A 69,660-nucleotide genomic window follows, 5' to 3' on the forward strand; every position below is an offset into this window, starting at 1 on the left:
TAACAAGAGCCTTTTGTAGTGAAACATAGTGATGAATAAAGTTTTTTAATTTCATTTCAAAAAATTAAATATAAAAACTTCTTTATTTGAAATGTATTATGTATAGTATTCATTAAAAAAATATCTATTTATTTATATTTTTACAAGACATACAAGTAAAAAAAAGAATGAACATACCTGCTCAATGCTTATGTAGGTGTTGGAGATAAAAGCACTTGTGCCAATGAAATGAACTCTTTTCCTGAAAACCAAAAGGATGGTACTAAGAGGAAATATTACCTCATGTGGACTCCACATCTGCAGAAAAAGTTTCTACATGCTCTTGAAATACTTGGAGAAGGTCAAATATCTTTGGTGTAATTAGTTCAATTCATCACTACAGAAGATATTCTGGATTTCAGATATATAAATAGTGAATTATATGTATACATGTTGATCGATTTATATCATATGCTTCACCTAAACAAATAAAGATGATCATGGATGTGGACAACATTGATCGCAAACAAATTTCTACTCATCTGCAGGTATGTATACGATGTACATTTCTAAATTACATATATGCTAATTAAATTTCTTTGAAAATCTAAATAAAAAGTAAACATCAACCAAGTAAAAATGCATTTTCCATGTTGCAATAAAATACCTTGCCTCTGGGATAGAATAATGAATGCTCTGGTCCATCATAATTAAGCTCGATTGAGAATTTGCAGCTAAAAAAACTACTAAACTCTAAGTAAAAGTAGGGATTTGAAACATCACAATAAATTTCATCTTTTCAATGGTGTATGTAATGTCAATGGATCAGCAGTCAATTGCAAATGAGGGTACCCTGTGGTGTGTTGCAGGAGAAAAGAATCTCGGTAGAATGGTTGTTGGTAGCTTAGGTATTGATGATGTTTTGTCTATTAGCACTTGCATTTACTGTTTTTCATTTTGTTTTCTTGTAATTATTTTTCTTCCTCTAAATAAAGCGATGCATAGTCCACCTAAGAGTTCAAGGGGAACAATGTAGAGATTAGAGAATGTAAGAGAGAGAGAGAGAGAGAGAGAGAGAGAGAGAGAGAGAGAGAGAAGGTCCAGTTGATATTTCATATGTGTATAATATGCAGGGAGAAAATATGACAGTTGACTTATTGTTTATACTAACATTTTCATTAATTATTTCATCAATCTATCCTAGAAACATCGACTGCAACTGAAAAAGAAGTTAAGCAAGGCATCATTTACAAAGGGAAGCAATGAGGATACATCAAATCCTAGTGCAAAGAATCATCTCACATGTCGTACCATGACCCTGCAGCCTCATCCCTACACTAATCAGCCTGCAGAAACAACTGTGAGTTAAACCATACAAAACTGATAGTGTTGCACACTTAATGAAAGCAAAATTGGTGGTCTTAATATAGTGCAGTATGAGTCTCTCCTGTTGTTTCTTGTAAAAACAAATTGACGGTTTGCTTTTCCCTTACAGATGCAAATCCACTCTGAAGACGTTGAACATGATGATGTTTATGATGCAATGCGAAGAGCCTTGCAGGATGGGACTGCCTTTGATGAGTCCAAGTATTCCAGTGATCCTTTTAGTAATGAAGATGAAGATGTGGTAGGAGATGGATATGCAGATAAAGCTAATGCCATAGACTCATCTGGTGATCATTACCAGGTTGCTGTTGTCCTCACTACACCACACAACGTGGACTATACACAAGAGATCATGAACAAGGTTACTACTTCTGATGATGTGCAAGTCACTAGGGGAGGAAAGGCAACGGTTTCCCGCCTTGTGGATTATTCAGACTCTGACAACGATTAGACAGAAGAATCAATCTACTTCAAGCTACTACTAGCAGTAACTGATTGGTGGTAGTTACAACAATAATTAGTCTCCTACATAATAATATTATGATGCTGGCCATATACAGTTGATGTAATTTTAATTCATGCAAAATAAGACTCCATATTGAAACATTCAGTTTTGGACATTATAAAATTGTGATATTAGCATATCGTTTGTTAGGTGATACTCCACCCATAAATATAAGAGACTTTAAAGTGGAAGGATGTAGAGAAAAGACTTTAATACCCCTTATTAAATGAGGAGTTGTTGAGGTGTGAGGTGGTTGGGAGGAAGGAATTTAAGTGGAAGGTAACTGACGAAATGTAACACCCTAGTTTTCCACGGGTCCTAGGATACCATCTCTACTACTACGTTGTATAACAACATCTTTATAAACTAAAGGCAACAAGTATTAGTATGATAATACACAAGTTTAAGCATATAAATAACCTTGTACATATTTATAAATATGTCAACTATTTGTAGAATTATATATCCCATCTGAATGTTTCATCTACTCTCTCCCACTATGCATGCCTCGTAGCATCAAAACCTAAAGTAAAATATACATGTCCTAATCGGACTCTAAACAATCTTTCCTAAAAATAAAAGGAAACTAGCTTACTCTGCCTAATTAATAAATAAACTGTCATGTTGCATCCTTTTTTAATTTGACCCCCTCTAGATAAACTTCTTTAATTGATTAATTCCTTAACCGAATCCATCAAGAATCCAACAGCTAGCGGCTGATAATTTCCATTGGCTCACTCCAAGACTCTAAAGCCGATACTGACTCTAGGCCGATGACAGTTTCAGGGTTTACCAAATTTTGACGTTAATTGGTTCCCACTTTGCCGTCGTCGCCCTCCCAACCTCCTGTCGCCACCGCCAGCCTCCCGGCCTCATGTAGCCGCCTTCATTGGAGAAGGCGAAGATGAATCGAGACAGAGAAGCAAAACGGCAACGGAGAGGCAACAGTATAGAAAGGCATTTTGGAAGAGTGGCGGCTACCGCTTTCATCCTTCTGTACCTTCCGTTCCTCACCGCCACCTTCTGCTCCCTCACTGCCTCTGATGACCCGTCACCCTGACCACAAGAGAGAGGGGGGAGGCCACTCCTCGCCACCACCTTCTAGGCTCTAGCGCACCCACCTCGAGCCTGCCCTGGATTCAGCAGGCGAGGGCCACGCAGACCTCATCCATCGCCATGAGCCTCTCGTTAAGCCTGCCAACAAGAGGAAGCTAGACTCATAGCTCTAGTGATAAGAGAGAGAAAGGAGGGAGGGAGGGAGAGAAGACGGGAGAAGCGTCGGTGCCCTTCCCATCTCTGGTTCGCCGCTACTACTATCACCCTACCGAGTCCTGGCCTCTCTGCTGTGGAAGAGGGAAGAGAAGGAGAGGGAGGGGAGAGAAGGGAAGAAGAGGGGATGGAGACTTACATGTGGGTCCCATTGTCCTTTTTTATCTTCTTTTTTTATTATAGTGCCTGTGGACGCCACGTATGAAGAGACTAAGTCAACGCATGCCACGTAGTACAAAACGTTGTCCAAACCATCCGAGGAGGCAAATTGAACCGGTATTGATATTTGGAGAAGTCATTATATCCGGTTTTGCGGTAGAGGGATATGAATTAGATCTGAGCTATATTTGAGGGAGTCAAGTTGGACTTATTCCAAGGGAGGAATAAGAGGGAGAGAAGTGGACTTTGGCCGCGGGCCGAGGGAGAGGAGAGAGACTTTGGGCCAGTATAATTTTTAGTTTTTCTTTTTAATAAACTATGATAATTGTTTTTGTTGCTTAATAAATATTTTCGGTGCTCTGAAAATTCTAGTAAAATTTGAGGGCTCCTTTTAGACCAAGGAGAATTTAGAAAAAATACTTTGGGCCACATTCGATTTTTTTCTTGTACACATTTTAATAAATTCTATTGTTCCTTTTAGAGTGATTTTTAATTTGGGATGAATTTACAGGACGTGACAGGTAGGTACAATTTAGTACATAAAATTATAAATCGTTCGTTTCTATGCACAAACTTGTCTAGTGCGTGCAAAGTAAGGCTAAAAAACACTTTATAACTAATTTCTCTAAAAGTTGCACTCTGAGTAGGATATTATGCATGTGCTCAATCAGTAAAATGACTCTTTAGATCAGTAAAACAAACATGGGTTCATGTTTTTGGCTGTTGGCTCCGATTTTTCTTAGGAGATTACCCCTTCATTTCATTCATGGCTGCCTTGGCGTATGGTAATGATATTTACTTCTGAATTTTTCTCTCATTCTATCAAATGAAATAGCATAGCTACTGCTTGTTTTAAAAAATATATACTCAATTAAACATAGGATATATGTTGAGTGTACAGACAAAAGGTATATAAAATATAAAAGGAAGATCCAATGAATACAAAATAATGGATAAAAACAAAGTAAACAAAAAAAGTATATGTAAAGGTTATTTAGACATAAGACATCTCTCGTAACCTTAATTATGCACGTGACATCCTAATCAAACTCTATATTAGCATGATTAGTCACAATATATTGTTTTTGACTTGATTTGCATAAACTAGACAAATTCATGCACCATAATAACTATTTTACAAGTTTGTATACTAAATTACACCTACGTAACATGTTTATATATCACCAATGCAATTTACTTTTCAATAAAATGCAGCGTTACTTGCCTTCAGTGAGAAGTAGCACTTAGCATATGACGACCAGCTGTGATCTCAAAAGCACTATATCATGATAAACATCATGAGACAATACCTCAATGCACATTCGATTACAAAATAGAAACAAATCACACATCAATATAATACGCCTCACCTAGCTAGGATATTTAACTAAACAAACCATATTGCCTTAGTTCGGAGTCTTTCTAGTATTTGATTCGTAATAACTCATATACACAACCATGCTTTTCATGTGATCTACTCCGTCCCATTTTAAGTGCAACGATGAGTTTTCCGTGCCTAATTTTGATCGTCCGTCTTATTTGAAAAAAATAATAATTAGTATTTTTGTTGTTATGAGATGATAAAACATAAATAGTATTTTACTCGTGACTTATGTTTTTAAATTTTTTTCAAACTCTTTTTAAAAAAATGGACGATCAAAGTTGGACGCGAAAAACCATGGCTGCACTTGAAATGTAATGGAGAGAGTACGTATAATTATCTACCATTGTTATTTTATCAATAGGGTTTAATTTTTATACCCATCAAGGTTGTTGCTATAACTTCTTGACGTATACAGATAAGCTGAAAAAAAATAAAATAAAATAAAACAGAGTTCAAAAGCTAACCAAAACTAACTGATTTAGCCCTCAATTCAAGGATTGTGAAGTCATATACCATTGTTCATTTAATTCCTATACCAAAATTAATCGTCTCCAAAGACCACCTCGGCCCCGTTTTCATCTATGCTAAATAGTAAATACACAAGCTGCCCACAAAAGGTAAAACTATTATCAATTGTTTATGCGGCAATTGCAAATATGCCACCATTTTGAATCGTTATTACTAAACCACTATTACAATATTGCAAAACTGCCATTAGAACTATCATTCAATGATATTCTCACAAGATATTATAAAAAACCAATAGGAAAATTTGAAAATGTCCTGTTGTTTATAACATTTTCCAATTTTCTCAACGATGCAAATTCTATGAAGATTTAAAGTTGCATCGTCTAGCTACAAAACAAATCCATTTAGACATCCTATTTACCTATTCGCCATTATGATACAATATTCCTGCAGTGACGTACGTTGTTCCTTAGTTATTAAATACAGATAGGACCCGACAAAGAATTTTATACATCGATGAGCTTTTCACACGTTTGCTAGGGGACTCTTAGGGGTAGAGCTTCAACTCCTAAATTTAGCTTTAAGAGTTGAGTCTGAAATGGAGTAGTAGTGTAGTTTAAACCTAGCTCCGCTCCCATTTTTAGATGGAGCTAAAACTGTTTGACTAAACTCTAGCCTCCAGAGAGGTAGAGCTAAAGTTGTACCAAACAATCCCTTATTAAGGCCTATTTAGGGTGCGTAAGATTCTAAGCAACTAGTTGATATCCAACTTATAAGAATCTAGAGATGTTGAGTTTCTCAGCTTCTGGCTTCTGGTTTCTAGTTCATCTTGTAGATTTTACAACTACAATTTCTCGTAATCTAAATGAAAAGTTGGACTGTCAAAAGTTCCTCCAGACATCCCTTAGCAACCCCTCACAAAGCACACGCTGCGCATGCTATCCAAACGGATTGTACAGATCTCATGGCCATACGTGGAGTGGTAAATAATTTACTAAGGTTTACAAATTTAGATGGTATTTAAGTGCACCGGAAACTTTTGGTGGTACCTTTCTACAACAGGCATCTTGCGACGTGCAGTAATGAAGTCAAAGTCAAACTGAGGCTTCAGGAGATGAGCAGTAATGATTACGAATGTCCTGTGATGACCAAACAGTCCAACCTGTGCTCCTGCTTACATAACATCAACTCCACGCGCATACATTCGAATGACAATACAAATCACACTAATCCAGCTAAACTATTTCTAAGAGTTTGCAGCTTTACTGCCCAGCACTGTTGCCTGCACAAAGAGAGAACATGTTAAGAATGCCAATAGATCAGATAACAGTTTTGTCATTAAATGATGTATTTGAAGTAAGAAGGAAAAACTGGATGCATATTGAAAAAGCAAGTGACCAATAACTAGCAGGAACCCATCATAGACAGCAAGCAATTCTGGTCATTCTACAACCTTTTAATACTCTGAAAACACAAAGTAAAAAGAAACTACATTTGTTTCCTTACATAATCAATATTTATAAAACGATCATGTATTTTGCAATTTGAATGAAACACAAGTGTCAACTGCTCATTCTTAGTTCTAGAGAAATAGCAGATAAAAGCTCCATAAAGACAGTTCCAACCAAAATGCAAAAGTCACACTGAATGTTAGACCAATAGGCGATGCCAATCTAGCACGGCATTGTTTTTCTCATAAATGAAGGCAAATAAAGTTATAGTGCCATAAGTTTTGATTGTAAATATGATGAAGTTCAAGAAACCCAGGACTGCTAGTGTATTTTACCCTATATTTGTACTGTGATATATAACAGATTAGAATGGATGGTAAGTAGTTCGAGAATTCAAAATTCATGCAAAGATAACTCTCAAAGATTAATTTTGATCATTTTTAATAATTCATGCAGAGAACACATGGAAATTAAATCAGTAATAGCCAGGTGGAAGCTGTTGCAAATCAAAACCATCAATTTGATTATTTCTACGCTGATTATTTTTTTCTCGAAAATGCAGGACGACTGCATTTCATTTCATTAAGAAGAAAGCGAATAAATGGTCCAAAGAAAGGGTCAAGGAAACAACCCCGATACAACCCAAGAATGCATCCTACACAAGCGATGCTCGACCAATACGCTGATTAATTGACAGCTGTCACTAGCTTCATCTTGACAGATACAAAAATAAAAGAAAAGTATCAGTTCTTATGTTCAGGTACCCGATTGGTGCAAGATCCCCATTTCAAAAAACCTATACAGTATATGCATCATTAAAAATGTCAAGCAACAAAAAGTAAATTTGCCTCTAGTGGCACAAAGACATACCAAATCTTGAACTCCATTAGGATTAGGAAGCCCATTATCATGAAGTAACTAAGCGTCCACAAATTAGAATGAACGGGAGAATTATTCATGCAATTGTCAATTAGTATCTAGAAATATTTTAACCAGATGAACATAAATTTGGACAGCTCAGAAATATAAGCATTTCTTCAATTCTTGCAACACAGAAGTACACAGCTAAGATTCCTTTGTCGGCTCATAAATAAACTGAGCAGAATTCTAGAAAGAATGTTACATTGAATGAAAGTTGAGAAAACTTTGTTACCCTACATAAAGTTCAGATATGTACAACTAAGATAGTTCAGCTCAATACTACTAAAAAAATATATGAATAGCAAATTTGAATATTATTTGTCAGAATGCATTAATATAACATATGCATAGGAAGAAAAGAAACAGCTGCAGAAATAGAACAGCATTTTCTGCATAAGGATACAGAAAAGGATACAGGTGAAGGCTATACCAAGATGCTTGTATTAGTATACTGCAAGATAATGTCAAATAGCAGTGTAAAAATAAGAACAAAACATCAAAAAGAACTCAAAATGTAAGATAGCAAGTATACCTGACCAAAAAAAGGGCAATTGTTTTCTTCAGTAATGGCGATCATGTTTTCTTCTATGATGTGCCCCATCATGGTATATCTCACGCTGCCCTGTAGACGCCTCATCAATCATGCTTGTTGCAGGATCAACATCAGAATATGCGCTTTGGGGATCATATCTATCACTGAACTTATCTTGAGTCACAGACACTGATCTATGCCGGGTATGACTAGTTGTACTTACATCATTGCTTCTGACTCTTGACATGCGGTCATATTCTCTCTCTGAGGACCATCTTGTATAACCGCTTGATTCAGAATAATAGTCTGACCCATTTTTGTTGTACTTATAACTATATTTCCTATGATCATCAGAATTTCTTTGGTGTCTGCTGTTCTCATGATGGTGAGAATACCTTTGATCTACTGTGCTTTCTGAATCTTTAATACTTCTATTCTCATGATCAGATACTTTCTGGTACTGGCGTTGATGACTTCCATTTCTGAAGTCCTTATATGAATCCCTCGTGCCATGGTTCCTTGATGAAACTATTCCAAAAGAATTAGCACATGGTAATTTTTCACAACTGACTGATGGAATACCAAAAATGTCCTTACCATAAGAACTGCTTGTAGGATTAAAACTTCCTTGGTATGTGCCATCATGAGGACTATTCTTAAGCACACTCTGTGCAATATCACCAGGCACATCCAAATGGCAACCAATCCCTCCTGCCTGTTTGATCTCTTCCATATGCTCATCAATTATGTCTCTTAAAATCTTCAACAGAGAAGGAAAAAAATTAAATCCATATATCGATCACATATTGTAGAATCAACTGAGTATAAGTAACATAACATGCACTGAAGGGTTATCTGAGTATATGACACATCGAACAATCTAGATGGTATAAGAATTATTAAATATGAAATCTAAGCGTAACTAACTTGAGATTGAAAATGAATAAATAAATCAATTGAGATGATGTTCCCTGACTTCGAACCCTAATAGAAAGTGAGCTGTCATCAACAAAAGAGAGTGTTGAGTAATGTTCCACCTGAAAAGTTACATAGACCCTCCATGTAAATCTGAATTATCATGGTCACAACACAACATTTGGACTGGCTTTTTGATAGTAACACACAGATAAAAATAATAATATGCTAGAAAATATTTTCAAAGACATCTGATGGATTTGTTTTTCTTGTGATCAGTCACACAATCTTTTACTTATAATAGTACCCAAGATTCCAAACGTTTGCAAGCAGGATCCCATAGAGAACTATATTTAGGGGCCATTGGACATACATAAATGATTCATATATCAGAAAACTTGAGGATGATAAAGACAAATGATATTTTTGAGAAACAAATCCAAACGAACCTCTTTTGGATTTCTCTTCGCTTTCTTGCCACGGTACGACGTTCTTCTTCGCTTGTAATCTCGCTCTTCAGCTAAAAGCTCCTCTCTAGTCTTGACTCTACCAGATTCCTTTTCAAGATGGCAATAAAGAGAGCTAAGATACACTAAAGTGATATTATGAGCACCATCTTGTACAGAAAACAAAGTCAAGAGGATCAACACTATGTTCTTAATTCTTTTTTTAAGAAAATGTGCATTTAGATAGTAAATAACAAAACAAAGAGATCAAAGCATGTTAGTCAAATGTTCAAATATAAAGTATCTACAGATCATTAAGGATCATAAAAACCATAAATGCAACTGTTTCATGAGTCAATATTTTTTTCTTAAGAGCTGTTCAATAATAGGTACATACAACTCCTGGAACAACTAGAAAATATAAAAACATTGGGCATGAGCATGGTATCTACTATCTAGATATTAAAACCTACTACTGACAGAGTGGTTGCATGCCTTTACCTGGCTATCTACTCGGCGTGATATAATACCATCATACTCCAGAACAGCTCTGTAGTTTGGTCGTTTTGATCGCTCCTCGTGGCCTCGTTCCAGTGCTTTTGAATATTCCAGTAAACTACCAACAAATGAATATATGGGGTCATGGAAGGAAAAGCTTTGTGAAACCAAGCAGAAGTGCAAAACTAATCATATGCTGGGAATGCAAATTACTGTGAGGGATCAGGTTGTTAAATATTATTAATAACTATTTTAATTATGTGCATTCATGACAGGCAGCCTACATGTAGCATAAAACCAATGTACTTGAATTCATATATATCAGAGCAACATATTTGAAACACAGATAACTTGTGGTTACTAACCCAGATTCTTTCCCTCAAATTTCCATATAGCTTATTACATCATGTCCATTGGACCATCAAATAATAGATTGTTAGATGTCGAATTTAATATGCAGCTTTTTCCGACAGTCTGCTGGACTGAAACTAGTGATGTCAAGATCTCCACAGCATTCTTCAATCTTGGTAGCATAGAACTATATAATTCAATAAGCAATGCTTGATTAAATAGGACAGTAGGTTTTGAGAAAGCGTACAGCTGAAATTTGGCCGGACGTGGCGCTCGAAGTGCCTTGATCTTCTCCTCCAAGGAGAACCTCTCATGCAACGCCGCAATGGCAGCAGCAACTTGAGCAACAGACACAGAGGATGTCACAACATTTCCAAAATCACTTCCTTCTACACCTGAATTTCCACCGCCGTCAACACCGACGGCCAAACAAGACCCCGCACGCAGAATAGCCTCCCTCACCGCCGCGATCGCGAAGGATCTCCCGCTACTCTCTCCATACAGGATCCTCAGCTGCGTCCCTAGCCACGAGACGGCGTCGACAAGCCTCGGGCACTCAAACCGTATGGCCCTTGGGTCAACAAACCCAGACCCTCCACCCTCGGCGCCGCGCGCATCCTCCAGGGAGCAGCGCGCCTCCGACGCCGCCGCCTTGAGGCACAGCCGCAGCAGCACCCAGACATGGTCCCTCGTCGCCGCGTCGATCACGACCCCGTACCTCGGCGAGGCCGCGAGCACCCACCGGCGCATCTCGGCCTCCCACCGCGGGAGGCCAGAGCGCAGCGCCGCCACCACAGCACGTGCCGCGGCGTGGGTGTAGGACCCCGGCAGCACGCCGTGGGCGGCGGCGCCCCAGGAGTCCAACTCCCGGCGAAGGAGGCAGAGCTCCGACGGGAGGAGGAGGAGGAGGCCGCGCGTGGGAGAGGACGGGGCGGAGGGGGAGTAATCGGCGCAGTGGGCGGCGAGGAAGGCGGGGAGGGAGGAGGAAGCGGGGGGGGACGGGGTGGTGGTGGAGCGGACGACGGCGGGGCAGTCGGAGTAGGGGCGAGGCGGGGGAGGGAGAGGGATGGGGATGGTGGTGGCGGCGGAGGCGGGCGAAGAGGGGAGGGGCGGGAGCGGAGGGGAGGGGAGGGAGGAGGCGGCGGCGGCGGCGGTGAGGGGGGTGGTGGTGGGGTGGGGATGGAGTGAGGAAGGGAGGGAGGAGAGGGCGGAGGAGGCGGCGGAGAGGAGGGAGCGGAGGTGGGCGAGGGCGGAGGCGGAGGGTGGCGGAGGTGGTGGTGGATCCATGGGAGGGGAGGGGTTTCGCGGCGGCGGCGGAGGGGGATGCCCGGCCTGCCGACGGGGTCGTGGGGTCGACGGGCACAAAAAATTTCACTCTTTGGTGTCTTTGCAGTTTGGCACCTTAATCTTTGAAAACATTCTTAGGCCTCTTGAATCAAAGAATTTATATAGAAATTTCATATGATTCAAATCGAATTTTTTTCTATTTGGTCTTTTGATTCAAGGAATTGAAACTTTTTAAATACTATGAAATTCTTATGGAATGACACATTGCATGTAGATTTTGGAGGAAATTTAGCAAGAGCTCCATCTGATTCCTGTGTTTTTTCTTTTAAGTCTATCTCTCTTATCCGATTCCTGTGTTCTTTCCTACGGTCTAATCAAACGATCATTCCTATATTTTTTTTTGTATGTTTTGCAATCATCTGTTAATCCTGTGTTTTTCCTATTCCACCATTTTTTTTCAACCCTGTGATATAAAGGAGGCCCTTGGGCTTTGTTTTCTTTGTTCTAATTGGATCCATGTCACTGTAAATTTGCTAGTTTTACAAAAATACCATTGCAATTCGTCTAACAGAATAATGTCATTATAGATTTGTTAAAATCGAAAATATGCCACTACTTATCCTTTGGATGCACTAAGATTTCTTTTTGACCAACTTGCCAGCTTTCATAGGTACATCCTCACCCCCTTAAGAGAGATCGACGCCCCCGTCGATCAACCCCAGCCCAGGAACGTCCTCTCTTGGCCACGTCCATGTGTCCAGTGCCAGCGCATGTGCCATGCTGTGTAACCACTCCCGGTCTACACCAGCCATGCGCACCATGCCTCCGCAACTGCGACACACGCGCCCGTGAAACCGCGAGAGTCGGCTCTGATACCATTTTGTAACGACCCGCCTCTCCTAGGCGGGGCCCACTTACATCTGGCAGCTTTCATAGGTCATAGACTGCCCTCATAGGGCAACACATGTCTTTTCTGCACACTTTGTCCTCACTCGTGTGCACCCGGGAAGAATTTGCTGTGTAACCACTCCCGGTCTACACCAGCCATGCACACCATGCCTGCGCAACTGCGACACACGCGCCCGTGAAACCGCGAGAGTCGGCTCTGATACCATTTTGTAATGACCCGCCTCTCTCAGGCCGGCCCACTTAATCTGGCAGCTTTCATAGGTCATAGACTGCCCTCACAGGGCAACACATGTATTTTCTGCACACTTTGTCCTCACTCGTGTGCACCAGGCCAAGCACGCTTAACCCTGGAGTTCTTTGGAAATTGGCTTCCGGAAAAGAAGTTGCAACTTGTTGATATGAGTATTCTATTAATCCTATTAAGCCCTAGGCCGGGATGTTACAAGTGTCCTCATGTTCATCGACTCCCCGGCAGCAGGTGAAGCGAGAGCAACAACAGTAACTTGGCGTCCTTATCCTCATCCGACTCACCCGTCGAGATCCCAACAGCACTAGCGGCAACGACGAGGGAAGCATCAGGCTGCTTCCGCTTCAGATTAGCAGACAAGGTCAGCATCAATTGGATCTATTTGTGCCAGTGTGGTCAAGGAGGGACCTACAGCTACGAAGGACATCGACCATTAGGAGTTCACCGCAACTTGAGCAACACCGTCCTGCATCGTGTGAAGTGCAACCTTAGCCGTCAACTCCAGCATAAAAATATATTAAATATAATATCAAAACTTAGTAGTAGGAGTTTACTACTAATCACTTCTACTAGTTTTAGTAAATCATTGTATACATGTTATTTAAGGAGAAAATATACCGGACATTATATCAGTGCTCTAGTACTAAAACTCTGGATAAGAAAGGAAATTCCTACGCAAAAGTAATTTTGTCTAGAGTGATTTCTTTCACGTTCAATAATTCAACTAATTTGTTTGGATAAAGATCTCACAGTACACGTTGAATTCATATGATGGGTTCCCGCGCGCATCGAGCCTGTCGCAGCTACACTCGTAGGGCCATGAAGTTAGAGTGCATGCACGCATAGCCCACGTTATCAGCTATAATATCGTTACCTGTCGGGTTTAACACGCACCATCGCTACAGGAAATACCTCACGCCTTTCGTTGGCATAGGCATTGCTAGCCACCCATCACCAAGACTCGAAGTTGTGCGACACTTTCTTGTCCATGAGCCTGAATAGGTACACATATCGTTGTGGGCACGTAGGAAAACGCCCTGCGGTAAGCTCACAACTCGAAAAATATTTATGGTAAATTGCAAAACCTCTCTTCGGCTCGAATAATACGAAAATCAATGGAATACAAGAAAAGGCCTGTTGCATTTTTCTATCTTCCTGTTACGTTTAACCGTAATTTTGATCCATATCGATATTTTAGACTGGAGAACTATTGTTTTATATGGGATGAAACTACCATCAAAGAACATGTTTTTTTTTAATTTTAATACCTATTTACGCTATTTTGGAGATGGACAGAAACTGAAACAACCAACGATCAGCCTGCTCTCATCCTGAAGGATTGTCACTGCGGGGCATCAGTCGTGGCAGCAAAATGTACTTCCATCACCGTCTTAGACCGAAAAACTAATTCTTTGGAAGAGCATAAAACATAACAGAAAGCTGTAGCTGAGTACACATGGAACCTAAATACCACGAGAATACAACCATAGCATGTGAAAATTCTCACAATCAGTTCTTCCAAGCTAAGAGTTGATTCATCATTCTTTCAGAAAATTGGTGTTCAGTAGGGTCTGTAGGCACGACATAGCCGCAAACATGACTAACAAAATCCACTGAATAAAATAGGCGGGCCTTCCAGCGTAAAACACACTCGAGAGAACGCTCTAAGCTGCAGCACCCTTGCCCTTCTTCCTCTGGAGCTTCTTCATGTAGAACTCAAGCTCTTTGCCCTCCAGGATGTACCTGTCATTCAAAACATTCAATGTGATTAAACAGTCCTTGTTAAGTGGGAAATTTCAAAGTTTGTTAAAAGCTTAAAACGGAAATTATCAACATGACTAGTTTAAACCCAAGAAACCAAATGTAAATAAAATTATTAACTCATCAAAGAAAGGAAAGCAGGAACCTATTGTAGTCCTTACCCATCAGCTCTGCCACATTGCCCAGGCCGGGAGGAGATGCAGGCCAAGAGCCTTCCGCTGCCAAATTGCTCTTCAATGTGCGCGTCCAGAGTGCGAGTTTGCTGACGCTTTTCAAGCTTCCTCACAACATGGTTGCTCTTTTTTGCTTCCTCCGTGGCAGCCTCACCCTCTTGTCCCTATATACACAAAGCATGGACATTTTGTTTCAAACAGGGAGCCATTACAACTACAATTTTACATAGGAATGGACAAAAGGCAGCATGAGAATAAAAACACATAATTTTACATATGAATGAAATAAAGCAAGCATAAAAACATAAAACTGCACTATCAATGAAATGATCAGACGATACTTTCAAATCTGAGTGTGCAACTTGCATCAAGAAATAATAGCCCAATGTTTAATATTGCATACATATCAACAAAATAATAAGGTATCAGGTTAAATGATTCAACAAATCATTACCCAAAAAAAGTAGCCAACAAAAAGAAAATGGGACAACAGACAAAGGAAAATTTTACACTAATTTGAACATAGATAAAATAATACAGCAGAACCACATAGAGCATCTCAAACAAAACAACAAAACGACGGTTTTGATGCTTATGTAAAACAACCAAGACAAACAGATAATCAAGTAAGTGTGTAGTGAAGGGTACAGAACATTTGGCCACAATAAATAATACCTCAGCAGCATCCTTCTTGGCAGCAGGAGCTTTCTTCTTCCTACCGATATCGACACCATAGTGAGTGAGATACCACTGCTTGAATGGGGCAGCATCAACTTGCACAATGGCACTCTTCACAAGGGTCTGGGTCCTCACAAGCTCATTGTTTGACGCATTGTAGACCACATCAAGGATACGGGTCTTGCGAGTGACAGCCTCACTTCCCCAAGAATAGTTACCAGTATCCAGGCGAAGAGCCCTCCACTTCAGATTTCCTCCACGAACACGGACCCTCCTCACTGTCTTGTTGCTCGACAACTTGGTGTTTGCCGGCTGGCGACCAAGCTCATACCTTAACAACAAACCAGAAAGACAATATTACACTCTGGAACAAGAAGCACAAGCAACCAAGTCATCACAATTATCACAGCTACAGCCTACATTTAGCATTTAACACTGTCATGCCTCAATCAAATTCTTCCTAGTGGTGGCACATTGTTTTCGACAGAAACAACAAAGTCATCAGAATGGAAGCTTGTGCATACAACAATCACAAAGCAATCTTAGAATCGCACACAGCTGCAACACATATTTAACCATATAATTGTATTGGGTAAATGAGGTGAGGACAATCATCAACGCTATGTGACTTCTGCATTCTAAACAGTGACCGGCTCATTCATCAATAATTCAATAATCACATCTTCAGTGGGGAGTAATTTCTTTCACGTTCATAATTTAACTATCTACAACAAATTTGTGGGGAAACAGGGACAAGCATGTCAAGTTATAGGAATTTCAGTCACATCCACTTGCAAGAACATCGTTCTCACATATAACTAGAACCAACTAAAATTGTGGAAAAATGACAAATACTAGCATCATCTTTCCCAACCATTTATCGAGAGAACACAATTGTCTTTCTAATCTAAGTTTCACTGCGCCATGTAAGAGATCTAGGTATATACAAACATAAATGCAAAACATACCAAACCATTCAAAGAAACCATCTAATCGTGCACTCATCCAACACACCTAATCCCGAAAACAACAACGCCCGCTCGAACCGAATGGAAACGCACGCAAGAAAATAAAAAAAAGAGTGGGAGATCGGCATTACTTTCGCTTCTTCCTCCACGCTTTCTGCTTCCCACCGGTGGCCCGGCGCTTGTGCATGGAGTCACGCGAGATACCTGCACAGCCATCACCGCACCCCCATCAATCCATCAGCACACACACACGCAAAAAACCCAAACAACGAACTCCACAAACCCCCACGCGGATGGGGGTAAGCGGAGGAGGAAGGTTGAGCACCCGGGTTGCGGGCGAGCCTTACCCATGGTGGCGGCGGCGGCGGAGGTGGCTCCGGCTGCTCCGCCTCCTCTTCGTGTGCTCGCGCCGCCGCAGCTGCTGGTTGGGAACTAGCGGGGGGGAGGAGAGGCGGGCGAAACCCTAGTGGGTGGGCTTATATAGGGAGGCGGCCGTGGCTTAGGGTTTACTTCGCAGGCGGTGATCGGGTCGATCCGACGGCTGGGAATGAGCCTGCCATCTGATCCACCCCATTCTTCAGGCGAGGGGGGTGGTGGGCAGTCCGTTGGGCCTAGATTGCAACGTACGAAGGAAATGATGCATTGGGCCCGGCCCACACCAACGTTGGCCTTCTTGATTCCATCAGAATTTTTTTTGTTTTGGCTGTGTTCTTTCTCAAGGTTTCAACCACATATTTCTTGTTTTCCACATGCATATAGCCACATATCCCAAACGGTTAAACGGTGCACTTTTTTTAAAAAAATTACACAAAAGTTACTGTAAAAATCAAATTAATTCATTTTCAAACTTTTTAAGCTAATACTTAATTAATCGTGCATTAATTCGTTAATTCGTTTGCGTGCGAGAGGGATATGCTCCAATCCCTTCAAAAGAACACTGGCATCAGAATTACTATCAAGCAACCTGTTTCACTCATAAAAAATAAACTTCTAGCTTATTATCTAGGTTTGTAAGCTACAAGTTGGTTTTTTTTATATGGGATAGGGGTCTTAGGTTTTTTTTTTTAACTGCCTTTGCGCGAAAAAAAAAAAAACCTTTACCCTAACACATTGCTGAACTCATTATATATTGGCAGTTTTGTATTAAAGTTGGGAACATCACGCTCGCGATGCAAATCCATCCTATAGATTTGTAGTTCTGCGTAGTGGTGTAAAGTGGCTACGGGAGCCGGGCGAATCTGGTTGGTAATCTTGTAAATGGCTGGTAGAAAAATGGCAGCCTACAACCTAATAATAAGAAGGTGGATGGATCATGTCTAGGGATGCAAGCGGGTTTCTTTAGCCCGCTAATCTCACTTCTATTTTATTTTTTCTTCTAAATTTTGTACTACCATGTAACAAATAAACTAGCAAGCGGGTTTTTTTGCGAGTAGAGGAACTATCCACTTGTATCCCTAATCATGTCCACTCTAATGGTCCAACATACTCTTCTTGGCACCTAACATAATGGAATAACGTGAAGAGACCGGTAATGACAAAAATAACATCAAACATAATGATCTATATAATTTTGAGATTGAAAGGAGCAAAACGGATTGAGCAAGCTAGTAAACTAGGGAATGCCTCCATGCAGGGAAACAAGGTGTGTGTTAGATATAATGCCTCCATGCCTCCAATGCAGCACGTGTTAGATATACTCTGTTGCTTAAAAGTAGGATTAGATTAGATTGAGTTGCAGGTGTCGGCTCTATATATAGGGTATTCAGCTAGTCTTTGGAATTCAGCAATAAATAATCAGAATTAGTCCCCTTCAAGTTCTCTTCCCAACCTATATTCTCCCCTTAGTATAAGCCGATGTCGCCTGACTGTCTTTCTACAATGTTTACCCAATAAAACCATGCACATAACATAGTAAAAAACATGTCTCACTCTCAGGATGAATGGAAGGAGCATATCGATGCCAGAGGAAATATTGAGTGTATGTAGAAGAAAACAGTCACGCTAATTGATGATTCTAAAAAAAATGGAATAAGAAAATGTTATGCCTGCATAAAAGTTATCAACAAGAATTAAAGAACATGTAAAATTGTAGTAGTAATGATGAAGATTGTATAGTTACATCTTCATTATAAGGTTACTGCAAGCAGAAATTAAGATGAATACCTGATTTGCATTCTTGTTACCTTATGTCGTAGTCAAAGTAGTCTGGAAGGATATTTACGTCATATTTTAGTTTTTTTACTGCACATAATATACATATAGGAACCAAAACAAAACCAAAAGAAAAAAAAAGAATCACACAGAATATCAATTGGCACATTAGTCTATATTCTAGTATTAAGCAGTTAGATTGTTTCGTACAACAACAAAAAAGCAATAGCACCAAAGGTGCTCCTAATGGTCTACTACTTAATTGGTGCACAACAATACTACAAATCTACTAGAACAGATCTATTGGAACAAAAATTCCAAGCAAGATTAGTATTTAGAGTATTATGTTGTTGATTGAAGAGATCATGCCATTACCGAAAACATTTCTCACTGGGGAGATGGTAACCATCACTTTTAACTAATAAAGAAACTATACAAAACTTTATATTATCCATAAGTCATCGCATCATCTCATCACATATATCAAACAGATAAACATGATATCATCCTCATTTCACAACATATCACGACAAATAATAATATCACATAAGAATATACATCACAATCCAATCACATAAGTATTTACATCACCATACTTAACAGTTCATGTTTCCTTGTCCTCCTCAAACTAAAAGCATTGGAGTATATCCCAAGGAAGAAATTATCTTACTTGTTGCATCATTTGTTTGTTTGTCCTCATCACTTTGAATCAGAACTAAGAAGCATCAATCCATTCTTTATAAATACATCAATATATAACAAAACTACCCAATATTTTGACTTCAAAGCCAATCAAGGTAGAATTAAACATGATACAACCATGTAAAACAGAGCAAACAAGGCTTTGCTAAAATCAAGCTTCATTTTTTTATGCTTCGTTGTTTATTCATTTGTTTTTGAATTTTGTATCTTCCTAATGAAATCAAGATACTTTTTCAAAAATAGTTTTATTTGTTGTAGAACAAGGCATCTCCTAATTACGTTAATATTTATAGAACTTCCTAGAACATACTCCCTCCGTTTCACAATGTAAGTCATTCTAGCATTTCCCACATTTATATTGATGTTAATGAATCTAGACATATATATCTATTTAGATTCATTAACATCAATATGAATGTGGGAAATGCTAGAATGACTTACATTGTGAAACAGAGGGAGTATAACAATAGCATGTGATGTGATTTCCATCAGTATTGTCTCAACGAACCATCTGTCTTCCACTATATAGTTCTCATAGGTTTATTGTCTCACTAACTACTCTTATATTTTCCATTATTCGTACTCAACTATGTGTCTTTTCATAGCACACAAACAAAACAAAGAAAACAATTGTAAAAAAAATGTAGCAACTCATTCTTCCTTCAAATCAAGGAAACTCATATCCCAACTAAGTAATTTAAATGGATACAAATTATCAAAAGGAATAATTCCTTATCAATGTCTATCATCTCAATATGGATGATATAATGTAGACAAAACCCATACAACTGACATAAAGCACCAGGTGCTCACTTTAAGATATTACCCATCATGATCTTTTTAGTAAAGGTTGGAGGCCAAGCCATCATGAAGGGGTGTACACGGAAGACCTTGCCATTGTCAAACACCTTCTCCACCATTCTCTTTTTTATATGCACCAAGTAGACATCATCATCCACATGCAAGTATATAAAATCACCACTATTCCCACCTCTAGAAATTTTAATATCAACCTCTGAATCCCAACTAGGGTTTGCAATATGACCAAACACTTCCAGCAAACTAATGGTATCAATCAATACCCAATTGCTAGTGTTGCCAGTGTTGTTAATGTCATGAAACCAAATATGAAGCTGCAAACCATTCAAATGGATTATATACAACTTGGAATCTTCCTCTCGAGAAAGCTGGAGCATCTCTGGATTACTGTGTTCCAATCCATTTGGGAGGTCAATGATGAACAAGCTCATAGACACTAGGTCCAATCCAAGAATGTATTTACTTGGACCTAACATATAGAACTTAGTGTCAATAAGCAAGCCAGAATTTTTGCGTTGCAACCACTGTGATGGTAGATCTATCATGGTTGAGATGTGATTGTAACTCCAAGCTCCATCTTTAAAACCAAATATCATTGCACATATGGATTTTCGTGTAGGGGTACATCCCAATCTCACCCTATAGATGGACATCTGACCATCATTACCTTTCTCATAAAAGAAATCATATATGTCCATCTTGATATAGCCTTGGGGGACATCTAATTGGCGATGTGGGATAAAGGTGAAATCTTTGGTTGGATTTAAAGGGGTGCATATGGCAAGCCTCTGTTGGAAGTCCGTGATTGAGTTCTCAACACTAATGAGCACTTGACCATTACACCAATCCAAAACATCAAAGTCATCACCACACCAATTTTTCTCCAAATCAGAGAAGTAGTCTTTTGCACGAGATAAGGTGGAGACAAACTCAGTGGGCAGCCCTTGGGATGGCACAAGCATATGGCATCCTGACATAGTGGAAACATAGGAGGCAAGCAGGCGAGGCGGATGGAGCTTACCAAATCGACCAAGGAATTCAGGATTGGCGATGATGTGAAGCCAGCGTTTGCAAACGAGAGTAGCATGAACAAGCGGGATATGAAGGCCAAGAGAAAGCAAGATCTCCTTTAGTAGATCATTGTTACCAAGAACTCTTGACGCCTCATCCATAACTCCCGGTGATAGGGGCAAATCCCCTTTATCTTGGGAAGCTCCTTCGGCTTCTACCACGACGACCATGGCCGCACCCTTTCTTGGTTTCTTCTTGTTTCTTTGGATCTCCATTTTCACTCCTGATTGGATCTAGTGGAATTTGGGGGAGGGACAAAGGGATTTATCGGGACTTATATATAGATACAAGAGTGAAAATTTGGAATAAAATGGAAAGCTTTGGCCAAACGGTGTGATCTTGTACGATGAGTCGAACCATGGCCCACTTTGATGCTTCTATATATGAAAATATTCTTCTCAAGTAAACAAGGAAAGAAGGTTATGGCAAATTAGTTATTTTCCATTATTTCCATGTCATTATTGTCTTTCATGTTTCGTCTACTAGAGGTTAAGTGTTATTCAATTACATAGTAGAAATTATCCCCAATACCTGGTTTAGGTGCGATCAAGAAAATTTACTAGGTTTTGTTCCGCCTTTGTACTCTTTGATTTTGGTGAATAACATTTCATTGTTACAAAGGATGGCATTACTCTCTCTAGTAAAAAGAAGGTACTTCATCTGTTTCATATTATAAGATATTTTAACTTTTTTCTAAGTTGAACTTCTTTAACTTTGATGAAGTTTGTAGAAAACTGTAGCAACATTTTCAGCACAAAACAAATATAGTATCAAAATATATTCAATGTTAAATTCAATAAAACAAATTTGGAGTTGTAGATGTTGCTACATTTTTCAATAAACATGGTCAAACTCATGAAAGTTTGACTTAAACAATTCAAAGTTTTTTATAATATGAAACCGAGTGAGTATTTGACATCTCCCCAACGTCAAATAAATTTGACTGGAGGGAGTATTATGCTGCAAAATGATGCATCAATTTTGTAAGACCTTGGCAGTTGCATAGTTTATTTCAGATTACATCATTTGATTTCGTAATCAAACTACTAATGATTATAGATTTACAGGTTCACAGCTTAAAAAATATGGATAAGTCCATATTGCACCCCTCAGCTATCAGGTTTATATATAAAAACACCCCACAATTATAACCAAGCAAAATACCCTTATTAGGGCAAATACAACCTGGTTTTGATGGTGGTTTTCATGATTTTGGTATCTAAATACTATATTTTTAACTTACATTTAACTATTTTATATCTTTCGCTAACTAGGTGTCATACAAGTAAAAAAATCAATATCCTGCTAGTTTGGAGGGTGAGAGAGGTGTTGACGAAGAAGGAGATAGCATCACTGGCATGTGGGGTTTATAATTTTTTATTTTGCTGGCTGGTTGCCACATAAGTGGCATGTGCGCAAAAACAACTCAAAATTTGGACTATGATGGGGTCTAGTCTGCGATGATTGGCAACATCTTTGGAGGGCCAGTGCAAAGGTGTTGATAGCTTGCATAGTTAATGGAGCTCCTCGGGCTACGGCAAAGAAATTGGCGAGAAGAGTTGGTAATAGACATATGGGCCCAAGGGCAAAATTATCATTGATGTAAATATATGACAACTAACGTTAAAACTCTCATAGTGGGATGTCGTTGATGGCAAATAAGGGAACATCTAGTTTTGAGTGACAAATGAGGAAAATGGGTAATTTCAATGGCAAAAAAAAAAATCTCGATACGTTAAGGTGGGCAATATATACTTATTTTTATTTCCTATTGTTACTTGCAATTACTTAATATCACTTAAAGGACCTTGATGTCGCCTAAAGGAGGGTAAATAGGCGTTTCTAAAAATTATCATAACTTTGAAGCGGATTAATAAGCAATCTAAACTTCAGGTTTGAATAAAAGTTTCTGATATTAAATTGGAGTTTTTTGATATGAACCTGAATTTCCAATAGCTAAGAGAAGAAAACACCAATTATGAACTTTTAGCTCAAAGAAACAATGTCTATGAATCAAAAGGTGACAGACAAGACATCTAAGATATATGGTCACCAAATAGATCAACTAAGCATGCAAACATATTGGGCAAGAATAGACTCAAGCACAATATGAATAAGGCAAGAACCGGCAAACCAAGAGAGGAAACATGCTATTTCTTTATGGAAGTTCGGATCCACCGATCCTATGTCTCCGTTGAGGGGTCACAAAGACCAGGTATCTTTCAACCCTTTTTCTCACGAGGTTACATAAATATACTCCTCGATTTCACTCTTGATTTCTTCCCTTGCAGAGGCGAATCGAAGCCTTCACAAACTTCCAGTGGCACACCACGGGTGCTCACCGACGATGCCTAGCCTTCTAGGAGACCTTGATCTACAAGAGTAACAAATGCAAACAAAGCTTGTTCGGGCCATAAGGGTCAAACAACCATGTAAGATTGGTCATGTTAGAGTACCCGCTGGAATGTATTAACTAAGCTGTGTAATCGGAAATTGGTTTTCCCAACTTCATGGCTGGGGGCTAAGAATTCGCTGCTTCAGCATAGTTTGTTATAAGATTTAAGCTGCCTTTGTGGAAATACAATTTTCCATAAAGACAGCTAGGGGCTAGGAAGAGTACAGCAAACTCCGTTTAGCTAAGGGCAGCTTTGGCGAGAGTACTATTTTTATTGTCACACACAGATTTAATTTATTTTCAATATGTTTGATTCATATTTTCAATTCAGATTATTTAACTCCCAATCGTTCGCTCAGGGTCTTTTTTACTTCAATCTAAATTTGAATTGGTATCATTCTTAGGCAAGATCGAATAGGTAACTTGGTCACATACTCTATATCCTCTCGACAGATAGAGAACGGTTAGATGAGTATGACACCAGTTTTTCAAAGGGTCTTTGGTCGAGGATGCAGTGGGCTCATTTGCATTGAAGTTGGGGCTACTGTAAGTGTCATAGATAAGGCATACCCAATAATATTGGGCTGGCTCGGCGTGGCCCACCATACATCATGTCTTATACGGAATCATGCCTCATATACGGAAGGTATTCTGGAAAAGGAAGGAAAAACATAGTTCTATTCAGACACTACAAGGACTACTAGGATCATATTCATATTTGTCTCCCTAGTTCTACTTGGACAAGGAGACATCCGAGGGTATAAAAACAAAACCCCCTAAGAGGAGGAGGACACGCCAAGAGAAGCCAACAGACAACAACATAAGTCTAGACATACCCAATCTGGCACCATAAGGGCCGACATGAGGGATGAAGACTATACTAGCCGTTGACTATGTGTTGGAGATCCATTCCGGCAAGTCGACGTCGACTAGATTAGGTCATCCCAGCTATTGTGCTCGTGTGATACTGATATATAAAGGCAACACCGACTGTGGAGAATATGGGTACCACATACCCACATGGCATGGATATCCGACTGGTTATAGGGATACCTTATGCAAATAGAATATGTTTAGTAAAGGACTCGGTTGTTATGTTAACTTGTGTATCAAGAAAACATCCGATAGTCCTAGTCGGTTATGATTGTAATTTATCTTCAGATGCCTAGTCCGTAAGGAACATGGGCTGTATGTTGTAATCTCGGCTCCTCCCCCAATATAAGGAGGGGTCTAGGAGCTCTTAGGGGCATAACTTTTCTCCCAGATCATACGATCAATAATACACTCGGCGGATCAATCCCCGGACAGGAGTAGGGTATTACTTCTCACCGAGAAGGCCTGAACCTATATAAACCTTGTGTCTCCTAACCCATCCACTTTTTCAGCTTGATTGCCACCCCCTTTTAGTATTGCTGAAATCTTGTTTCGACACCGACTTCGGCCAACAGGAGTAGGCTATTACCTGCTAGTTAAGGGGTCCGAACCTGTATAAAAATCCTTGTCTCTTGTCTCTTTTACCTCAATCTCGCGTATGCCCTAAGCACCAACGATCCCCGATAATTCCAAATATCATAGTCGCGATATAACCCATGGACAATAGCATACTAATCAGAATTTAAATTAGCAAAATTAACCGTGTAGTGTCTTCTTGAGAGTTTTACAAATTCATGTATCAAAGTTGGCGTTTTACAAGTTCATGTACTAAATTGCACCCATCTAATAAGTCAGTGTACTGTCAATGCAATTTACTTTTTCGATTATGAGAAAAAGATGGGACTAAGAATTTAAGAACTTGAATGAGGGCCAAAAGCTAGAAAATGACTCTACCCAAGACAAAGAAAAATATCTTAGACTCTCCATCCTTTACATGGTATGTCTTCTTCTTTCAACAGCCATCACCAATTATTCCGGGCACCAACTACATTTGACCATTTGAATATATGCAATGCAAGATCCAAAAGTCTCTATTAAGTAAACTCCATGGAAATGAACTTTCATCTGAGAAACCATTTGGCACATCCCAAACTTGCAACTACTCTGAGGCAAGTAAAATCATTAGGCTTCTCTAATGAAGGATGATGATATAAAGCCTCCAGTGTGTTTCTAGTCATACATGTGTCAGGGTTATGGATACCACATACCCAATAGTAATCGACTAAGCTTCGCAGGGCCCACCACATACCATGTCTTATACGGAAACAAACCTCGTATATAGAAGGAGTTCCGGATAAGGAAGGACGAGTAGAGTTCTATATGAAAACGACAAGGCCTACTCGGATTGTATCCATATTTATCTCCCTAGTTTTACTTGGATAAGGGGGCATCTATGGGTATAAATACAAGCCCCCCTAGGAGGAGAGGGGACACGCCACAAAGCCACAAGCCAACACATGCTGCCATATATCAACACCAGAGATTAGCCTAGCCATACCCCATCCGGTGCTTACTGAAGCTGGCAAGAGAGATCTAGCGCTATCTCTGATCTCGACGAGTTCATACTCGAGGAGGAAGACTACCCTGTGATCGATTACGAGTTGATGTTCATGCTGCCAAATTGACGATGGCTAGATAGGTTATCCCAATTATTGTACTATGTGGTTTCCTATATCAATCTCATATAAACAGGATGTAGGGCTATTACATGTCAGATAAGGGGCCCGAACCTGTATAAAATCCCTGTCTCCATCTCTTTTACCTCAATCTCGCATATACCTTGGTACCATCGATCCCCATACCATCCAAATACCGTAGTCGCGATCTCAAACGTCGACAACATGCAAGTAAAACGTTTAGCACATTTGCTGTGTTTGCATAATCTTTTGTTATATACTCCATCCATCCCATATTCCCATATAGGGGTGGGCGTTCGGTTTCTTCGATCTAACAAAAGTTCGGTTTTTTAGTTGTGCCTACCAAAACATATGTAATTAAAAAAAATAGTGTTGACGAAAAAATCGAACACACCAGCCTAGGAGATCTGCTTAGCTCCTGTGCAAGTCCAAATCAAATAGTAGATCAAAACAACCGATCGGCTGACAAGCCGATGGAGTAGTTCCAGCCGATAGCCGATAATAGCCGATGCCGATACCAGCCGATAGCGATAGGGTTTAAGCAATCGGCTATATGTCCAATGTAGATAATGATATAAAGGCAATCGGCTGATGATGATGTAATAAAATAATAGCATAATCCAGTAGAAACCAATCGGCAAATAATGATATGATAAATAAGCATCGATCCGAAGGTTAAAGCACACATCGACTGGAGGTCCGATGTCATGAAATCCACAAGATTAGATTAAACAGTGAAACCTTTGTTGTCATCGACTAAATCCAACTTATATGTATATGCAATCCTTATGAGCCGATGCAACGTCCAGATAACTCACCGGCTGAAACCCCGATGAAACCCTTATTGGCAGTCAAAAAGTAGGCTAGAGATTATGGTTCTAAGCACGACTTAGCAGATCAAACTTAACTGATGCAGCACTAAGTATGAAAAGAAACACAATATCTAGACAATCAAGCCGATGACTGATTTTCAGGGTGGTAGATGTCTAAGCTAATCTAATCTAGCAACGCGATTTAGCCGATACCGGTAGAAACCCTAAAACGAGAAGCAGCCGATAGAGCTAAATTGATATGCTAAGACTAGATTAACAGAGACATATGATAAATAGGTAGGCAAATATATCATCCAAACCAGAGCAATCCAAGAGGTCGAATTTACTGACGCAGCCTTGAACAACGCCGATGTAGATGAGACAATTGCCTGGGCCAACGGAACATTGGACTTACCCCTTCGCCGAAGATCGAACACCGATGCAGGCCCGCGTTAGGTGCCAAGTCCCGCCGGACGATAAAATAAAGTAGAAAAGGTAAAAGGGTGGCGATGCGCCGAATTGTGTTGATCGTGAAGATAGATTACATAGACCCCAAGTATATATATTTATACCCATGGGTTGATACAAGTCCTTGTCGGACAAGAAAGAAACTTTCCTAAAGATAAAAGGAAAAGATAAAGTCCTTATAGGATACTAAACACACTTTCCTAAAGATAAAAAGAAACTAACAAACTATTCCTAATTAATAAATAACTTGCCATGCCGTATTCTCTTTGAACTCGGTCTCTTCTGGATAAGCTTCCTTTAGTAGATCAATTTTCTTAACCGAATATAGCAAGAATCCGACAACTAACGACTTGACAACTCTCATCGGCTAATCTCAGGACTTCGAAGCCGATGCTGACTCTAAGCCGATGACTACTCCGGGCTTAACAAATTTCATTGTTAACAAATAGCAAAGCGGAAACCGAGTTTCCTTGGTTTGGTTTGTATCAACGACATAACAAGAGAGATGAAATTAATCTTGGGAACTTGGAGAACTAAGGGCAACCTTAATATTTAAGATCAAACGAGTCATAAGATGAGACCCACATTCTTATGTTGTTTTATCTATAGTACATGCTATAATGTAAATATGATAGCTTCTTGACTCTAAGGTGGAAGCATGTTACAATGCCATGATATATATATATTTTTTAATTCTTATGGCCTAGCCTTAAGCTTAACACAACTCTATATCTAAAATTTTTCAAAACTGGCTCTATAAATCTATAGATATGGATATGTGAATGGTTTTGTTAATAATATTTAAATGAATCATTTTGTTCCTATTTCTAAAATAAACTATGAAAATTTAAGCATTGCAATTTAACTTACAAACTTTGAATCCAAGGTGAATCCAACTTCGGAAGTTGTGCAAATATAGCAAAAATAAGAGTTTATATTTGGCACAAAATATTTTACTATAAGAGATATATGGTGTGTTTAGATAATGGGAAATGAGGGGTGGGATTGGGATTGGAAAATGAACGAAGGGTTAGGATTAAATGGATGAGGGAGAATGAATGGTTGAGATTTAAAGAGGGTGGGAAATCATTTCCCTTATACATTTACCAAACACTAATGATAAATTTTTTAATAGCGCAGAATTTAATTTCTAATTTTTTTTATAAATAAATGTGACTGGCACAAAGTCCCCAACCCGAACGGCGCGCACTCCCGTGCCACACGCCCACAACGCACGCCCTCCTCGAGACCTCGTCGGCGGTCGGCCTCCAGCGACAGGAGTGGGAGCCGAGCGGCAGCCGCGCCACCCGCCGCCGCCGGCTGAGCAGCAGCCTCGCTGTGGTGGAGAAGGGAGGGAGACCGGCGAAGGAGGAACCGTCAAGGCGGTCGACGGCGGCGCCGGCGCAGAACCACGTCGGCGAGGTCGCCCTCCTCTCGGCTTCGAGAAACCGAGCGCCGATGTGCTCGGCCTCGCCCCCTCGCCGTCGGCCCACACCAGTGTCATCGTCATCGCCTTCATCCGGACGAGACCACCGCAGCCATGTCCTCCCGCCCCCGCCTCTCCTCCATCTTTGCCGCTTCCACCGCGGCGTCGACCACCACCACCGTCGCGGCATCGCCAGCGCGCCCGCTCCCTCCTGCGTACGCCGCGTTCCAGGAGCGCCTGAGGTCGGGAACGCTCGGGCCCGACGACGCACGCCACCTGTTCGACGAATTGCTACTGCGCCGCGACGACCCTGCCCCTGCCCCCGCCCCCGCGCGCGCCATCAGCGACATCCTCGCCGCGCTCGCCCGCGCGCCGCCTTCCGCCGCCTGCAGTGATGGCCCCGCCCTGGCCGTCGAGCTGTTCAAACGGATGGACCGATGGGCATGCCCCCATGCGGCCGCTGATGCTCCCACCATCTACACCTACAACATCCTCATCGACTGCTACCGCCGAATGCACCGTCCAGAGCTAGCGCTTGCTGTCTTCGGCCGCTTGCTCAGGACGGGCCTGGGTCCGGATGTGTGTTCGTACAACACGCTCATCGACGGTTTCTCTAAGGAGGGCGAGGTGGACAAAGCTTACGAGTTGTTCTATAAGATGATAGAACAGTCCGTTTCGCCTGATGTGGTCACTTATAACTCACTCATCGATGGGCTCTGCAAGACAAAGGAAATGGTGAAGTCTGAGCGTGTTCTGGAGCAGATGGTTGATGCCGGTATTCGACCTAATAACAAGACATACAATAGCCTGATATATGGATATTCCACTGCGGGAATGTGGAAGGAGTCGGTTAGAGTGTTCAAAGAAATGTCAAGCTCCGGTCTCATACCATGTGTTGTTAATTGCAACTCCTTCATTCATGCTCTCTGCAGGCACAATAGAATCAAAGAAGCAAAAGATATTTTTGATTCAATGGTTCTGAAGGGCCCCAAACCTAACATTATCTCCTACTCTACCCTGCTTCATGGGTATGCTGCTGAAGGTTGCTTTGCCAACATGAATAGCCTCGTTAATTTGATGGTATCTAAAGGTATTGTACCTAACCACCGTTTTTTCAACATACTGATTAATGCATATGCTCGTTGTGGGATGATGGATAAGGCTATGCTTATATTTGAAGACATGCAGAACAAAGGAATGATCCCTGACACTGTCACATTTGCAACCGTGATATCTTCTCTTTGCAGAATTGGCAGGTTGGATGATGCTCTGCACAAATTCAACCACATGGTTGATATTGGTGTACCACCGAGTGAGGCTGTTTACCGCTGTCTGATCCAGGGTTGTTGTAATCATGGTGAGTTGGTAAAAGCCAAGGAATTGATTTCTGAAATGATGAACAAGGATATTCCTCCTCCTGGTGTCAAGTATTTCAGTTCAATAATAAACAACCTGTGCAAAGAGGGAAGGGTAGCAGAAGGAAAAGATATCATGGACTTGATGGTACAAACGGGGCAAAGGCCTAATGTTGTTACTTTTAATTCATTGATGGAGGGATATTGCTTAGTTGGTAATATGGAGGAGGCATTTGCATTACTTGATGCTATGGCATCAATTGGCATTGAACCGAATTGTTACATATATGGTACGCTTGTTGATGGCTATTGTAAAAATGGAAGGATTGATGATGCATTGACTGTATTCAGAGACATGTTGCACAAGGGAGTCAAGCCTACAAGTGTTTTATATAACATCATTCTCCATGGGTTATTTCAGGCCAGGAGGACAACTGCTGCAAAGAAAATGTTCCATGAGATGATTGAAAGTGGAACGACCGTGAGCATTCAGACATACGGTGTTGTGCTTGGTGGACTTTGTAGAAACAATTGCACCGATGAAGCAAATATGCTGTTGGAGAAATTATTTGCTATGAATGTAAAATTTGATATCATTACTTTCAATATTGTGATTAGTGCAATGCTCAAAGTTGGCAGAAGGCAAGAGGCTAAGGAATTGTTTGCTGCTATCTCAACTTATGGGTTGGTGCCTACTGTACATACCTACAACTTGATGATATCAAATCTTATAAAAGAAGAGTCATACGAAGAGGCTGACAATCTCTTTATATCAGTGGAGAAGAGTGGCCGTGCTCCTGACTCTCGTCTTCTTAATCATATCGTCAGGATGTTACTCAAGAAAGCTGAGGTTGCCAAAGCTAGTAATTATCTGTCTATAATTGACGAGAATAACCTCACTCTTGAAGCTTCAACTATTTCTTTACTGGCTTCTCTCTTCTCAAGGGAAGGTAAATGTCGGGAGCATATAAAATTGCTCCCTGCAAAGTATCAGTTTCTTTAGTTAGCTTGGCATTTGTAACACATTGTTGTATCTGAAATTACATTAAACATATGGCACTCTTGAGTTTATTGTGCTCCTACAGAAAGAACAAAACATGCCTCAGAAAAGTCAGGTATTGATTCTTTTGTTATTATTGTTTTTCTAAGAGACGTTGTTGTTGTCTATGATGCTATATTTGTGTTTTGAAATTGTGACCATGTGTATTCTATGTTTTTTTTTTTAAGAAATAAGAAAGCTAGACAATGGAGTGCAAAACAAATGGTTGTATTTCTAAACATGATAACGTGTAATGGACAAGGTAGTCAGGTATGTATAGTAGAACCTATCTGTAGATAATAATTTTGAGTTCCTTTTGGTAAAAATCTTGACCCCGGTAATTTTGCATACTCTTTAACAGCAGTATTTTGACCAACTATGGTATTTAGCATATATTCTTCCTGCTGCAAGGGAAGAAATGGTCGATCCCTTGTAGGAGTTCTGAGTTGAACCGTGTATTACAGTTCTCTTTCAAAGCCCACAGGATGAAAATACACTTAGCAGCTCACGTTATTCATTCTTTAGCAATAATGCAATTGGCCCCACATAAAGTTCTGTGCATTCTTAATGAGCCTGATGAACTGCTGAGCGAGCCATGTTGCTGAAATGGCACGATTTGATTCTTATGACATCTGTGATATATGCTGGGAACTCCATACCAGTTTTTGAGATCTGTAATTTTTTTAGCAGGCCACAAAGCATCATACTGGAGCTTTGCTCACTTCTGCTATCCTCACACTGGAGCATTTTTAGAATGTGTTGTTTGTTGACATGACATGCCTTTTGTTTCTATCGGAATGACAGTAATGATGGCGTAGGATTAAATAGGTCAATCGTTTAACTTGGCATGCACAACAGATGCTCCAGCTTGTGCGTTTCATTACTGAACTGGAAAATGCTCCTGGTGGGGTCCAGCAATTGTAGAAGCACCAAAACAATGCAGAAAATAGTAAAACCATATAATCATTTATGCCTTTTAGATACTCAGGGGGAACCTTCTGAAACATGCTTCTCCAGTCCTAAGGAGTTGTCAGGCTCATCCAATAAGAATTTGCAACAGGTCAGATTTTTCTCTAGGATTACTAATCCAATTCATGTCCCCATTGGTGGTTACTCTGTTCTTTTGGAACTACTACATGCTGTAATCTCACCAGTTGTTTCTAGATACTGGACTAATCTTTTCCTTTGTAAAATTTTGTTTCCATTTCACGCTTCGATATGAATTCCAGCACATACAGTACCTGTAACTATTGATGTTGTTTTAATTGATTCATACACCATATCTGTATTCCTTTTTGTTCTTCAGATTTATGAGAGTTCATGCCAAACTTTGCTTTATTCTTTCTTTCCAATAGGACAGATGATGTTATGGACTGATTTGGAGAAATAGCAATAGATTTGTTTGGGCGGCAGGGAGAGAGAAAAAGATAGAAGAAGGAAGAACCCTGCAGAAGGGAGAAGATACTCGGTAAAGCTTATCTCTTGATTTCCTAGTATGCCATTTGCAATTTGTCTGTTGCTTCTCATGCACCTGATTTTCTGCCCTTCCAATGACAGGTGATGCATGGTTCATAGAGGTGAGATGAGCACCCAACTATTGCAGTATGATTTCCTCTGCACCTTTATTGATGATAGCATACACTGAAGCTTCAACTACTTTCTTTCTTCTGGACTCGATTTTGTCTGTATGAGCAGTAGAACTTGGTGCATACAGATCAGATGGCTATTCTTCTGTTGACGAGAACTCACTGCACTGAAGCTTCAACTACACTTTTGACAGTGTGCAGAAAATACGAGCAACAGAGTGAGCTTTCAAGCTCAGACAAAGTGGACGAAGGGATCAAACTAGTCACATGATGAGAAGAATACTTTGCATTTTTCCTTTCAAATTATATAAAGGTTTGCAGCGAGCTAGTCACAATTATTGTTTCTTCTGCTCCTACAGAAAGAAAATTAACTTGCCTATAAAAAGTCAGGTATCGATTCTTTCGTTGTTATTGCTTTTATAAGAAATATGCTGTTGTTGTTGGTGATGTTATGCTTTGTGTTTCGAAATTGCGAGCATGTGAATTATTCAGTGAACTTGTTTTTTAGAATTAAGAAAGCTAGACAACGAAGTGCAAAACAAATGGTTGTATTTCTGCAAATGATGGCTTGTGATGTTAAAGGTAGTCACAAAGGGAGAAACTGTCCAAATTATCTCAGGCCCTTAAAGCTGAACAAATTTATCAAACATATTCGACAAAAGAGAGAGACCCTGAGATAGATTTACAATTCTTTTACTATGAATGGACATAAACTTTGTCATCTTTGACAAGCTGTTCTTCAACCTGTCACAGATGATCATCTGTGATGGGTTTTGATCACAGATGTGAGTCATCTGTGATGGGTTGAACTTACAACCCGGCAGTGATGTGGTTTTACTCAAAAAAAATTAATTTGTTTTATTGGCTAGCCTCAAGTAATTGCTAGCCATGCCCACTGCAAGAACAAATAGAATGGATACATCCCTAGAAAATAAGAATGGATACATCCCACACATATATCCCACACATCCACATATATAGCTTCTCATACATTCCAAATTCACATGCTTAATCGACTTGGTCTAGAAAACCATTGGATGGTAAGGTTCTCAAGCTGTTGTTCCCCATTCTGGCAATCACAATTCAGAGACAACATAAGGTGCTCTAGTTCAGGTAGAGAGATACAAAGTCGAGCATATATAGCCCCTATTTGAAATGAATGCACACCCCTAGATAAAGAAAAGCTGTAATGTAGAGTGAACTCTGAGATAACAATGTGGACAAACCTTAGATCCTTGAGTGATGGGAAGGTGAGCCTAGCTCCTCTTGAAAAAGAAGAGATTCAACCTAGCAGAAGCTCGGTGTTTCTTTTATTAAGAAGAAGAAATAGGCACACAAATTTGAGTTGAAGAGGACTCAAAATTAAGTTGTTTGGATGCAAGAGGACACCTATCTGAGCTAGCTAGGCTAGGGACACTTCCTGCGTGTCCCCTCTTAAGATACTGTAATTGGTTAGGTGAAGTAGCTGGACGAGTGGAAGACAGAGCATTGCCCTGGTAGCTCATTGCGACAGTCTGTAAAGCTAAGGACAAGCTCCTTGAGGTTCCCCATGTTAAGAGAATTGCAATTGCGAATCCAACACCAAATCCGAGTCCGGCAAAAAGGAACAACACAATGTCTATTGACACCCTCTCTGATTGATGTAGAACCGTATCTGATGATATGTTGTTGCATGCTTTGGACAGCTGAAGTCCACAGAGACCAATGTTTCCTAGAAATGAGAGATTAGAGAATGTCAAGAAGTGGGGAGACTCGGGTATTCTTCCCTCCAACTTATTGTATGATATATTCAATGTCGAAAGGAAGTCCAGTGATGCCAACTCTTGTGGAATCTCTCCTGAAAGATCATTTGAAGAAAGGTCGAGCGACTCAAGTTGATGTAGCATGCCAAGCTGAGATGGGATCAGTCCAGTGAGGGCATTATGTGACATGTTTACCCCACTAAGTAGAACTAGGTCCCCAATAGACTGGGGAATGGCACCATAGAACGCATTATCTGAAACATCAATGACTACAATTGTCCTCAATATCTTCGAAAAAGTAATATCAGACCCTTTGTATGTGATGGCAGTGGTGATTTGGTATGTTTGGCCAAGTAGATCATATTGATTTTCCATGACCGGCGTCTCATTGACTGTTTTAGTCATCATGGATTTCATTGCTCTAAACCATTCATTTTGTAATAGTCCAGAGAAATTGTTTGAAGCCAAGTCAAAAATTCGAAGTTTTATAAACTCACAACTATTTTTATCTCCAGGAACAGAAGGCCCCACATTCCCGACAAACTTGTTGGATTTCAGAACAAGGACTTGAAGTTTAGGAAGCATACTCATCCAACATGGAAATGTATCATCAATACGATTATTTCTGATATCAAAAGCCTCCAAGTCTTTGCAAGCAACTAGAGATCTGGGTAACTGTCCTTCAATCCGATTGTCACTAAAATCTAATGCCCCAAATGCACAATCTTGCTTTAGGCTATTTGGCAATCTTCCACCAAGTTGATTTCCTTTCAAGTTTAATACATTCAGGTGGTCACTCATATCCTCCATTAAACAAGAAGGGATGGAGCCAAGAAAATCATTATTGGAGAGATCAAGGAGCATAAGGCTTGTTGCTTCACAAATCGATGGTGGAATTTCTCCGGATAGCTTGTTGCTGGAAGCCATGAGAAGGGAAATACTGCTTAAATTAGAACCAAAATTGGATGGCATGGATGAAAATTGATTGTTCGAGCAATCAAACAGTTGGGTCTGTGGTCCTGGTACAGGTATGTGACCTTCAAATAGGTTATAACTGATATCAATAACAAACATACCATCTGAAATGACAGAGCCATATCCTATACTACCACTGAATTGGTTGTGTGACAAGTTCATCAGGATGAGCGAGTTTATCCAACTATCCCATGCCCACTGAGGTATAGTGCCATGGATGTGGTTGCTTGAAAGGTCAAGAACTTGAACCGATTGCATGTGCCTCAAGGTATCAGGGAGCTTGGATATGTTACAAGATGCTAGACATAGAGTGTCAAAATTATTGATGGATTCCCATGAAGAATTATGTTCCCCGACTAGCACGGAAAGTTTGTTGTTTGAAAGATTTAGTATTGATAGATTGGGCAATTTGAAGAACGAGCTGAGTTCGATTGTGCCAATGAAACCATTGGAATGAAGGTTTATGACTACCAAATTAGTTAGATTAAATAGATGTGGAGGTACCTGACCAGAAAAATTGCATGCATACAATTTTAAGGTAATTAGATTCTTGAGATTACCTATGAAGGAAGGCAGTTGACCAGATAAGCCACAGTTGGAGAATTGCAGAGTTTCCAAAGAAGTCAAATTCGCAACCCAAGAAGGCATTTCTCCTACTATGCCAGACCCAGAAAGCTGTAACGATGTTAAGGACCTGAGCTCACTAATTGAAGAGGGAAGCTCTTCTTGGTGACTGTCACCAGCTGCTGCAACACCCAAACTCTTCAAGGATTTGAGATTGCTTACAGAACTCGGGATGGGACCAGACAGGTTAGTGTTGCTACAGAGCAGCTCAGTCAGAGCACTACCCGATGAGAAATCGGGCAGCACACCGGACAGTCTGAAATTATAGCTGATATCAACGACCCTCAAGTTCTTGCTTCCAAATATCCTCATCGGGAATGGCCCTTGGAGGAGATTGTAGGCGAGCCTAAGAACACGGAGGGAAGGCAGATCAGCCAAGGAATCCGGAATTCTGCCATGCAATTTGTTGAACTTCAGGTTGATCTCGACCAAGGAGCGAATGGCGAACAGCAATCCACAGATCGGAGCATTGAGGTGGGTGTTTCTGAGCCTGAGAACCTCGAGCCGAGGAGTGGAGTTGGCCAATCCATCGCACCATGCCGCGCCATTGCCGGACAGGTCAACATTGCCCAGATCGAGCACCCTCAGGTTGCTGAGGTTGGCGAGCAGCGATGCGATGTCTGGCTCGACGACGGGCCACCGCCCTGCGCCGAGCGGGAGGAAGTAATCGTTGTCTGCTTCAACGAGATAGATCCAGTTTGACAGGTCGAGAGACGCCAGTCTGCTGAGCCGCCGTATCCCGCGTGGTATGTTTCCTGTGAAGTCGGAGTAGGAGAGGTTGAGGTGGGTGAGCTCGGTGAGCCGCTCGAACCCAGCGGCTGGGAGCTCGGAGTCGTTAGCGTTGAGGCTGTTCTCCGAGAGGTCCAGGTACCTGAGGGGAAAAAAAAATTTAAGAGTATATTTTCGTAATTTTCCCACAAACATATATATAAATATAGCATGTGTTTGGTTAGGAGGATATCCCGGGATGGGATGAGATCATTTCATTTTTTGCATCTGTTTGGTTGAGAGACTAGGAGGGATAGGATGGCTCCAAAAGAGAATATCCCTTCAATATTTGGGACAGGCTCATTCGGAAAAAAAGTGGCGGACGAAACGATCCCACCTCCGCACCCGTGACTCGCGCCTCATGCGCGGTAAGACCAAAGCGCCTCACCTCTTTTTTTCCCCTTCATTCTTATCTCCTCTCAGTCTGTTCTAGGGTTAGCAACAGGAGACACGGGGTGGCGGCGGCGCGAGCGTGGGCGGGCGAGCTGGTGCGTGGGGACGAGGCGGCGGCGGTAGCAGGGGTGAGCCGGCGCGCAAGCAGGGCATGAGCAGGGGTAGTGGTGCCTCCTCTCTTCCTGGTAGCTGCTCACTCTCATCTCCTTCGTTCGTAACCACCGGCTGCAGATCGGGGTTCCCATTCTCCACGGTAAAAATACCCTAAACATTGCATGAGGATTTCGTTTTCAGATATGTGCATATCTGTTTTTCTCGAGAATGTGTGAAAACTACCAGATGGTTTATTTGACACCTTGAAAAGCCTTTCTGGGTTTGAGGAGATCCACATATCTGTTTACTATGCTCATTTGGTTGCCAACCCTCATATTGCTAGAGCTTTTGATGAACTTCCATTTGAAAAGAAGATACATTGGGTTGCTATGTTCATTAATGATAAGTTTCCTAGATCAATGTAGCTTTGTTGGATGAGTTGGATAGTTCTTTTGGTATTATGTGTTGCCGGTTGGCCTATGTTAATGTATGACTTATACTGCCAATATTTTTAAGGCAGTGATCTCTCTAGTAGGTGCAAGACTTAAATTTGCTATTACGTGTAAGACCTTAATTTACTATTATGTGTATGACTTGAATTTCTTATTATGTTTGGCTTGGACTCTATATGTATGGGTTGAAATTTTGACTCTGCACTAATTATGCATGATTGTTGCATGATTGTTTTCTGAGGGGTTGATTATGTAACTGCCGGTACTGTTTATCATTTGGTGGCTTGTCCAATATGATGAAATCCCAAAGCCTCCACTGATCTTGGCTGCAGTGAACGAGTGCTCAGGCTTAGGGCTGTAGAAATGAAGCTGCTAGAGCATATTATGCGTGTGATTTGTATTTTATTTTCAAATATAGTATATGAATGGTATTTTATTTTTAAGTAGTGTGATTATCATGTAGAAATATTATTTTGTAGTTTGTAGACTATAAGAGATAACCTCATCAACTAAGTTGCGAGGTAATTGTATCCAGACAACCCATCTTGATCGCTCCATCCAAATAAAATATAGGATCATTTCAACCCATTATATCCCTTAAACCAAAAAAAAAAACAGAATCATTCCATTCCAAAAAAAAACAAGATGGATCCAACCCATCACATCATATCCCCAAACCAAACACATGTATATATTTTTTTTAATATTAATATATATATTCTCATATTACTTTCTTACCTGAAGGAATTAAGAATATATTTTCGTAATTTTCCCGCAAACATGTATATAAATACAAATTCTAAAAAAAAATATACATATATATTGTCAAATTCTTTTCTTACTTGAGGGAGGTGAGTTCGAAGAGAGCGGGGTGGAGGCCGGCGGCGCTGATCTCCAGCCAGCATCCGCCGAGGTCGAGGGTGGTGACACGGCCGCCGCCGCCGCCGGTGCCGGTGCTGCAGGCGACGCCCTCCCAGGCGCAGCAGTCGGTGCCGGGGCGCCACGACGCGAGGGTGCACGCGGAATCGTTGGTGGGGGAGAAGGAGCGCCTCCTCAGCCGGAGCAGCGCCGAGGCCTGGTCGGGCCGGCAGTACGGCACCTTTGCAGTTTGGTTGATGCTGCTGCTGCTGTAGGTGCCGAGGGAGCAGGAGTGTTGGATGATCGCAAGCAGGAGGAGCAGGTGAACAACGAGCGGGGACAGCAGGAGCATGCTGGTACTACGGGAGATCATCGTTGTTGAGACGTCAATTCTCTTGGCGTTCCCGCACGCAAAAGGATCTCGATCGTACGTATATATTCAGGGTGTGCTTAGTTTACGCTAAAATTGGAAGTTCGGTTGAAATTGAAATGATGTGATAAAGTTGAAAAGTTGTGTGTGTAGGAAAGTTTCGATGTGATGGAAAAGTTGAAAGCTTGAAGAAAAAATTTGGAACTAAACTAGACCTCATACAAAAGGCTTGTTGCTAGCTATTACTTCTTCCGTCTCAAAAGAAGTGTAATTTTACACCGTTTATGTCCAACGTTGACTGTTCGTCTTATTTGAAAATTTATTATTATTATTATTATTATTATTATTATTATTATTATTATTATTATTATTATTAGATGATAAAACATGAATATTATTTTATGTGTGACTATTTTTTTTAAATTTCTCATTAATTTTTCAAATAAGACGGACGATTAAACGTTGTATACGGATACCCACAACTGCGATTATTTTTGAGACGGAGGTAGTATGTACTCTCGTCCTAAAATTTAATTACTACTTACATCCCAGAATATAATTAACTAGAAAGAGATTATAATTGGTTAAAAATGAAGGTATGTTGAGATATTGAATGGTGAAAGGTTATAATTGGTTGGTAAAAGAATGTTGGTAGAGGAGTTGTTATATTTTGGGATGGAGAAAATATTCTTTTTTTAAGGTCAGTATGAATATTATGGAAATAGGTAAAAATGATTAAAGTAAGGTTGTAATTGGTTAATAAGAGAATCTATATATATATATATATATATATATATATATATATATATATATATATATATCAAATAGAGAATGATTGTGATCGGTTGAATGAAATTAGGTAAAGAAATAACTTCATTTCAGAATCAGAAAATATGTTAAAAATAATTATATTTTGAAATAGATGGAGTATAGTAGTGGTGTTGCTTCTGTTTTTTTTTCCTTTCTTTTTTGCATCATCCATGTTCTTGTATATATCGTTTGGAGTTGGGTCTCACCCTATATTGTTTTATACGTCAATGTCGGGTTCGTAGAGGATATGATCCCATATCGGTCGTCACGGACGCACTTGTCCGATGAAGCTTGCAAAAACGAAAAAGACGTGCACGTACACCCTGCATACACGTTCATGAATCTTTTACCACTGGCTTTGCGCGGCGTGCAATGCAACTAGCGGTAAATTAATTTAGTGCACATTAATGGTGACCAACAGAGTCCTGATGCAGCCGGCCGGCAGGTCCCCGTCGCGGTTGGTTTGGTATCACGACTCTGGTACTGGGTCATGCTTGACTATAGATTTTTTTTTTTAAAAAGCAAATATTAGGGAATGAACTAATATCAAATAATTAAAACACGTGAGATTTTGAACCCAGATCGTCTAGCCCACCACTTCGTGTAGTTAGCCAGAAAACCTCTAGATGTTTCTCGACTATAGATTTTTTATATACGAAGGCTTGACTATAGATAGCGTTGTAATTTCCCTGTCTTAAACAGATATAAATGCATTTGGATATAAGCGGTTCATATAACGCGTCACACTCACCCTATAAAAATACACATATATATATATACCCTACTTGTATAAATACCTCTGAAGACTATACCAATATATATATTGAGATTCACAAGATCATCACACAGCCTATGACTTGAATTCGGATGGACAGATTGCTAGATTATATCACTAGAAAAAAAAGTTAAGCTACACTCACTTGGCAAATGATTACTTTGTCCATGTTTGAATCTGTTTAAGAATATGGAAGATTAAGGGCCTATTCATTTGATGCCATTTTCAACCTTACCAAATTTTAGTAAAGTTGCCAAAAAAGTGGCTACATTTAGTTTTCTGTTAAATTTTGGTAACTCTATAAGAAATCCTGCCAAAATTTTGACAAGTAGCCAAAATTTTGATAACTATGCCAAAATTTTGGTAAGGTTATTTTTGGCAACAAAGTGAACAGGCCCTAAGTGTAGGCACATAAAACGAGAAAATCATTATCATATGATTAGTTGAGTTTTCATTCCTTCAAACTTGAAAAAATGATTTATTTGATGTTTTAAATAACTTCTATATAGAAAGTTTTTCACATAATACACCGTTTAGCACTTAAAATTTATATTAATTTTAATCGTAACTTTTAAGATTAGATTTTATTTTTTTTAACGGAGGGAGTAGGATTGTAGAAAGCTTGTGCTTTGTCCATGGCCGCGTCACTACGCATTTCAGGCACAATTTTGGTCAGGCTTATCAACGCGTGCCTGGAAAAAAAATGGTGACGGCGACAACCTACGTGTTGGCTGTCACCCCCGCTCAGGAATTCAACAGTAAAGTAACTCACAAGAGTAGCAGCAGCTAGCTGTACGTCTTGATCGTGAACATTTCTGTTCGATTTTTCTTGGGTGTGAGACATGGCTTCTTATCTCTATTTTCCCAACTAACCTCCCTCGTTTTCTCACGTATGCTTTTTCAAACTACTAAACGGTGTGTTTTTTAAAAAAAAATTTCTATATACAAGTTACTTTAGAAAAGTATATTAATTCATTTTTCAAATTAATTTTTGCTAATACTTAATTAATCATGCACTAATATTAATATAGCAGGAAAAAATACAAGATTACAATCCTAGAGATTGTAAGCAGGAAAAGAAAAAATACACCACACCACCACCACCACAAGTTAGCAGCTCCTCGCACAACCCAAAAGAAGGTGTTTGTACCGAACCAATCACCATTAAGCGCGACCGAACACCGCTAGACCTACAAAAGGGTTGCAAACACCCCGCCAAACACCAACTCCACATAGAAGAATATCGGTGAGTTTCTGATTGTCTTCACGTAGAGGGGTTGATTTGAAGGAGAGGGCGAGAGAGAAGGAGATCCACTCGTCCCTAGCTCCATCCTGATGACGACCACCAAGAAACGACGATGATCAGACCGAGAAAAGATGGTAATGGTGATGAACAAAAGATCTCCTAGATGATACCTCCAAGAAGGCGTCAACATCGCCCATCCACCGGACTTGGTTTTCACTTAGAGAATCTTGTCAAAAGAGGGATAGGTGGCTGCTCAATAACGCCCCAAAGGGGGTTACGGTGCCCGAAGGCGTCATCGATGCCGGCTCAGGAGACCTCGGGCTAGGCTTTCACCCGCAGGACCCTTGCCCAAACCTATCGACCCAACCCCAAAGCTCCATTGCCAAGTCAACCCCTACCAACCCATGGCCTGGCCTGTCGCACCGATGCCCCACCGCCGGCTAGCCTATGCCCGCCTTCGTCGGGCCCCCACGCGGCCAAAGATCTCTGCACCGGCCGCCGGCTCGCTCGCCGTTAGTGTTGCTGGCCGACGCCAGTAGCTCTCCTGTCGTCGCCACCTTAGCCAACAACCTTCACAAGCAGGCCACCTGCTGTAGCCGAACGCGCTGGCCTTCATATTGTCGCCAGCCACCACCCGTGATGTCCTCCTACCATCACCAACCGCGTCAGCCTCCTTGACGTCGCTCGCGCTGCCCTCCCATCATTGCCAGTCACATCCCCGTGCCGCTGTGGCCTCTCCCTGCCAACCTCTCCGACAATACACGCGACGCGTACCTTGGCGCCGGCCATGCTGCCTCGCCCCCGGCCATCCGCTGCCGCCTTCTCTCCGAGCCGCACTCCCCACGCCGGCCTCTCCAGCCGGCCATCTGCTGGAGTTTGGCTAGATCTAAGCACGAGAGGGTTGGAATCATGTGTGGAGGTAACAGATCTGCTGCCCCCTTGCCAGAGTTCGTCGCCGTCGCCTCTAGCCGCCATGGTTGTCGGTGTTGTGTGTTGCCCCGCTCTTTCCGCGCCAAGAGAGGGTTTAGATGGAGAAGTGGCCCCACCGCCGCCTCCCGGCTCGCTGCCGGCCCTTTTGCCGGTGAGCTTTGGCGGCGGCGAGGTAGAGGAGGGGTGCGCAGGCAGCTAGGGTTTCACCCACGAGTCGCCCGCACGTGTGCAACACGAAGGAAGGTGTTGTCTTCCTTCCGGGGAATTGTCTTCCACCAGGTTTACTTTTTCATTTTTAATTGAAAACCACTGCTCACATGTTTAAAAATCGACAACTTTATATCAACGCAGTATAAAAAAACCAGTTAATACTGATTGGTTTTTACAAATCAAGATATAGCTGTTTCACGAAAAGTGTTGATTGTGATCCTGTTTTTCACACCCCGGAGGTATAAAGAGGTGCCACTAATTAATTTATAGCACTAACTTGTAAAGTGTCTAGCTTTGTTAGGGTGTGTAGCTAATTGGATAAAGTAACTCGTTGGCACAGAAAACACTGCGGATAATTAGTACATGACTAATTATGTATGAACTTATTATAAACCTGAAAAATTGATTTATTTGATTTTCACAACAACTTTGGTATATAAATTTTTCGTAAATAGCACACCGTTAGTAGTTCGGGAAAACGTGTTCACGATAAACGAGGAAATTGATCATTCCAATTGAAGAAACAAACGTAACCTTATCAATCGTTATATCATTATGCACCAAGCTGCGTTTGTTTCTCCATAGTCCATACTCTCCCTTATTTTTCGTTAGCACATTTCCTGAACTAATAAGCAGTATGTTTGGTGTAAAAATTTTTATATAAGTTGTTTTAAAGAATAAAGTAAATCTTTTTTTAAGTTTGTAATAATTAGTAGCACTCAATTAATCATATGCTAATATTTTGCCTCGTTTTATATGCCACTAAATTTCAGCCAAAACCTTCCCCCGAACGCACCCTGGCCTTTGAGCAACTCATGGTAGATGAACTAAGGGTTGAACCTTGAACGCAATCTGACCTTTGCTAGTTTTCTTGACAAACGACAGACCTTGGTCTGGACGGCAAGCTTTGATGACAGGAGTCAGTAAAGTCGATCGATCGAAATGTCGCTGTACAGCGAAATAGGACTGATAATTTGGGAAAGACTGAAGAAATCGGTCATTGTTGCACCGCTCATAGAAAATGTTTCACCGCAACATAAAAAAAATATTTCAATTATAATGATAAAACATAGCGGAATCAAAAATTGAAACATTTTACTTCACACACATGAAACATTGGGGTTGCATTGTTGAAACATCAACAAATCCTCAAGAATCGAAGATAAAAAGTGAAACACCATAAAAATACGTTGTCCAACATAATCTAACACAAATAAACATTAAGATAAATAGACTGAAATATGAAAAAAAAATCACAAAATTAACCGGTCTAGATTTGGCTAGCTCCCTCCTCTACTCTGATGGACACATCTTCGACTTCCAGCCGACCACCCACCAACGATAACAAGTCGGCCATGGATATGTTCCCGCCAAGCAATAGAAGAAATCAAGCTAGGGGCTAGCTCCTATGGAGGGATGGAGTTGATCCCATCGGCCATGGACCGGGGACTAACATGTACAGGTGCTAAGGGAATTCACCAGGGCAGCCCAAGCTCGAGTCCCGCCATGTCCAGAGTCTTGCAAAGCAGACAACGACGGCTCGAGGAGAGGAGAGGAGAAATCGAGGGTGAGGGGGGGGGGGGGTCTTAACCCTGTACCCGCGCTTGCACTCTTGTAGCATGACTGAGGAGTGAAACTTGAATCCCACGTTCCTTTTGGGCTTGGTTTGGCTATGCTTTTGCACCCAAGCGTACAGGCTCTCGATCATACCCAGGCAATAAACACGCTTCTCTCTACACGTCAAATGCGAGCCAACCGAGATGTAGGCAACCGAACTCGTTCTAATTGATTTGGGAAACATGTTGTGCGACGAAATGGAGCGGGTGGGTTCGGCCTGGTTTCCAATCCATTGGCACCCCTACTAACGTGACGCAATCTGGGGCCATTAATCTTGGCAGAATAGTAATGACACCAAGCTATTTTGACAATATTTTTTTCTCCTAAACTTATGGGGTATATTGATCTTTTTCGTATAAGTATTGTACCCGTGTCTAACACTAAAACTTCTTATATTTTGGAACGAAGATAATATAAATTAAATTGAGATTAAGACGAGATTAAGAAATTAAATTGAGATGTAAAAGGAAAAGGAAAAAGTACACCGAAGGTCCCTCAACTTGTCGTCGAGTTACAAAATCGTCCCCCAACCGCAATACCAGATATATGACATCCTTCAACTTACAAAACCGTTCACTTTAGGTCCCTCGGCGGTTTTGACACCGGTTTTATCTAACGTGGCGGCTGAGTCGGCGTGAGACCCACGTGGGCCGACGTGTCAGGACGCCACATCATCATCCTTGTCTTATTTCTTCTCTTTTTTCTCTTTTCTTTTATTTCTTCTCTTATCCTCTCTTCTCGACGCATCCGGCGGCAGATGGGGAGAGGCGGCGTGGAGCGCATCCCCACGCCCGTCCAGGCCTCCGACTCCGAGCTGCTGTTCGACGTCGCCGAGTCGGCGCGGCGCGGCGCGGCGCGGCGGAGCGCGCCGCCGGGGCGGTCGCCAGGGTCCGGGCGCTCGCGAGGGACAGCGAGCGGAACGGGGCGCGTGCTGGCCGCGGTGTTCGAGTCTCTCGCCGCCGCCAGAAAGGCGGGCGTTCTCGAGACGTCCTGGCGGCATTGGTCTGCATGATGCCGTTGGACGAGGAGGCGGCCAGGGTCTTGGCCTCGTCTAGCTCGATGGGTTCTCTTATCACAATTGCCAAGCACGGGAGCTTGCCCGGAAGGCTGAACGCTGTACTGGCAATCAAGGAGGCCGTGTCGCGGGACGGAGCGTTCGTGGACCTGGCGGATGACAAGATCGTCGACGCGCTGCTCGTGATCATCAAGGCTCTGATCCGCCTGCAGGCCACCAAGGCCGCCATGGTCGCCACCTACCACCTGGCAAGCTCCGACGAGCGCGTCGCGGCGAGGGTAGCATACTAGCATCCACGGGGCTCGTCCCAACACTCATCGAGGCCCTCGTAGACGACGACAAGAGCGTGTCCGAGAAGGCCCTCGTGGTGCTCGACGCAATGCACGCCTCGGAGAAAGGCCGCGCGAGCGCGCGGGGCCACGCCCTTGCAATGCCGGTCCTCGTGAAGAAGATGTTCCGCGTGTCCGACGTGGCCACCAAGCTCTGCCGCCGCCACCGCTCGCTGGGCTCGGTCAAGGGAGGGGCCGGTGAGACCGCTCGGACGGTGAGGAGAAAGCCGACGGTGGGTACTGGCCGGTAAGGAGGACAGACGACGACAGCCGGCGGGAGAGAAGCTAGATCGCCCATACCGTCTCCCAATCCACCCCGACCGGTGCGTGGAGCGGCGACGACCAGCGGCGATGTGGAGGAGGGCGTCGGCGTCAGTGGCGGCGGCAGAGGAGGGATGGGGATCCGGCCAAGGTCGTCGACACCCTAGATCTGAGGGCGCTGCACCACCTAGGTGTGGATGCTGGTGCTCCTGTTCTTCTTCACCGGCAAGGGCGCCATGGCGCAGCTCAACATCGAGACCGGCGTCCCCATCAGTTAAATCGAGCCACTCATCCTCTTCAATGTGCCCACCGCCTTCGCCACGCCAGTCGCCAGCTCCACCGACCGACGAGAGCGAGCGAGAGGCCATGGCCGCCGCCGTCGCCACCGCGGCCGCAGAGCTCACCGTGTCCAAGTCATCGGCCCTCGGCCCTCCTCTCCGCCACGCTACTACCTCGCCAGCCGCCGCCCGCGCCGGCCTTCCCCTTCGCCGCGCCGCCCGCGCCACCGTGCGTCGCCACCTCACCCCGACGACAACGCACGGCCACGACAATGGCGCGTCTCCCCATCTGTCGCCGGCTGCGTCGAGAAGAGAGGAGAAGAGAAGAAATAAAAGAAAAGAGAAAAAAGAGAAGAAATAAGACGAGGATGATGACGTGGCGTCCTGACACGTGGGGCTCACATGGATCCCACACTGACTCAGCCGCCACGTCGGACAAAACCGGTGTCAAAGCCACCGAGAGATCTAAAGTGAACGGTTCTGTCTGTAAGTTGAAGAATGTCATATATATGGTATTGCGATTGGGAATGATTTTGTAACTCGACGACAAGTTGAGGGACCTTCGGTGTACTTTTTCCAAAGGAAAGCACCAACACATATAGGCCGCTATTGTCCATGTGGCCCATGAGGTCCTCTCGAACCCAGCCGTCGAACGAGCTTGTGCGCCTTGGCTTCTAACGCCGCCGGCTGGCCGGCCGGCGGCGGCGGCGGCGGCGGAAGAGAAGCCCTGGCGGTTGACGACGGCGCCGCGCAGATCCACGTCGGTCATGTCGCAGACAACCGCACCCATGTCCCTCCTCCGTCTCTCCTCCATCCTCGCCAGCACCGCCACCGCCGCCGCCTCCTCCACGGCGGCGTCGACCACCACCGCGGCGACGGCATCGCCGGCACGCCCATCCCCTCCCGCCCACGCCGCGTTCCGGGAGCGCCTGCGGTCGGGAACGCTCGGTCCCTACGACGCGCGCCACCTGTTCGACGAATTGCTGCTTCGCCGCGACGCCCCCGCCCCCGCGCGAGGCCTCAACGAGCTCCTCTCCGCGCTCGCCCGCGCGCCGCCCTCCGCCGCCTGCAGGGACGTCCCAGCCCTCGCCGTCGAGCTGTTCAAACGGATGGACCGATGCGCCTGCCCCGAGGCCGCTCCCACCATCTACACCTACAACATCCTCATCAACTGCTACCGCCGCGCGCGCCGCCCCGACCTAGGGCTCCCCGTCTTCGGCCGCTTGCTCAGGACGGGCCTGGGGCCGGATGTGTTCTCGTACAACGCGCTGATCGACGGATTCTCTAAGGAAGGCGAGGTGGACAAAGCTCACGACCTGTTCTACAAGATGGAAGAACAGGGCATCATGCCAAATGTGGTGACTTACAGCTCGCTAATCAATGGGCTGTGCAAGACGAAAGAAATGGACAAGGCTGAGAGGGTTCTACGACAGATGGTCGGCGCTGGTATTCGGCCTAATAATATGACCTACAACTGCTTGATCCATGGATACTCCACTTCAGGAATGTGGAAGGAGTCTGTCAGAGTGTTCAAAGAGATGTCAAGCTCCCGTCTCGTACCGGATGTCAGCAATTGTAACTCCTTCATGACTGCTCTTTGCAAGCATGGCAGAATCAAAGAAGCAAGAGATATTTTTGATTCGATGGTTCTGAAGGGCCCCAAACCTGATGTTATCTCCTATGGTGCTCTGCTTCATGGCTATGCTACTGCGGGATGCATAGCTGGAATGGATAATCTCTTTAATGTGATGGTATGTGAAGGCGTCGTACCTGACCGTCATGTTTTCAACACACTGATTAATGCATATGCTAGATTGGGGATGATGGATAAGTCCCTGCTTATATTTGAAGATATGAAGAAGCAAGGCGTGAACCCTGATATAATCACATTTTCAACTGTGATATCCGCTTTTTGCAGACTGGATAGGTTGGATGATGCTATGGAAAAATTCAAACACATGATTGATATTGGTGTACCACTGGACACAGCTGTTTACGGTTGTCTGATTCAGGGTCAATGTAATCGTGGTGATTTGGTGAAAGCCAAGGAATTGATTTCTGATATGTTGAGCAAGGGCATTCCTCCTCCTTGCATCAAGTTCTTCACCTCGATTATAAACAACCTATGTAAGGAAGGAAGGGTAGCGGAAGGGAAAGATATCGTGGACTTGATTATACATACCGGTCAGAGGCCTAATCTTATCACGTTCAATTCACTGGTAGATGGATATTGCTTAGTTGGCAATATGAAGGAAGCTGTTGGATTACTTGATTCTATGGAGTCAGTTGGTGTTGAACCTGACATTTATACATATAACACACTTGTTGATGGTTATTGTAAACATGGAAGGATTGACGACGCGTTGACTCTATTCAGAGATATGTTGCACAAGAGAGTGACACTTACAAGTGTTTCATACAACATCATTCTCCATGGGTTATTTCAAGCTAGGAGGACAGTTGTTGCAAAGGAAATGTTCCATGAGATGATTGAAAGTGGAATGGCTGTGAGCATTCACACATATGCTACTGTTCTTGGAGGACTTTGTAGAAATAACTGCACCGATGAAGCTAACATGCTGTTGGAGAAATTGTTTTCTATGAATGTTAAGTTTGATATCCTTACTTCCAATATTGTGATTAGAGCAATGTTCAAAGTTGGCAGAATGCAAGAAGCTAAGGAATTGTTTGCTGCTATCTCTACCTATGGGTTGGTGCCTACTATACTTACCTATAGGGTGATGATAACAAATCTTATAAAAGAGGAATCATTCGAAGATGCTGACAATCTCTTTTCATCAATGGAGAAGAGTGGCTGTACTCCTGACTCTCGCATATTAAATGAGATCATTAGAATGTTACTCAATAAAGGTGAGATTGCCAAGGCTGGACATTATTTGTCTAAAATTGATAAGAAGGGTATCTTGCCTGAAGCTACAACCACTTCCTTGTTAATTTATCTATTTTCAGTGAATGGGAAATATCGAGAATACATAAAATTGCTCCCTGAAAAGTATCGTTTTCTAAGGGAGCAAACTGCAGTTGATAATTGTATCTGAATTTAAATCTTCAGAAGGTAAACTTGAATTGTCTTTTCCATTTTTAGAGCTCTTCTTTTAGTACAGTAAATTAATGTTACCTGCATAAATATTCAATCTTTCATTGCGTAAATAATTTTGCATTCCTTTTGGTAACAACTTGGCTCCAGTAATTTTGCGCACTCTTTGACAGCAGTATCTTGTCCTACTATTATATTTAGTATTTGTTTGTCCTGCTGCAAGGGAAGAAATGGCCATTCCCTTGCAGAGAGCTGAACTATGAATTGAATTTCTTTCAATGGCCTTGCAGGATGTGTGCTTAGTAGCTCACCCCATTTGCCCTGTCGCGATTATTTCACTGTCACATAGAATCCTGTACAATCTTTCTGAGCCTGATGACTGCTGACAGAGCCAAGAGCCATGGTCCCAAAGTGGTAAAGTTCTTTTTTTGACATCAGTTGTATATATTTGGAACTGTGTATCACTCTTCAAGATCTTTTTTTTTTTTTGCAGTCTAAAAAAAAACAAGTCTATGAAATCAGTATATTGATATAGAATTGGGAAACACTGTGGGACTTCAATCGCTTCTGCTATTCTGTAGTAATAATAATAATAATAATAGGATAAGTTCTGTAGAATATTTTGTGACATGCCATGCCTTTCATTAGTATAGTAATGATAATAAAGATATCATAAGATTAGATGGGTCAACTGTTAAACTTGGCATGCCCCACAGGTGCTCCAGCACGTGCACTTCAATGTTGCATTGGAATTTGCTCCTGGTAGAATGCAACAATTGTAGAAGCACCAAAGGATTGCAGAAAGGAATAAAACTATATCATTTATACCTTGTGGATCCTCTGGAAGGACCTTCCAAAATGTGCCTCTTGAGTTCCAAGAAGTCATCAGTCTCATCCAGTTAGAAGTTTGACCGGATCGTTTCTTGGATTGACCTATCTGATTTGTGCCCCTGTTTGTGGTTACTCTGTTTTTCAGTAACGGCATGTTGCAATCTCACTAGTTGTGTGCTTTACAATATTCCCACTTGTTATTAGCCACTGGAACAATCTTTTCCTTTGTAAAATTCTGTTTCCATTTCACATTTCTATAGGAATTCCAATGCCTTTGTCGCATATGGTGGCCGTAACTGTTGATGCTGTTTTAGATGATTCATACACTATGTCTGTAATATTTTCGTGCCAACTTTGTTATGGGCTAATTTGGTGAAATAGCAATAGATTGGTTTAGGCTGCAGGGAGAAGATATTTCTTTACCCTATTTTCCCCAAGTGACTCCCCAGATAACTTGGTAATAAGGATACCATTTTGCATTTTGTTAGTTGCTTCCAATGTACCTGATTTGCTGCCCTTCCCATGACAGGTGAAGCATGGTGCATAGAGGTGAGATGAGTACTCACTGTCACAGTATGATTTCTTCTGCACCTTTATTGATGAAAGCTTACATGGAAGCTTCAACTATTTTCTGTTTGGTGCACTCCATTTCATCAGTATGGCTTGTGGAACAGGTCAGATGGTGTTCAGATTTCAGTATTGTTTCTTCTGCCGATGAGAATGCAGAAGGTTCAACTACATTCCAGTGTAAGGAAAATTCGAGAAGGGGCACTGCTTGGTGACCTGGAGCTCGGTTTGCTTGCCTATCGAGAATGGGGGGCTGCACATCAAGGACTTAAACCTCTTTGAGCAAGCTTTGCAGCTCAGGTAGTTGGCGCAAAGAAGTGAGCAGACTGAATGACCATGGGCGTTTCCTGTGTTAAAACAGCCAATAGAAATGCAAGACCTCTTCTTTTCAGCAACAGAAAGTGTGATAGGTGATGGAAGGAACACAGATTTCTGGAGGGCCAATTGGCTATCAGGGGAGTCATTAAATCTGCACGACCAACTTATTTCAGTTGTCAGCAAAACTGGTCCAATGGTCGCATAAGGGTTGCAGAATCACAGATGGGTGAGGCACATTCAGGGGGCTCTGTCAAAAAGGGCGATAGGTGAGTAGTTTGATCTCTGGGATGCCATTCAGGATGTTGAGTTACGTCCAGAGGAATGGGACAGGACAATCTGGAAGATGGCAGTGGATGGGCAATTCTCTGTTTCGTCGGCCTACGGTATTCATTACCAAAATGAGAGTGTGTTGTGGCAAACTGATCTGGCAAACAAAGGCTCCAGTGAGGGTGAAATTATTTATGTGGTTGGCAGAAAAATGGCGATGTCTCCCAGCGGACAATCTACTAAAGAGAGGATGGCCTCAACAGCAGGCATGCATGCTCTTTCTGTATGGTGGCGAATGAGGATTATCGCCATCTGTTTGTGAATTGTACTACGTGAACATAATCTGGATGCTTAGAGGATGGGTGAGCATCTCTTTTCAACTGCAGGGCGAGATGGACATGGAGATAGGACAGTGATACCTGAAAGCACGGTTCCATTTCCGGAACAGCTACAGGAAGTCATTCGACATGGCTGATTTGAAAAGGAATGCAAAGAGTGTTCAACCAGCGATCGCGCACAGCTGGTGACATTGTTTCGGTGAAATTTCCATTTGGAAAGAGGCGGGAGTGTTCAAACCATCGAAGAGTAATCTGCCGTAGTGTTTCCATGTTTATGTTGAGGTTGATCTAGTTACCAACCTCACCCCGATTTTGACAGCTTTCTGTTAATGTCTTTGTAAAATGTAGTAACATGTAACCCCTTTCAATCTTACTAATGTTATTGTATATGGTAATTCTGCTGACACCAAGTTTATGGAGCTACAAACCCATGCCAAATAATAGTAGCTCTTGAGGCCTGGTGTGGATCCACATACAAGTGGTATGCATCTCATAGCTAGGAAACCAAGGCAATTTGAAATATTTTGTGATTTTGGAGCATTTAGCACATATATTGAGTATTAGAATTGTGAGTGTCAGACAGAGGTTAGTATTCTCAGTAATTTTTGTTCTAGATTCATCCTGTGGTACATGTAGTTTTTTTTTCATTATAGCATACAATAGAACTTTCATGTCTTGCCTAACGTTCAACTATTTGCATATCGTTTGCACTGTACTTCCCTTAAAATTGTATAAAGTTTCATTTTTATGGTTTTAGAGCGTGGCCACTATCCATCGATTTTTTTTTATTAGAACAAGCTGTCCCATAAGTTTATCAGATTTTGAAAGTACCATTCAAGACAAACCTGCATACACTCAGGGGCGGATCCAACGTGGGTGCGGGGGGACTCGAGTCCCCCCTACACCCACAAAACCCATGGATACCCCCCAGAGCACCCTCTTTAATTTTTCACTATGAATGATAAACTAAAGGTGCCTAAATGGCTGGAGGTTGAAGAAACAGTGTAATTGAGCCTCTCCAATTTTTTGTTCCTAGATCCGTCCCTACATACACTCTTCTTATATTTTAAAAGGCATCAACTGTCGAAGTTTAAAAAGTTTGGCCGGACGATAGTTCAAAAACATATCACACTCAAATCAAATGAACACATTACTTAAGTAACCAATCTGAGTTTATTTATATATTTTTTTCACATAAGAGTTTATTTATATATGATTATCGATATGTAAAACTCCAAACGCAGCAAACAAAACCGCACATGCATATGCCTTATACTCTAAAAAGAGGAGTATAAGCTTGTGCATGCACCTGGTTTGTAATTACTCCCTCCATCCTATAAAAAACTAATATGGTACCGGATATCTGATTCGTAGTAATGTGTTACATTCGTACTCGGTTTGATTTTTTATTGGACGGAGGAAGTAAAGTCCAACTAGTAATAATTAATTAATTAGAGTGAAACTAATACATATAATTGAGCGGATTATTTGGTAGAAGCAGCAGGCGTGAAGGAGACGAGCTCCTTGGACTTGAGCCAGGCCTTCACCACCACCACGGCGTCGAACACCCGGTCGCCGGCGGCGGCGCCGCCGCGCGGGTCCCTCGCGGCGACCTTGAGGTAGTAGGCCACGCCGGAGACGACCTGCTTCTGCGCCTCCACGACGCGTGCGAACGCGAGCTTCACCGGGACGGGGTCGGCGGGGCCGCCGGAGCCATGGCGGAGGCGGCGGTTGTGCTCGGCGACGGCGAAGCGGCCCAGCGACTGCACCGCCTTGTTGCCGCCCACGTCCCTGATCTCCGTCCTCCCGCCGACCAGCACGGGCGCCGCCGGCGCCGCCGCGTTCGACGGCGACAGCGATGCCTCGTCGCCGGCAGCAGCGGCGGCGGCGACTAGTAGGAGGAGGAGGAGGAGCAGGGGAGAGGTGGCCATTGTTGCAGCCGTGTGCTGTGCTGCTGGGCTGGGCAAGCGCGGCACCGTTATATATAGACCGCGGAGTTGTACTTCCAAAATACTCTTCCTTCTAAGTTCGTTCCAAACGTTTGATTATTCATTTCATTGAAAAAAGATTATAAAATTACTCTTTATTTATATATGACTTGCTTTATTATAAAAGAAGTAATTTAAATATAACTTATCTTTTTATATATTTACACTATTTTTTTTAAGATAAAACGAATGATTAAAAGTTAAAAAAAAAGTTAAAACGATATTTAATTTGAAACGGATAAAGAGGAATTAGATCGTACATACTCTCGCGAGCGGGGGTTTTTAACTATTTGCCACTCTTACGGAGTGCCACTCTTGCAAATTTTTTTACACAAACACCACATGAGAGAGATATTTTTCCTACCTAGAGTGCCATGTCAGCAAGGGGGATTTAAAATGACCTTTTTACCTCTAGTTTAAGAAATATGAGAGAATATATACAAACATATATAAGAAAATATTGTTTATTATATCTTAAAAAAGAGTTATCACGGGCATATATACATTGAACAAGTTCACCACAATTTAATAATAGATTCAACATAGTAAGTACGTACTATATTATATCTCAAAAAGAGTTATCACGGATAAATGTATGTATGGTAATAACCTAACCAAGTTTTCGGAAGTTGAATAAAAAGTTAATATGTTGGTCTGTCAAAAAAAAATTTTAAGTTTACCTCAGGCTATCCCTCCTAACGATAAGGGAACTCTTGAGTTTGGTTCACTTCGGACGCACAAAGTGTTGAAGCCGGTTTTAACTAAACTCATGAGCCTGAGGCTCTATTTTTTTTTGGACCCATTGCTACATAGATTATCGTGGACGTGTTTTCTAAATTGATAAATGATGTATTTTTTTAAAAAAGTATATAAATATATTTTTAAATACATAATAATCATAATGTTTAGTTAATTATATGCTAATTGAGTTTATTCCCTGAGAAGCGAACCGGCTAATTGCCCCGAGCTTACTTTCCGATCTGAGCATAATTCTCACAGGAAGTTTCCCAATATAAACTATTGTGATTTGAATGATGCATAATGAAGGATGCGTGGGATGGTTCTTAGGGGTTCCTTGCAAGCCACCCCTAAGCTAGGTCAAAACAGTCCACAACACCACCTCCACCCATGACAACAAGGCTAAAGCTATAGCTAAATCAGATCAACACGTAGCAATTGAGGCCAAGAGCGATGCATGCATGAGCTAGCCCACCAGCTGCATGTGGCCAATCCCTGCTTACTACCACTGCACTAGCTACAAGTATCTACAGGTGGGCTCTCTCTTCTCTGGAGCCTTGTGTCACGGGCAAACACATACATCCAACACAATCTTTGCATGCGTGCTTAAGGGCCATCAAACACAACAATAGTATCTACATTTTCTATATCATGACGAAACTGTACTTGATGAGGACTAGTATCCCGATCTTCCATTAGATACTGGATGAAACACTCTAATCAGGATAATCAACCCCTCGCAATCACTACACCACCCCTTCGTTGGTTATCACCCGAGCCAGAACACGATTGACCTCGCCGATAAGGCTATCTTCTGCAAGCGAATCGAGAACACAAGCAAGAGAGTATAAGATACAATCTGAATATATTACAAATATAAGATGAATCGCAACGAAACTGTAATGACAGAATAATCTAAACAAAACTTAACTCTAAACGATGGCAGCTACTAAATAAATACTCCCTCCTTCCCTAAATGTTTGACACTGTTGACTTTTTAAATATGTTTGACCATTCGTCTTATTCAAAAACTTTTGTGAAATACATAAAACTATATATATACATAAAAGTATATCTAACAATGAATCAAATGATAGAAAAATAATTAATAATTACTTAAATTTTTTGAATAAGACGAATGGTCAAACATGTTTAAAAAAGTCAACGGCGTCAAACATTTAGGGATAGAGGGAGTATGATTGGAGACATCCTAGAGTTAGCTGTCCACCCCTTGGAGTTAGTGCACAATACAATTACAAGGCACAAGACCTAAATCATACTCGAAGTGGATGAGGTATATGACTTGTTTTGCAGATTCCTGGCAAACAAGGAGAAATTTTGACGTGGGACCATAACCATCTGAAAGTAGACTCCATAAGCTTTTCAATAAGTAATTATGGGTTCTAAGAGTCCTTCTTGATCAGTAGCTAGGTTCGTGGACCAAAATGATGTGGTGATGTACGAATAAACTTGGGAAATATCTTGGTTTGGCCTCAATCAACTTCTTTGATCATCCAAACACTTAATGAGCCCGCTCTCTTTTTCTTCACCCATACAAGTATTTCTCTAAACGCGAAGATACAAAACTCATTGTGCAATAGCATTTGTTCAAACATATAATAAGTAAACCTAATATAGAACGTACGCACCTTTAGCTTATTGATGAGACGTAAGCTTGATCATATCCGAGCCAGTAATGTTTTCATCAGTACTACACAGTACTTTTCCAATACAAACAATACTAATTCATATTCGAATTTAATGGTACTTCTCTCGTATTTCTGAATATTGCATAAAAACTACGTCTCATGCAGATCAGATCACTCACTTGTCAAATTATATTTTATCGTATGTGACAACTTATTTAATTTTATGGATACTATCCTCGTCGTTGCATTGTGAATGCCCTAAATAGTTGGTGTGCGTTCTCATGTGTCCAAATGCAAGGAGAAATAAACTAAATTTTAAGCTTACTTATCCTTGTTTACTTCTTCAAATTACAGATAGTAATGATGCCATATCGGCACCAATGTGGCCTATGTTACGTCAGCGTCACGTATGATCTTGATGAGGCCATGGTAATTTAAGACTGAAATGACATACTTCAACAAATTCTGTGATCTGAATTCACATGCTAGGATATTGTGAACCTAGGTAACACATCACACCCACAAGTTTATAAATAAATCATACGATTCATACACTTAACTTTTCTTTTTCAGACGGTGACAATGCATCTTCTTGGAACGGGGGCCCTAATGCAGAAGCAGGAGCTATCAGCTATGTATAGCTCTTTCGAGTCATGGGATATGAGTATACGCCTCCTGTGTAGACACGTAACGTTGGATCTGAACCGTCAACTCTTAAGCAGACAAAGCTCCGTAGGTTATGGGGGCCGTAGATGCTATAAATAAACCTCCAAATGATCCAATCAGGAGTTGATCGCCCCAATCCAAGTCGCTTCCCACATACCGATGATAAGTAGAGTTGCCTCGTCTTGTTTTACGACACGACGACTTTTTTCAATCACCGCTACCAGTGTGTGCCGCCGTTGGTTTTCGGTGACGGTTTATGGTTAAACCACCAGTGACAATAATAATCCCTCCAGGTTGATAATAATACTTGTTGTTTTGGACAAGAACACGGTCTCCAAAAAAACAACTTTGACCATTATTTTTCATTATAATATATATGAAATTGTTAACAAATATATGATCATATTAAAGTACTTTTTAAGACTAATATATACATGTAGTCATCATATTTGAAAGACAAATATTTTAAAAATGATTCATAATCAAATATTGTAAAGTTTGACTTCACCCTTGTCCAAAACGACAAGTATTATTAGTCCGGAGGGAGTAATATAGAAGCATAAAACTACCAGCGACAATATTATACCCTCTCACTGATTTTCTTTTTTCATGATTTTGAACTAACCAACATCATACAGTGATGGAGGTAGTATCAATCACGCCGCCGATTGTGTGCTGCCCCCCCCTACCGATGTCGGAGAAGGAGAAGGCAGCGACGTAGCAAAGAGAAAATCATGAACTAAATAATAGTCTGAACCCGCGGTCCGACCGCTCGACTAATGAACTAGACATCCAGACGGTTCGGTGGCCGGTCCGACCTTTTCTACTAGGAATTCAAATAAGTCGAGTTTGAATTACGTCTTTGAACTACAAATACCAGATATAATACGTCTGTCAACTTGCAAAATCAGTGTACTCGAGATCCCAGGGCAGTATAGTGCTTGGTTTGGGTTGACGTGACGGGTGGGCCTCACATGTTAGCGACCCACTCTTCTTTCTTCTCTCTCTCTTTCCCCTCTCTTACCCATCCCTCTTTAGGCTGGGAGGAGGGCGACGAACGATGGGAAGAAGGGCAACCGCTAGCAGGAGGGGACGCAATGGTGCTCCTCGAGTTGAAATGTTGCAACATGGAAGAGGATGAGTTGGCAGGAGCGCGTCGGTTACTAGAGGCGGCGATGAGCACAGCACTGAGGAGGGCATGGTCGTCGTTGAATGGCAACGACAACGTGCTGCCCTACTTCCTTTGTGTAACACTGAACGAGGTGACGCGGGAACCACAGATCACTGGTGACGGGTTCTCCTACAAGGCAAAGACGATTAGGTAGTGGTTGCGCATCGGGCGCAGAACGTCACCGATGAACAACCTGAAGCTCCCCCTCCCTCCCGGAGCTCGCCCAACCATCCCCTCCATGAAAAACAAGTGGCTTGTTGGCAACCGCCCTTCTCCCTGCCGCTTGTCGCCATCCTGTCAGCTGTTGTCCTTTTGCCCACCACTAATCGCCCTCCCATCATTGCTCAAAGGCCTGGTGACGGACGGTGAAGACAAGGGAGAGAGGGCAAAGAATGTCACCTATCGCCCTTCTAGTTCGCAGCCACTGTCTCTCTCTAAGTGCAAAGGCTATCCTTCACCCCACCGCTTGCCGTCCTCCCATCGGTCGCCGCCCCTGTTGTAGGCCGCCTATCTCCTAGTCAACGGTTGTCCTTCTATCCGTCGCTCGCCGACCTCTCATTGGCCACCACCCCCCATTGGTTGCCTCTCTCTATTGGCTGCCCCCCTTCTCCCGTTGCTCGCTGCCCTCATGTCAGCCACCGCTTGAAGGCTTGATGATAATCTAAGAGATGAGGGAAGAGAGGTCATATGGGGAGAGAGAGGAGGAAGAGTTCATCGCCGACATGTGGGGCCTACTCGCTAGCAAAAAGAACTATCACTGTATTATCCTGGATCCTTGGGTACACCGGTTTTGTAAGTTAAGTAATACGTCATATCTAGTACAGTATTACAATTGAATGACGTAATTCATACTCGACGTTAAACAGGAGGGGCCCGAAGTGAACTTATTCCTTTCTACTATGCCTCGAACGGTCAAACCACAACCAAGTTGGGCCGCGCGGGCCTCATACTGTAGACGAGTACAAACCTATAGAGCCCACAGCCCATGTCACGTGGGACCCACACGTGTCCCTCCGGGCCCACCAGCTGGGTGACTACCCCCAGTTGACCACCCATCCGGCCCCACCCAACAGCGACACAGACGCACCGCCCAAGGCCAGATCCCATCCATCCCGATTCCAAAAATTGAAAATTCCCCACCCCTTCCCTTCTCACATTCGAAAAATTTCAAATTCTCCCTCTCTCTCTGCAACGTCTCTCTCTCTCTCTCTCTCGCTGGGCCATGAGGTCTCTCTTCTCCAAGCACGGCCGCCACCCGGCCACGCCGCCGCCGCCCTCGCTCTCCGCCGGCGGCGGAGGCGGGGACACGCCCCCGTCGCGGCGCCGCGTCCCCAAGGAGAACGTCGACCCGGGGTCGTCTCCCGCGGGGCACTCCCCCTTCCGCTCCCCGACCTCCTCCGCCAAGCCGCTCGGGAACCGCAACCGGGGCCTCCTCCCCCCGCGGCCCCCCTCCTCGAACCCGCTCAAGCGGAAGCTCGACGTCTCCCCCGCCGCCGCCGCCGACTCCAGCGGCGGTGCCGCTGCTGCTGCTGCTGGCGGAGGCGGAGGCCCCGCGCCCGACTCCGGAGTCCAGGTGTGTGTGGCTAGGGTTTTTTGTTTCCGGGTTTCGTGCGGTGGTCGGGGCGCTGGATCTGGCTTGATCGGTGTGGGGGGTTGGTGTTGCAGGTGGTGGTGAGGATACGGCCGCAGTGCCGGGTGGAGGAGGAGGAGGACGCGCGGGCGCCGGACTTGTGCGTTCGCAAGACGGCGACCAACTCGGTCGCGATCCAGGGGCAGGACTTCACGTTTGACGCGGTCGCCGACGAGGTGTCCACTCAGGTGAGTGAGATTGGTGTAAATTTGGGGGTAATTTCTGTTTTGATGTGCTTGTAAAGGTTGTGGATTAGCTAAAATTTAGGGGACTTTCAGTGTATTCAGCGCATTAGCGGTTAAACGTTAACTTAGATTCCCCACACCCTAAGTGCTTATGTGTGAGTTGATACCAGAGTGGTGGTTTTATGTAACATATATGCTGGAATTCCATCCATTTTGTGATTTTAGCATCCTTAAGATCTGGTACATTTATGTTCAGTGCTAAGGTTCCTGCGTTAGAACTGTAATCTTTTGGGGGGTTGTGATTCAGATTTATTGAATTCAATGTTATGTGTACTATTGTTTTATTTTCTGCACCCTTATGATATAGTACATTTATGTTCGGGGCTAAGGTTACTGCGTTAGAATTGTAACTGTTCTGGGGGTGGGTGTTTAAGTTTGTTGAGTTCAACATTATGTCTATGTTTGCTATTGGTTGATCATACCATGATAGTTATCTGCGTACTCTATATAATTTGACTAACTTTTGTTAGTTCTACTGTGTAATTCTGGTGGCTAATGGCTTGATTGAATATTTGTTGGGACTTTTATAGGAGGATATCTTCAAGCTTGTCGGGCTGCCACTTGTTGAAAATTGCTTATCTGGGTTCAACAGCTCAATATTTGCCTATGGCCAGGTGATTATTACCTTAAACCAAACATTTAACTCTTATAGCTGGTCATCAGAAACATATTGACTTATGCTCACCCTCTTTTCATCTGATCATCTTGAAAAGACTGGCAGTGGGAAAACCTACACAATGTGGGGCCCTTTGTCAGCACTGTCAGAAGACTCAACGTGCAGCGAGAGGGGGCTGACGCCCCGTGTCTTTGAGCAGTTGTTCTCTCGTATCAAAGAAGTAATCTCATGAACTTTTTCTAAGCTGCCTATTCTGTTGTGAGTTTTTTATGAGTTGAAGTTGACTCTTGCTGTTCTATTTTCAGGAACAAGGAAAGCATGAAGACAAAGAGCTAACTTACCATTGCGTTTGTTCTTTTCTCGAGGCAATTGCTATTCTTAGAACCTAAGGCATATTTTCATTGTTCTTGTTTTCTATAGAAAATGTAATTCTTCCTGGTTGTAATTTGCAGATTTACAATGAGCAGATTACTGATTTGCTAGACCCATCACCTAAAAGTCTTCAGGTGAAATTAAATTACAAAATTTAGTAGCATAGCTTTTCAGGTGATTTACCAATATGACCTGTTGAATTGCAGATTAGAGAGGATGTTAGAACTGCTTGTGTCTATGTTGAATCATTGACAAAGGAGTTAGTTTTCACTACAAAGGATGTAACGCAACTGTTGGTGAAGGTACATGCACGTCAATGTTGTCGTCTAAAGATTTGCTGATATGTTTCTCATATGTTTGTGCTGTTGAATATTGATCCTAATTTCTAATAGAGTTAAATTTGTCACTTGTCGCTGTCAGACGTGCCTATTCTGAGCTAAAATAATTCACTGTTATGATTATTCTGAGCTAAAATACTTTGCCTTTTATTTATGTGTAAGATTTCGTCTTGTTTAATGTCTTATCTGGCATATAACGTGTCCTTGTTAATTCTGCGGGCAGTGGAGAATGTTTACTTTACCTGAGTTCTTGTTTTCTTCCAAGACAGTGTAGCATCTAGAAATAACAATGATGCAGCATTTGCAACAAGACGATTTTTATGAGACAAAGATTAGCAGATGCTGCATAGTTGTTCTAAAAAATTAATGACGAGCTGCATGCTTATTTCTTCCTAATTGTTATTTCCAGTACCTGCCCATACACATAGAGCATATTCTTTCCTCTTCTATTTAGGAACTTTGATTAATTCATATGTTGCAGGGCCTCTCAAATCGGAGGACCGGGGCAACAAGCGCAAATGCAGACAGCTCACGCTCACATTGCGTTTTTACATGTGTCATCAAGTCTGAATCAAAGGTAGTTCTATTAATCATACTATCATGTACTTTCAACTTTTATTTGGTCATGTCCTTTTCCTAGCGATCGTGATGCTGTATCTTATCCTGTTTATGTGAGCTGATAATTGTTCCGAGTGGGTTTTCCACTTCACCTGTCTGCATCTTATTTATAGTTTATTTCATTCTGCTGAAGCATACGCCAAATGCCAAATGTAGATGCTTGTGTGATCCCTGATAGCTTGAAGCCTTGAAGGCACATTTGGATAGTTTAGGCATATAACTCTTCTTCTCCCAGCATCACATCCTGTTTCTTTGAGTATGATAAAATTGTCATGGAACACAATATTCTGTTTATGGCACTTGTTTGACTGTGTTTGCACTATGCAATATGCAAATTTCAATATTGTAGCTGCACATGTTCAACTTTGATACGGACTGTCAACTTCTAGAAGAAGAGCTTCCGTTGCTTATATAAATAGGATGTTTCTCTTTTGCATTCTTTTCTTCGCCGTTGTCTTATGTAGTCATCCATATTTTGTTGTGATCGTATTATCCCATGATTTTCGTTGCATGGATAAAATGATAATGGGCCAACCGGTTGCATTATTCAATCCAAATAATAGTAAACATGTTCTCTTAAACTGTTGCTAGTTCTACTTTTGAATTTCTTTGTTCTTTAATGCCTTGTTATTGTTCTATAGAATCTGGAGGATGGCTCAAACAGCACAAGAACAAGCCGGATCAACTTAGTAGATCTAGCTGGATCAGAACGACAAAAGTTAACCCATGCATTTGGTGATCGCCTAAAAGAAGCAGGAAATATAAACCGCTCACTTTCACAACTTGGGTATGGTTCTGTTTATACATAACACTAAAGATAAAGGTTTATTTAACACATAATCTGACCATCTTTGTCCTGATATAGTCTTGGAAGTTATGTTTTGTGAAGTCTACTGTCATTATCATCTTTTTGTTACTGATATAAAGCTACAGTTCTGTTCTTGCTCACAACATATCAGATTTGTTTTTCATCTGATTGCTAGTTTATTATATACATGTCTATTGTTTTGGGCACAAACCGATAACCGATATTAGTTATATAAATGATATATCTATTGTGCAGAGAGTTTTTTTATTTGATTGCTAGTTTATAAAGCATTAACTGAGTGGGTAATGGGGTTAATCATGGAAAGAAACACCGTGTTATCAAGACGAAATGTTTAGCACAGAATGAATTAAAATATACATTTATTTCAAAATGTAGTGTGCTTTAGTTTGATTAGTCAAAATGTGGTGAGATGGAGAATCTTATTTTTATGCTTTTGGCCACTGCAGAAATTTGATCAACATATTGGCAGAAATATCACAGTCTGGAAAACAAAGGCATGTTCCATATCGAGATTCAAAGCTGACATTTCTATTGCAAGAATCACTGGGTGGCAATGCCAAACTTGCAATGATTTGTGCTGTTTCGCCTTCTCAAAGGTACTACCAAGTAGAACCAAAAGCCACTTTTCTCTTCTTTTTATATATTTGTCCTGACTCCTGACTGTATTTTCAATATTGTAATGCAGCTGTAAGAGTGAAACATTAAGCACTCTTAGATTTGCTCAACGTGCAAAATCTATAAAAAACAATGCTGTTGTCAATGAACAAAAGGAAGAAGATGTCAACATGCTGCGTGAGCAGATCAGGCAGTTAAAGGTATAATCGCGTTCTTGTTGTTGACTTTGTTGTCTCCGTAATGTTTTGTTGTTCTGACTCAAGTTGTCCACTAGTGTCTTATTTTCTGTATGCTATGACTACATTGCAGGATGAACTTCATCGAATGAAGTCTGGAGGTTCAGATGGAAGCAACGGCAGTTTTTCCACTGGATGGAATGCTAGGCGTAGTCTGCATCTACTCAAAATGAGTTTGAGTCGTCCTACAACATTCCAAACTATCCATGAAGATAGTGGTGATGTGGAAATGGAAATCGATGAGAATGATGTTGAGAAGCCCTATAATCAAGACAATATGGTAATATCTCCTCCTGGAGATAAAGAATGTAAAGAATTACAGGCTTCATTGAAAATTAATGGTGGCACTTCCCTTGATGTTTTTGATGGGGAGAATCTCATGCCAACAAAAAGGTCATGCTCTGATGACAGATATAAGTTAAATCTTGCTGCCAGTATACAGAGAGGGCTTCAAGTCATAGAAAATCATCAAAACAATGGAGCTTGGAGGAGAGCATCAGTTGGGTTCAATGCTAGAATTGTGGATGTTCAGCCTTGCAAGGTTGATGTAGCGATCCAAACTGAGCCAGAAGAATCTGAAGCAAGAGACAACCCTTTGGCTCTAATTTCTTCTCATGTACTTGGGACTTCTGCTACCGTGAGCAATGATCCCAATGCATGCAGGGATCTGCAATTAGTACAATATGATGCAGGAATAACACGTGATGAACCAAAACAGCAACAAATTCTGAAAGTAAGTTTAAACAAAAGATATTTATATGCATTTTTTATGCCAGCTTATTAAAGTTACAATATCAGCATTTACAAATAATATTTGTCTGTATAGGCTGTGGAGAAGGTCTTGGCTGGAGCAATCAGGCGAGAGATGGCACGTGATGAACAGTGTGTAAAGCAAGCTGCTGAAATCCAACAGCTAAATCGTTTGGTAGGTGCCTTAACTCTATTCTTTAACAATTAACTATGTGTTTTCTCTGTTCTGCTGTCTTAGTCATCCTGCTTGCAGGTACAACAATACAAGCACGAACGCGAGTGCAATGCAGTTATTGCCCAAACACGAGAAGGCAAAATTGCTAGGCTCGAAAGTCTGATGGATGGAACTTTACCAACAGAAGAATTTATCAATGAGGAGTATCTATCTCTTATGAATGAGCACAAGGTTGCCTTTCACTGAACTTCCCATCCATTTCATTTCCTACAATGTGTACCACAGCTTATATTTTTTAAGTCATAACTTTCTTATTGGCTAATTTCCTTAAACTGATGCAAACAGATACTCCAACAGAAATATGAAAACCATCCTGAACTTCTACGTGCTGAAATCGAGCTAAAGAGACTTCAGGAGGAACTGGAGCTGTGCCGGAATTACATTGATGAGAAGGAAGTTCTACAAGAAGAGATACAGGATCTAAAAAGTCATTTGCATTTTATGCTTTCGTCATCAGCATCGATTCGCAGGCTCTGGCCTCCAGTGCAATTGTCCCAGGGCGTTGGTCCTTCACCTGTAACAAATGATGCTGATGGTGATACTAATGCTGTGGACACATCAGATTGGGCTGAAGCTGAGAGTAAATGGGTAACTCTCACAGAAGAACTTAGAGTTGAACTTGAAGCAAATAAATCTCTTGTAGGAAGGTTGCGGTCAGAATTGGAGTCTGAAAAGAAGTGCTCGGAGGAAGTAAAGGAGGCATTACAAACAGCAATGCAAGGACATGCTAGAATCTTGGAACAGTATGCTGAACTTGAGGAGAGACACATTGGTTTGCTCGCAATGCATAGGAAGATCCGTGAGGGTGTTGAAGATGTGAAGGCGAGAGCTGCAAAAGCTGGTGTCAAGGGTGCTGAATTGCGGTTCATCAATTCCCTTGCTGCCGAAATGGCAGTTCTGAGAGCGGAAAACAAAGGCCTTCAGGACCAGCTAGGGGATACTGCTGAAGCTGTTCAAGCAGCTGGTGAATTACTTGTACGATTGAAAGAGGCTGAGGAAGCAGAAGCACTTGCCCAGGTATGAATTTCCAATGCTCAAATGCATCTATATTCCAACATATTTGTCAGTATGCTGCTTGCAATGCACTTGATATAGATAATTGACATATTATGACATAATTATAAATTTTAGATGACACCTAACATTAGGAAGAAAATGCAGATTGAGAGTGCCGTATCGCAGTTCAAGCGTGCTTTTGCCAGCTTACCTTGTTGATTGTTACATATTTTCCCTGTATTTCTATATGTGCTATGTTACCATTTCTTCCAAGTTATGCTTACAGTTGTCTTTATTTGTTGCAGAGGCGAGCATTGTTGGCAGAGCAGGAGACGGAGAAAGCGTACCAGGAGATTGATAACTTGAAAAAGAACTACGACCAGGAAATCGTTGCCCTAAACCAGCGCCTCTCGGAATCCTCTCATCATCAAGAAACTACTCTGGCCATTGAAGCTTGCGACATGGAGACTGCAAAGTATGACACGGCTGGGAGCCCTGGTGACCAGCAATGGCGGGAGGAGTTCAACCAGCAGGGCGGGTCGTTTGAGGTCTCCAAGAGCACCGATCTCAACTCGTGGTTCTCCGGGTACGACAAATGTAACATCTGATGATGATTTGCACACTGTTTTGTTCAGTTCTTTGTACCTTTGTATTGCTAGCATTGCATGTTGTACCACCAGCGCCTCTTCACTGTCTTGTGAGGAGGGCGCGGCGAGATTCTTCGGATTCCCACCCCCCCCCCCCCCCCCCCCCCCCCCCCCCCCAAAAAAAAAAGAGGTTGTATTGATCTGTCTTGTAAATTCAGATGGACACTTTACATATGACAAGAGCAACAACGATGTTCATGTTCCTGTGATTTATCATGACTCTACAATTTGTCAGTAAGTTGCAAAGATGTTCATGTCAACAGGTACTTCATCTCACAATGTTTGGTCCTTACATAATCTGTTTCTGTTGCCACTGCTGAACCCCTGAACTCTTGTTCCTTTTCACTGCTGTTCAATTTTGAGGTTTTTCTTTGGTCCAATATTTTTTTTTTCTTCAGCTAGTTTCCGCACGAGATTATATGCTTATGAAATGCTACAAGATTCATTATATGAATGCTTTCAATTTAATTTGAACCTGCCTACAGCTAAGTTTGTCGCTGCTGGAGCGTCCTATTCTGTGCAGTGGAGTGTACAGGACTATCTCCCAATGCTAGTACTGACAATTTTTCTTCACTACGGTTTCCTCTAGTTACATAAAAAAATATGAGGTTTGAAAGGACACTTATTGTTCTTTGTGTCATTCTCTCTAGTCTCTATGCACAGAAATACAAGTGTGAAGTCTGAGTTCAGTATATTCCTATAATAACTAGTTTGCACTGTTTTAATCTGAGCTAGAAACACAAAACCATTTGATCCTCTACCTTCTCTTTCTCCATAAACTATGCTCTTTCCATCACGAATTAAAATCGGAAAAACCTCAAGTTTGCATGGACTGATAGGCCACATCGATCATTTAAACCATCTGAGGACTTGTGCTTGGTCGTGTGTTCGTTGAGCCATGGCAATCACCTTTGAACCCTTGCCGGCCGGCCGATTAATGCCCAGCAAACTCTCCCCAACGCCGATCTCGATCAGCCGGCCAGGACCATCATAATTCATTTACGCTTATGCATGCATGCACGCACGTAGGTAGGTACTACTACGTACTTGCACGAGCCACGGCACGATGGAACGTAACAACGACATCCGTTGGATTTAAGATGTTAATTAACCGTTGTCATGCGTAACAAAAATGTTTCTCTTCTTTTGTCCTCTCTATTCCATAATCAACAAACTCTAAGGTCCCTGCTAATAATTGTTGTTGTACATGCCCTAGGGGCTATTTGGAGAGTTCTTAACTGATATAGTTTCTTCCGGAATCTCCAACTCTCACAGATTCTTACTCACATTATAAGAGAATCAATAGCTACCATCTACTCCTTACATCCCAAAATAAATTTACTTTTGTACGTGAAGTCATGTACGAAAGTGAAATTATTTTTGGACGGAGAGAGTGAACTTATTCAGTTGGGTTAAACCTAATTGAATGTTTCTAAAGAATTTATAGCTTCGCAAAAGGTCCCAAGTAAACTATGCTATTTCTTTGTACCTTATTTTTTTAGGGTTAACTGGCTAATACTATTTTGATTCTTAGAAGCTGACTACCAACTAGCTGCTTTTCTTAAGCTACCCTAAACAAACCCCTAGTCTATGGCACACGCAATATGCATGCGAGAATATAATGTTGGTGTTGAAGTACTGTAAATTGACCTTTTTCTCTGTCGGCTTGAGATTTTGGGTGAAATAAAAAAATCTCTACAAAATTACAAATATTATGGGTTTATTTGGAACATATCAATCTGTTCTGTTTTCAACGGGAGTTGAATTGTTTCACGTGAAATTGCTACTTTTGGAAGGCGAGCTAGCCCGGAGACAGAGGTGGTCCTGAAAGACACAGCAGGTGCGATTGATTGACCGTTGGTGAAAAATTAAATTGTGAAAAGTTTTGAAGTAATTGCTGTGCATACGCATGTAGTACTACCATTCTCCTAGCTAATTTCGGTTGGGGGTTCCTGTGGCGCTACAGGAGGCGGTGGCTAGCACCACACGTTGCTTATTTGCAGGATAATCCTCTCGTCGTCGTCACTGCAGTTATTGTGGGCGCGGGTGGCCGACGACCCATCCATACTATTCCAACCTATCACAATTCACTAAGTTCACAACTCAAAAGCTCGAGCTTAGGGTTACTTCTATCTTAAAATATAAAAATTTATACATATAAGTTTTTATAGAGATTAAAGAGCAATAAAATTAAATAAAAAGTAATTATGATTGATTGAGATGAAAATATACGTGAAAAAAATATATAAGAGATGATTGTGATTGGTTAAGATTGAAATAGTAAAGCCCCATCGTTTTGTATAGTCGGGGAATAAGCGAAACGGCATATTTATAAACGAAAAATAATTTGTGAATAATTAAAACTTTTATATACATGTTCTTAGCGATCTAAAAAGTAAAGGTTGAAAAATAAACTTCGATGAAAAAAACCCTAAAATCAACTCCAAATTTAAAGTTGAAAATTCAAATTTTGGTTGATAAGCATAAGCATAAGCGAAAAAAATCTTAACCTAAGTGTAGAAGTTGTTAAAATATGAAGTGAGTTGCTCATCTTTTCTTGGTATCTCAAGTTTTTTGTTGAACTGGGTTGGTATGTGTGAGAGGTAGCTATATTTTGAAGCAAAATTTTAAACATTGGAAGTAGCTATGTTTTGGAGAAAAAAAATATAGGTTGAAAAGTATACTTGCAATTTTAAACATATACTTGCAATTTTTTTCTCGGTTTTTCTGTTGGATAAGTTTCAGTTTTTTTCCCGTTTCCCCCTATTTTTATCTAGGTTTTCTTGACTGGTTTCTTTTAATGATTTTTTTGTTTGTTTTTTTGAATGGTTTTCTCTTGTTCCTCTAGAGAAAGGGAATAAGTACGGAGTTGTGTTTATAAGATAGTAGGGATTAATGAATTCTAGGAACATTTCGACAACTGAAGTCACATTAAGAGGTCAAAAGAAATTTCTGTACTACATTTAACATATTTCTATTCAAAATAAATTGCATTAAAAACGATCGATCAAAAGGGTGTCACAAAATGTGATCTTCCATAAAAGCGCGATCAGGACGTACGATCGAGATTATTTTTTCTTAAAAAAAACACAAGGAGGATATATATATAAACAAAATAAAATACTATTGCTCCAGTGGAAAACAAGCACACGTGTAAACCAATCGATCGAACTGTGAGATCGATCGATCAATCCAGAGAAAAAATAATTGAGGATCGATCGATCGATCGATATTCTTTTCATCCCAGCTGTCGTCTGTGCATTGCTAGCTATTGGGCTATAGCAAAGCTCGTTGTTGGGTTTTGTTTGTTTGGAGGTACGTCGCTGTGGTGGTATCTCCGCTAGGGGACAGCCATCCCAGCAGTTGGAAGGACCGTCACTGTGTTTGCAGGCAGAGGCACCTCAGTTTTAATGAGACCCTCCACCTAACGCCAATCAACCCCGCCCGGCCCCCAAAAGAAACCCCTCTCTCCCTCACACGCGCCTTACAGCCTACTCCCTCCACCCCCAAAAAAA

The 69,660-nt window shown here is 41.8% G+C and overlaps 8 protein-coding genes and 1 pseudogene across 20 annotated transcripts; 5 read left to right on the forward strand and 4 right to left on the reverse strand.

The window, feature by feature from the left end:
- The first annotated feature begins 1,291 nt into the window (after positions 1 to 1,291).
- LOC127770783 (two-component response regulator ORR28) lies at positions 1,292 to 1,816 on the forward strand. The gene is made up of 2 exons (XM_052296586.1): positions 1,292 to 1,339; positions 1,475 to 1,816. Exons 1-2 carry the CDS (start codon positions 1,292 to 1,294, stop codon positions 1,814 to 1,816), a joined length of 390 nt encoding a protein of 129 aa, XP_052152546.1.
- A 4,434-nt stretch (positions 1,817 to 6,250) lies between these two features.
- LOC127771811 (U11/U12 small nuclear ribonucleoprotein 48 kDa protein) lies at positions 6,251 to 11,651 on the reverse strand. Of its 7 annotated transcripts, XR_008017212.1 has the most exons (8): positions 10,512 to 11,651; positions 9,917 to 10,031; positions 9,419 to 9,526; positions 8,652 to 8,814; positions 8,055 to 8,582; positions 7,472 to 7,973; positions 7,233 to 7,314; positions 6,251 to 6,432 (listed from the first exon to the last, which is right to left on the reverse strand). XR_008017212.1 is itself a non-coding variant. In XM_052297751.1 (7 exons), the coding sequence occupies exons 1-5, from the start codon at positions 11,549 to 11,551 to the stop codon at positions 8,083 to 8,085; spliced, it is 1,926 nt and encodes a 641-aa protein (XP_052153711.1). In that variant the 5' UTR covers positions 11,552 to 11,651; the 3' UTR covers positions 6,251 to 6,432; positions 7,953 to 7,973; positions 8,055 to 8,082. The 7 variants fall into 7 exon arrangements, 3 of the variants coding, with proteins under 3 accessions (XP_052153711.1, XP_052153708.1, XP_052153710.1); XR_008017211.1 differs by lacking the exon at positions 7,233 to 7,314; XR_008017209.1 differs by having other exon boundaries at positions 6,251 to 7,314.
- Positions 11,652 to 14,154: 2,503 nt separating this feature from the next.
- Positions 14,155 to 16,760, reverse strand: LOC127771524 (40S ribosomal protein S8-like). Its single transcript, XM_052297444.1, has 5 exons — positions 16,635 to 16,760; positions 16,419 to 16,491; positions 15,317 to 15,650; positions 14,630 to 14,805; positions 14,155 to 14,450 (listed from the first exon to the last, which is right to left on the reverse strand). The coding sequence occupies exons 1-5, from the start codon at positions 16,636 to 16,638 to the stop codon at positions 14,372 to 14,374; spliced, it is 666 nt and encodes a 221-aa protein (XP_052153404.1). The 5' UTR covers positions 16,639 to 16,760; the 3' UTR covers positions 14,155 to 14,371.
- An 11,727-nt stretch (positions 16,761 to 28,487) lies between these two features.
- LOC127771142 (protein Rf1, mitochondrial-like) lies at positions 28,488 to 35,046 on the forward strand. Of its 4 annotated transcripts, none has more exons than XM_052296974.1 (4): positions 28,488 to 32,563; positions 32,653 to 32,672; positions 32,791 to 33,071; positions 34,939 to 35,045. In XM_052296974.1, exon 1 carries the CDS (start codon positions 28,816 to 28,818, stop codon positions 31,057 to 31,059), a length of 2,244 nt encoding a protein of 747 aa, XP_052152934.1. In that variant the 5' UTR covers positions 28,488 to 28,815; the 3' UTR covers positions 31,060 to 32,563; positions 32,653 to 32,672; positions 32,791 to 33,071; positions 34,939 to 35,045. The 4 variants fall into 4 exon arrangements, with proteins under 4 accessions (XP_052152934.1, XP_052152936.1, XP_052152935.1 ...); XM_052296976.1 differs by having other exon boundaries at positions 32,810 to 33,071; XM_052296975.1 differs by having other exon boundaries at positions 28,488 to 32,155; positions 32,451 to 32,563; positions 32,653 to 33,071; positions 34,939 to 35,044.
- Positions 33,292 to 38,938, reverse strand: LOC127770784 (receptor-like protein 43). Its single transcript, XM_052296587.1, has 2 exons — positions 38,571 to 38,938; positions 33,292 to 36,893 (listed from the first exon to the last, which is right to left on the reverse strand). The coding sequence occupies exons 1-2, from the start codon at positions 38,936 to 38,938 to the stop codon at positions 33,995 to 33,997; spliced, it is 3,267 nt and encodes a 1,088-aa protein (XP_052152547.1). The 3' UTR covers positions 33,292 to 33,994.
- Positions 38,939 to 45,301: 6,363 nt separating this feature from the next.
- Positions 45,302 to 46,156, forward strand: LOC127770785 (U-box domain-containing protein 21-like; annotated as a pseudogene).
- A 907-nt stretch (positions 46,157 to 47,063) lies between these two features.
- On the forward strand, positions 47,064 to 52,550 carry LOC127771184 (protein Rf1, mitochondrial-like). Of its 4 annotated transcripts, none has more exons than XM_052297025.1 (4): positions 47,064 to 49,503; positions 49,776 to 49,899; positions 50,846 to 50,865; positions 50,991 to 52,550. In XM_052297025.1, exon 1 carries the CDS (start codon positions 47,195 to 47,197, stop codon positions 49,484 to 49,486), a length of 2,292 nt encoding a protein of 763 aa, XP_052152985.1. In that variant the 5' UTR covers positions 47,064 to 47,194; the 3' UTR covers positions 49,487 to 49,503; positions 49,776 to 49,899; positions 50,846 to 50,865; positions 50,991 to 52,550. The 4 variants fall into 4 exon arrangements, with proteins under 4 accessions (XP_052152985.1, XP_052152987.1, XP_052152984.1 ...); XM_052297027.1 differs by having other exon boundaries at positions 47,064 to 49,298; positions 49,398 to 49,503; positions 50,846 to 52,550; XM_052297024.1 differs by having other exon boundaries at positions 50,846 to 52,550.
- Positions 52,551 to 52,960: 410 nt separating this feature from the next.
- LOC127771451 (cysteine proteinase inhibitor 10) lies at positions 52,961 to 53,750 on the reverse strand. Its single transcript, XM_052297364.1, has one exon. The coding sequence runs from the start codon at positions 53,735 to 53,737 to the stop codon at positions 53,291 to 53,293; it is 447 nt and encodes a 148-aa protein (XP_052153324.1). The 5' UTR covers positions 53,738 to 53,750; the 3' UTR covers positions 52,961 to 53,290.
- A 5,440-nt stretch (positions 53,751 to 59,190) lies between these two features.
- LOC127771594 (kinesin-like protein KIN-12A) lies at positions 59,191 to 66,248 on the forward strand. Its single transcript, XM_052297523.1, has 16 exons — positions 59,191 to 59,591; positions 59,684 to 59,836; positions 60,424 to 60,507; positions 60,607 to 60,729; positions 60,815 to 60,874; positions 60,962 to 61,015; positions 61,088 to 61,183; positions 61,701 to 61,796; positions 62,479 to 62,624; positions 63,113 to 63,262; positions 63,352 to 63,481; positions 63,591 to 64,250; positions 64,344 to 64,442; positions 64,521 to 64,673; positions 64,788 to 65,519; positions 65,804 to 66,248. Exons 1-16 carry the CDS (start codon positions 59,241 to 59,243, stop codon positions 66,104 to 66,106), a joined length of 3,390 nt encoding a protein of 1,129 aa, XP_052153483.1. The 5' UTR covers positions 59,191 to 59,240; the 3' UTR covers positions 66,107 to 66,248.
- The last annotated feature ends 3,412 nt before the right edge of the window (positions 66,249 to 69,660 follow it).

This window comes from Oryza glaberrima, chromosome 4 (genome assembly GCF_000147395.1).
Source record: "Oryza glaberrima chromosome 4, OglaRS2, whole genome shotgun sequence".
Taxonomy (NCBI): Eukaryota; Viridiplantae; Streptophyta; class Magnoliopsida; order Poales; family Poaceae; genus Oryza; species Oryza glaberrima.

Coding starts and splice junctions, on each gene's coding strand:
- LOC127770783 (XM_052296586.1), top strand. CDS start 1,292: ATGACCCTGCAGCCTCATCCCTACACTAATCAGCCTGCAGAAACAACT. Junction 1,340..1,474: donor ATCAGCCTGCAGAAACAACT/GTGAGTTAAACC, acceptor TTTCCCTTACAG/ATGCAAATCCACTCTGAAGA.
- LOC127771811 (XM_052297751.1), bottom strand. CDS start 11,551: ATGGATCCACCACCACCTCCGCCACCCTCCGCCTCCGCCCTCGCCCAC. Junction 10,032..10,511: donor CGTCCGGCCAAATTTCAGCT/GTACGCTTTCTC, acceptor ATTTGTTGGTAG/TTTACTGGAATATTCAAAAG. Junction 8,815..9,418: donor CGAAGAGAAATCCAAAAGAG/GTTCGTTTGGAT, acceptor TCTCTGTTGAAG/ATTTTAAGAGACATAATTGA.
- LOC127771524 (XM_052297444.1), bottom strand. Junction 15,651..16,418: donor GCGTGGAGGAAGAAGCGAAA/GTAATGCCGATC, acceptor TTTGTTGTTAAG/GTATGAGCTTGGTCGCCAGC. Junction 14,806..15,316: donor CCAAGAAGGATGCTGCTGAG/GTATTATTTATT, acceptor TTGTGTATATAG/GGACAAGAGGGTGAGGCTGC.
- LOC127771142 (XM_052296973.1), top strand. CDS start 28,816: ATGTCCTCCCGCCCCCGCCTCTCCTCCATCTTTGCCGCTTCCACCGCG.
- LOC127770784 (XM_052296587.1), bottom strand. CDS start 38,938: ATGCTCCTGCTGTCCCCGCTCGTTGTTCACCTGCTCCTCCTGCTTGCG. Junction 36,894..38,570: donor TTCGAACTCACCTCCCTCAA/GTAAGAAAAGAA, acceptor TTTTCCCCTCAG/GTACCTGGACCTCTCGGAGA.
- LOC127771184 (XM_052297024.1), top strand. CDS start 47,195: ATGTCGCAGACAACCGCACCCATGTCCCTCCTCCGTCTCTCCTCCATC.
- LOC127771451 (XM_052297364.1), bottom strand. CDS start 53,737: ATGGCCACCTCTCCCCTGCTCCTCCTCCTCCTCCTACTAGTCGCCGCC.
- LOC127771594 (XM_052297523.1), top strand. CDS start 59,241: ATGAGGTCTCTCTTCTCCAAGCACGGCCGCCACCCGGCCACGCCGCCG. Junction 61,184..61,700: donor TAACGCAACTGTTGGTGAAG/GTACATGCACGT, acceptor CATATGTTGCAG/GGCCTCTCAAATCGGAGGAC. Junction 62,625..63,112: donor CGCTCACTTTCACAACTTGG/GTATGGTTCTGT, acceptor TGGCCACTGCAG/AAATTTGATCAACATATTGG.